General features: G+C 45.3%; 1 protein-coding gene, 1 non-coding gene and 2 pseudogenes across 3 annotated transcripts; all 4 read left to right on the top strand.

Moving 5' to 3' along the window:
- Nucleotides 1–1,338: 1,338 nt before the first annotated feature.
- B4GALNT2 (beta-1,4-N-acetyl-galactosaminyltransferase 2) lies at nt 1,339–46,266 on the top strand. 2 transcript variants are annotated; one of them, XM_053568995.1, is made up of 11 exons: nt 1,339–1,454; nt 26,385–26,582; nt 27,158–27,295; nt 31,695–31,801; nt 34,209–34,246; nt 36,594–36,774; nt 37,735–37,821; nt 40,646–40,833; nt 41,652–41,792; nt 43,945–44,164; nt 44,739–46,266. In XM_053568995.1, the coding sequence occupies exons 1-11, from the start codon at nt 1,441–1,443 to the stop codon at nt 44,942–44,944; spliced, it is 1,518 nt and encodes a 505-aa protein (XP_053424970.1). In that variant the 5' UTR covers nt 1,339–1,440; the 3' UTR covers nt 44,945–46,266. The 2 variants fall into 2 exon arrangements, with proteins under 2 accessions (XP_053424970.1, XP_053424971.1); XM_053568996.1 differs by lacking the exon at nt 1,339–1,454 and adding an exon at nt 1,573–1,905.
- Nucleotides 1,761–16,201, top strand: LOC128570175 (respirasome Complex Assembly Factor 1-like; annotated as a pseudogene).
- Nucleotides 46,267–53,212: 6,946 nt separating the features above from the next.
- TRNAQ-UUG (transfer RNA glutamine (anticodon UUG)) lies at nt 53,213–53,284 on the top strand. The gene has a single exon. It is a non-coding gene; the product is annotated as a tRNA-Gln (tRNA).
- A 696-nt stretch (nt 53,285–53,980) lies between these two features.
- On the top strand, nt 53,981–55,654 carry LOC128571107 (60S ribosomal protein L15-like; annotated as a pseudogene).
- The last annotated feature ends 5,294 nt before the right edge of the window (nt 55,655–60,948 follow it).

Genomic DNA, 60,948 nt, shown 5'->3' with positions numbered 1-60,948 from the left:
ATTTTTCCCTTTCATTTACACTACCTTGTATGTATCTTAAATCCTCTGGAGACCAACAGGGTATAATTAACTATGGTATACCTTTAAAAACATTGCTCATCCTATACGCATTTGGCACACCATCCTTATTTCTACTTAAAAAATGCTTGTGTTTTCTAGTTGGCTAGGTCATTACCATACAATCACAATTGAGATGAGCGCCGCACCTGGCTTTCGAAAAGGGCCACGCAAACACTAATTTCATCTGAAATTCACCAGACTCTTTCCTCCAGACACACAGGCAGTTTCTTGGCCTCCCGTCTGTTAGAAGGATTCAAACCACACTCCAGCTTTCCTCTCCCTGAATCTTTTCCCAGGATAGTTCAGATGAAGAGCAGGGTGAAGCAAGAGGATGGAGGCGGGGCATGAGCTCCTGGCCAGCCGGTTTGGTTGGTGGGGCGTGAACTCAGCTTAGCAGGAAAGGAAAGGTCGGGCCACCGCAATAGGGAACTAGCGGTGGCGCCGAGCTTGTGTTTCTCGGCAAGGTGAACAGGGAAGCCCGATGACCGGCCGAGGAGAAGAAAGCCATCCAAGACAGAGATCAGACGGTGTGTGTGTTGGGGGCGAGCGGTGTTGGGAGAGAAGTGCTCGCACAAGGTGCGCTGCGGGTTAACCGTGTAGTGCGAGGACTGATTCCTGGTTCGGTGGCCTGGGGAAGATGACCGGAAGCCCGGGGACCCGCTTGCTCCTGGTGGGAGAGGGGGACAGGACAGACCCCAGGTCCCGAGGTTCCCTGCCCAGCCTCGCCCGCCCCTTTCCATCCTGAGGTTTGGGTAAAACTCGGAATCTATACGATGCCCTTCAAAGAGACCTCCCTTCCCCCTGTACACGCGGTGCAGCCCACGGGCCTGGGGGCAAGTGGAGGCGTCTTTATTTTTAGCTCGGAGTCCCAGAGACATAAAATGCTCGACTCGCGACTCACCCAGACTCAGTTTGAATCCTAGTTCCTCCACCAATTTGCTGGTTACCCACCCCCCACCTCAGTTTCCTCGTCTGAAAGGTGGGGCTGATAAGTGCATTCACCTCTTAGGGCTGTTGTGACGAATAAATGACATACGCAGGTAAAGCATTTAGCGCGGAAGCCCCTACTTACCTAGTGAGTACCACCAGCAGGGTCAATAGTCAATACTGTCACCTTCTGGAGTTCTCCTGGGGGTGGGACAGCGGCGGGTCTGTGAGCTGCAGGGTCTACTGGTTCCTCGACCACGACAGAGATGTCCTAGCCTAGGCGCACAGAAACATCTAGGGCGTGGCGGGTGCTGGGGCGTGGGCGGGGACCGCTCCAGGCTCTGCTGGCTTCCTCCACCTGCCCTGCTACCGGGTGGGTGCCAGGGCTGAGCAACGGGCGACTTGGCTGCCGGCTGGGAGAGGTCCGGCGGTCCAAGGGCAGCGGGATCCGGGATGACTTCGAGCGGGTGAGTGTCCCTCAAGCAGAGGAAAGTGAGAAGACAAACTTGCCAGCCCAGCACGCAGCGCCCCGGGACCTTTCTGCCCTCTCCCGAGAGGGCAGGTGTCCGGATGCGGAGGGAGCAGGCATTTGGCGTCTAAATTAAGTTCAGCCCCTCCGCCACATAAGTGGCTGTCTCAGCTGGACCACTACTGGAGCGGACGCTGCCGGGAGCCAGCGTTTCGGTTCCGAAACGCTGCGCCCTTAGGAATCGGGAACGCTAGTTTTTCGTGGGAAAAAATCAAGGTGGGGGTTGCCTTTCGTGGCCCAGAAGATGTTTCGGGGATATTTGGCCTTGGAAGCGCAGAATTTGGGGCTCGCGGCTTGGAATCTGGAGGCGCTGATCAAGGCTGGAACCCACTTCCTGCACCCGGGAAAATCCTTCATCAGAAGGGGGGATATGGGTTCTCGGCTCCCGGGTACCGCGGGCTCTTGGCAGTGGGGGATCCAAGGGTTCATCCCTTTCCAGCTTCCGAAAACAGTCCCGGCAGACTCAGCGAAAGGTCGGATTTATGGTCCAGGCAGAGCCGAAAACCCTAACCAGTGTCTGTTGTGTGGCTTTGCGTGCTAAAGAGCTTCTAAGGAGGGATTATAATAATTGACAGGGAAGTGGGGCGCGATTGCTCACACCTGTATTCTCAGAACTTGGGGAGGCTAAGGTGGGAGTATTTCTTGAGACCAGGAGTTCAAGACTAGCCTGGGCAACAAAGCGAGACCCCATTGCTAAAAAAAAAAAATACAAAAGTTAGCTGGCATAGTGGCGTGCACCATAGTCGCAGCTACTCGAGAGCTTGAAGCAGAAGGATCATTTTAGTGCAAAAGTTTGAGGTTTCAGTGAGCAATCATGACGCCACTGCACTTGAGTCCCAGCAACAGAGTGAGACTTTATCTCAAAAACAAACGAACAAAAAAAAAAAAAAAAACAACGGATAAATAGGCTCAGCGCTCATAGCACAGTGCTTACAGCTCCCGCAGGCCACATGCTCCAAGGCTGGCGGGTTCCAACCGGCCTAGCCAGTTAAGCAACAATGACAACTGCAACAAAAAAATAGCTGGGCGCTGTGACAGGTACCTATGGTCCTAGCTACTTGGGATCCTGAGGCAAGAGAATCGCTTGAGCCCAAGAGTTGGAGTTTGCTGTGAGCTGTGACGCTACAGCACTCTACTGTGGGCGACATAGTGTTACTCTGTCTAAAAAAAAAAGAATAAATAAATAAAAATAAGAAAGATTTGGAAGGCTAAATTAATTTTTGTAAACCACGAAGGATTAGAAATACACTGTGTGCTCTTTTATCTCTGAAGTTTTTGTTTGTATTTTTGAAAACTCTGGAACAATCGTTAAACATTGACAAGGAAGTCATCTCACAGAAATACAAAAACATATTCATGAGATGAAATTTTACGAGCATTAAAAATAATTTCATATTGGGTGGCGCCTGTGACTCAGTGAGTAGGGCGTCGGCCCCATATACCGAGGGTAGTGGGTTCAAACCCAGCCCCGGCTGAACTGCAACCAAAAAATAGCCAGGCGTTGTGGCAGCGTCTGTAGTCCCAGCTCCTCCGGAGGCTGAGGCAGGAGAATCGCGGAAGCCCAAGAGCTAGAGGTTGCTGTGAGTCCTGTGACATCATGGCACTCTACCAAAGGCAGTAAAGTGAGACTCTGTCTCTACAAAAAAAAAAAAATAATAATAAGTTCATATTGAACAGAGGATGATGCTGTATGGGTTGGGGGAGGAAGGTGGCTGTTATGGTGTTTTTCTTGTTGTTTTTGAGACAGTGTCTCACTCTGTCACCTCCAATAGAGTGCAGTGACATCATAGCTCACAGCAACCTCAAACTCTTGGCCTCAAGAGATCAATCCTTTTGCTTCAGTTTCCTGAGTAGATGGGACTACAGGCTCCTGTCACAACACCTGGCTAGTTTTTCTATTTTTAGTAGAGAAAGGATCTTTTCCTTGCTCAGGCTGGTCTGGAACTCCTGAGCTCAAGCAGTCCTCCTGCCTCAGGCTCCCTAAGTGCTGGGACTACAGGTGTGAACCATGAACTGCTATGCCTGGCTGACATCATTTTTCTACACATCTTAAAGGTGTAGTAGAATATACAGGGGAAGTCATTTGAGCCTGGACTGTGTGTGTGTTGCGGGTGGGGTGGTGGTGGTTATTTTCAGATTCAAGTTATTTGGTAGTAATAGAATGATTTGAAATTTTCTATTCTGAATAGTAAGAATAAGGTAAGAGTTTACTTATTTCCTCTACATTTTTAAGTTTATTGGCATCTGATTATTCATTTATTTTCTTATTACTTCTTTAATGGCTTTGGGGTCCAAGTGATGCTCCCCAGTGCTCCTGACATTGGTGATTTGTCCTTACTCTCATTTTGTCTTTAACTTTCTAAAGAGTTCATTAATTTTATTAATTTTAATTTTAATTTTTGGTAGAGACAGAATCTCATTTTATCACCCTCGGTAGAGTGCCGTAACGCCACAACTCACAGCAACCTCCAACTCTTGGGCTTAGGCGATTCTCTTGCCTTAGCCTCCTGAGTAGCTGGGACTACAGGCGCCCGCCAGAACGCCCGGCTATTTTTTTGTTGTTATAGTTGGTCTGATCCAGGTTCGAACCCGCCACTTTTGGTATATGGGGATGGTGCCCTACCCACTGAGCCACAGGCGCCACCCAATTTTATTAATTTTTAAAAATAAAACAACTTTGGTTTTACTTTGGCTTTGATATTCTGCTCTTTATTATTTTTTTCTTTTTGTACAGTCTCACTTTATCACACTCTGTACAGTGCTGTGGCGTCACATAGCTCATAGCAACGTCCAAATCCTGGGCTTAGGCGATTCTCTTGCCTCAGCCTCCTGAGTAACTGGAACTACAGGTGACCGCCACAATGCCCGGCTATTTTTTTGTTGCAGTTTGGCCAGGGCCAGGTTTGAACCCACCACCCTGGGTATATGGGCCCAGGATCTTTTTTTTTTCTTTTTTTTTTTTTTTTTGTAGCGACAGAGTCCCACTTAATAGCCCTCGGTAGAGTGCCGTGGCATCACACAGCTCACAGCAACCTCCAACTCCTCGGCTTAAGCGATTCTCTTGCCTCAGCCTCCCGAACAGCTGGGACTACAGGCACCCGCCACAACACCCGGCTATTTTTTTTTTTTGATTGCAATTCAGCTGGGGCCGGGCTTGAACCCGCCACCCTCGGCATATGGGGCAGGAGCCTTACCGACTGAGCCACAGGCGCCGCCCTGGGCCCAGGATCTTACCCACTGAGCCACAGGCGACACCCTTTTTCTTTTTTTTATGTGGGCCTAATTTACTGATCTTTTAAAATTTTCAAAATAGATGTTTATGTAGCTTGATGATTTTCAGATTTTCATTTCTAAGTATTCAAAGCCATACCTTTCTAAGTAATGCTTTAGCTATATCCGAGCATATTTGGTAAGTGGTCTTGTTTATAATCATTTAGTTCAAACTATTCTGAATTGTATTTCTGAATTTCCAAACACATGGGGATTTTTCTTTTGTTGTGCCCATCTAGCCTGATTGCATTGGAATCAGAAAATATACTCTGTATTATTTAAATTCTTTGAAAATTTGGACATTCTTTTTATGACCCAGGACTAGTTTAATTTTTTTTTTTTTTTTTTTTTAATTTGGCCGGGGCTGGGTTTGAACCCGCCACCTCCGGCATATGGGACCGGCGCCCTGCCCGCTGAGCCACAGGCGCCGCCCTAGTTTAATTTTTGTAAATGTTCTGTGGGTATTTGAAAAGAATGTGTATTCTGCAGTGTTCTGTGTATCTCTGTTTATATCAAGTTTGCCAACTGTGTGGTTTAAATCATCTAAATACATATTAATTTTTTTTTTTTTAGACAGAGTCTTACTTTGTCACCCTTGGTAGAGTGCTGTAGTGTCACAGCTCACAGCAACCTCAAACTCTTGGGTTTAAGCGATTCTCTTGCCTCAGCCTCTCATGTAGCTGGGACTACGGGTGCCTGCCACAATGCCAGCTACTTTTCAGAGACGGAGTGTCACTCTTGCTCAGTCTGGTCTCGAACTCTTGAGTTCAGGCAGTCCACCTGCCTTGGCCTGCCTAAGTGCTGGGATTACAGGCATGAGCCACTGTGCCCAGCTCAATACATACTAATTTTTTGTTTGCTTGCTCTATTGGTTGCATTTTAAAATCTTTACCATGATTGTAGATTTGTCTATTTCTCCTTGTAATTCTTATAATATTTTGCTTTATGTATTTAAAGCTATGTTTTTGTTTTTGTTCTGAGACAGAGTCACTCTTTGTTACTCTTGATAGAGTGCTATGACATCGTAGCTCACAGCAACCTCAAACTCTTGACCTCAAGCGATCCTCTTGCCTCAGTTTTTCATTTTTAGTAGAGACAGGGTCTCACTCTTGCTTAGGCTGATCTTGAACTCCTCAGCTCAAGCAGTCCACCCACCTTAGCCTCCCAGAGTGCTAGGATTACTGGTGTGAGCCACCATGCCCAGCCTTGAAGCTATGTTATTGGGATAAGGAAGTATTATACCTTCCTGTGACATGAATATTTTATAACTTTGAAGTATTCCTCTTTATCTGTTGTTGGATCCTTTTTTTTTTGTAGAGACAGAGTTTCACTTTATGGCCCTCGGTAGAGTGCCGTGGCCTCACCCAGCTCACAGCAACCTCCAACTCCTGGGCCCAAGCGATTCTCTTGCCTCAGCCTCCTGATTAGCTGGGACTACAGGCGCCCGTCACAACGCCCGGCTATTTTTTTGTTGCAGTTTGGCCGGGGCTGGGTTTGAACCCGCCACCCTCGGTATATGGGGCCGGCGCCCTACTGACTGAGCCACAGGAGCCGCCCTGTTGGATCCTTTTTTTTTGATACGGAGTCTTACTGTCGCCCTGGGTGGAGTGCCATGGTATCCTAGCTCACACCAACCCCAAACTCTTGGGCTCAAGCAATCCTCTTGCCTCAGCCTCCCAAGTAGCTATTTTTTCTATTTTTAATAGAGACAGAGGTTGGTTTTGCTCAGGTTGGTGTTTGAGCCTTTTGTCTTAAAGGGTTAAAACATTTGATACTAATATAGAGATATCAATATTATCTTGGTTATACCTGCTATATTTATCTTGCTTTTTACTCTCAAACTTTCTATACTCTTACGTTTTAGATATTATCTCTTTTGAGCTGCATACAATTAGCTTTCTTTTTTCCATCCAGTCTAACTTTGTCATTTAACTAAATCAATGTATGTTTATGTAATTATTGATATAGTTGGTTTAAATCTAACATTTCAGCCTGGTGAGATGGCTCATGCCTGTAATCCTAACATTCTGGGAGGCTGAGGTGGATGAATTGCTTGAGCTCAGGAGTTAAGAGACCAGCCCCAGCAAAGGCGAGACCTCATCTCTAAAAAAAATAGCCGGGTGTTGCAGCAGACACCTGTAGTCCCAGCTACTCGGGAGGCTGAGGCAAGAGAATCACTTGAGCCCAAGAGTTTAGGTTGCTGTGAGCTGTGACACGAAGCACTCTACCAGGGCTAAATGAGTAAGACTCTGTCTCAAAAAGATAAAATAAAATAACTTGGCAATTGTCTTCCTGGGTAATGCAAAGCCCTTTGAATTATTTTAGTTTATTTACTGACTTTCCTGACTTAATGTTGTTATTTTTATTTTTAAAATTCTGTCTTACTGAGCGGCGCCTGGGCTCAGTCGGTAAAGGCGCCGGCCCCATATACCGAGGGTGGCGGGTTCAAACCTGGCCCCGGCTGAACTGCAACCAAAAATAGCCGGGCGTTGTGGCGGACGCCTGTAGTCCTAGCTACTAGGGAGGCTGAGGCAAGAGAATCGCTGAAGCCTAGGAATTGGAGGTTGCTGTGAGCTGTGTGATGCCATGGCACTCTACCTAGGGCTATAAAGTGAGACTCTGTCTCTACAAAAAAAAAAAAAATTCTGTCTTACTTTAAACTAAACAGTATTATTTTATTTAGTCAATATTTATTTTATATTACCCACTGAGTTTTTGACATTGTTACCTTATTTTTATTTATTTATTTATTTTTTGTGTGGTTTTTGGCTGGGGCTGGGTTTGAACCCGCCACCTACGGCATATGGGACTGGCGCCCTACTCCTTGAGCCACAGGTGCTGCCCTACCTTATTTTTTTTTTTTCTCTATTACTTAGGCTAGAGTACCGTGGCATCAACATACCTCACTACAACTTTAAACTCATAGGCTCAAGTGATCCTTTAACTTCAGTCCTCTAAGTAGTTGGGACTACAGGCAGTACGCTGGCCTAATTTTTCTATTATTTTTGCAGAGACAGGGTCTCACTATCTTCCTAAGGCTGGTGTTGAACTCCTGCCCTCAAGTGATCATCCCACCTCAGCCTCCCAAAGTGGTGGGATTATAGATATGAGCCACCAGGCATGGCTCACCATGCATGGGTCAAAGAGACTATTTTTGAACTTTCCAGCAATTACTGTAAGGATGGGTGATAGCCAATTTTAATTTCTTCCAAGAAAATAAAGAAAGGTGGTATGATTTATACTCTTAGTATTTTAAATAATTCATAATTATTATACAATCATATAACAATTCATAGTTACTATGTGTATAATTTGAATGAGTTTCTGTTACTTGCAACTAAAAATCCTGACCAAAATATCCAAAAGTAGTGTGTATATATCACTTTTGCCCCAAAATAACAGTTTTGGTTATTAACTTAATAAACGTGAAATGCTACTTCAAAGCCTTTTTATTTCTGTTTATTTTTATGTGTTTATTTTTGAAACAGGGTCTTGCTCTGTTGCCTGGGATAGAGGACAGTAGTGTCAGCATAGCTTACAGCAATCTCAAACTCCTAGGCAAGAGCAATCTCCTGCCTCAGCTTCCCGAGTAGCTGGGACTACAGATGCCCACCATGACCATTGGCTAATTTTTCATTTTTAGTAGGAATGGGTCTCCTTCTTCTTAGGCTGGTCTTAAACTCCTGTGCTCAAGTAATCCTTCTGTTTTGTCCTCCCAGAGTTCTAGGATTACTGGCATGATCCACCACGTCTGGCCCAAAGTTATTTTTAATTTCAGTATTTTAAATTTACAAGTAAAAACAAATCGTTTCCTATGTGTCAGTCATTACTTCATGTCCTGTGTCCATTTATAAACTGGTGTCTTGGCTGGGTGCAGTGGCTCATGCCTATAATCCTAGCACTCTGGGAGGCCCTGGCGGATGGAATGCTTGAGCTCAGGAGTTTGAGACCAGTCTGCACAAGAGCAAGACCCCGTCTCTAAAAATAGCTGGGCATTATGGCGGGTACCTGTAGTCCCAGCTACTTGGGAGGCTGAGGCAGGAGGATCACTTGAGCCCAAGAGTCCAAGGTTGCTATGAATTATGCTGCCATGGAACTCTACCAAGGATGAAAAAGTGAGACTCTATCTCAAAAATAAATACATAAATAAATGTCTTGATGTTTTGCTTTAAGTGAATTAAAATGATTAAGTGTTTGCTCTCTGATTTCTTAGGAATAATTTCAATAGTCTAGTATTACTATTTTTTTTTTTGTAGAGACAGTCTCACTGTACCACCCTTGGTAGAGTGCCGTGGCGTCACACGGCTCACAGCAACCTCTAACTCCTGGGCTTACGCGGTTCTCTTGCCTCAGCCTCCCGAGTAGCTGGGACTACAGGTGCCCGCCACAACGCCCGGCTATTTTTTGGTTGCAGTTTGGCCGGGGCCGGGTTTGAACCCTCCACCCTCGGTATATGGGGTCAGCGCCTTACTGACTGAGCCACAGGCGCCGCCCTTAAATACAGTTCTTTTTTTTTTTTTTTTTTTTTTTTTGTAGAGACAGAGTCTCACTTTATGGCCCTCGGTAGAGTGCCGTGGCCTCACACAGCTCACAGCAACCTCTAACTCCTGGGCTTAAGCGATTCTCTTGCCTCAGCCTCCCGAGTAGCTGGGACTACAGGCGTCCACCACAACGCCCGGCTATTTTTTGGTTGCAGTTTGGCCGGGGCCGGGTTTGAACCCGCCACCCTCGGTATATGGGGCCAGCGCCCTACCGACTGAGCCACAGGCGCCGCCCCTTAAATACAGTTCTTAAACATGGTCCAACCAGAATAGCTGACACATGTAGTTAACATTTAGACTAGTCCCCACTGGAGCTCATTAGCAGTATAGTTTTTTTGTTTGTTTTGTTTTGAGACAGAGTTTTACTTTGTCACCCTCGGTAGAGTACTGTGGCATCATAGCTCACAGCAACCTCAAATTCTTGGGCTCAATTGAACCTCTTGTCTCAGTTTCCCAAGTAGCTAGGACTACAGGTGCCTTCCACAATGCACGGCTAATTTTTTTTTTTTTTAAGATATGGGGTCTCACTCACTTTTGCTCAGGCTGGTCTTAAACTCCTGAGCTCAAGAAATCCACCTGCCTCAGCCCCTCAGAGTCCTAGGGTCACAGGTGTGAGCCACTGAGCCCAGCCAGTATAGTTTTTTTTTTTTTTTTTTGTAGAGACAGAGTCTCACTTTATTGCCCTCGGTAGAGTGCCGTGGCTTCACACAGCTCACAGCAACCTCCAACTCCTGGGCTTAAGTGATTCTCTTGCCTCAGCCTCCCAAGTAGCTGGGACTACAGGCGCCCGCCACAACGCCCAGCTATTTTTTTTTTTTTTTTTTGGTTGCAGTTTGGCCGGGCCGGGCCGGGGCCCGAACCCGCCACCCTCGGCATATGGGGCCGGCGCCCTACCGACTGAGCCACAGGCACCGCCCGCCAGTATAGTTTTAATAAGATAGAATATTTGTACTTATCTGATAAAAAAGTAAACATTTGTTAATAATCTACCACAACAATTTCTGTAATGACTGCATCACAAAATGCTGTCTGTCACTAGCTGGAACCAGGTTTAGTGAGTCATAACTTCGAGAACTTGACTAAAGGTAAGTAAAGGTTCATTTTCTGCCAGTGTTTCTGCTATGTGTCCTCCAAAGTTCATGTGTTGGAAACTTAACCCCCAGTGCAGCAGTGCTAAGCTGTGGGACCATTAAAAGGCAATTAGGGTCATGCCTGTAATCCTAGCAGTCTGGGAGGCCGAGTCAGGTGGATTGCTTGAGCTCCTGGATTCAAGACCAGCTTGAGCAAGAGTGGGACCCCCCCACCCCCATCTCTATTAAAAATAGAAAAACTGAGGCAAGGGGATCACTTGAGCCCAAGAGTTGGAGGTTGCTGTGAGCTATGATGATGCCATGGCACTCTACCCAGGGCGACAGCTTAAGACTCTGCCTCCAAAAAAAAGGCAATTAGGCCATGAGGATGTTGCCCTCATGAATGGATGAGTGCTGCTATTGTGGGAGCAGGTGCCCTATGAAAGGATGAGTTTGGTTCTCTTTGGGTGGCGCTTTCTAGCACTCACCTGCCCTGACACCCTCCACTATGAAATGATGCAGCAATAAGGTCCTCACCAAATGCTGAGCAGATGCTAGCACTATGCCCTTGGACTTTCTGGCCTCCGGAACCATGAGCCAAATAAATTTCTTTTCTTTATGAATTACCTCATCTATGGTATTCTGTTATAGCAATGTAAAACGGGATTAAAACAATTTCTCTAACTTGATTTCTTTAACTATTTCTATTTTTCCTGAATATCATTTTATTTATTTATTTATTTATTGAGACAGAGTCTCAACTATGTCGCCCTTGGTAGAGTGCCATGACATCACAGCTCACAGCAACCTCAAACTCGGGCTTAAGCAATTCTCTTGCCTCAGCATCCTGAGTAGCTGGGACTACAGGCGCCCGCCACAACACCCAGGTATTTTTTGGTTGCAGTTGTCATTGTTGTTTAGCAGGCCCCAGCTGGGCTCGAACCTGCCAGCCTCAGTGTATGTGGCCAGCACCCTACTCACTGAGCTATGGGTGCCAAGTCCTGAATATCATTTTAGAAAATTTAGATGTGACAGAAATATATTATAAAGATAGTGAAAACTCCACATACACTTTTTTTCCCTCCCACCCGCCCTCCACATACACTTTTAAGTATATACTTAAGTATTTCTGGACTTTGTTTCATTCATTTATTTGCTTATTCTTGATCAGTATCATGTTTTTAATAACTGTAGCTTTATAATGACTTCCCTCTTTAGTAGTAGTAGCCAGCTTTCTTATTTCTAGTATTTCCTTGCTACTATCATGTGTTACTTCCAATAAACTTTAAAGTCATTTTTATGAATAAAAAATTCTGTTTACTTTCTTTCGTATGTTATTATATTGAATTTATAGGCTAACATATGGTAAAGTTACATCTCTATAAAATGGAGTTATTCTAGTCAAAAATAAGGAATTTAGGTTGGGAGTGGTGGCTCATGCCTATAATCTTAGCACTCTGGGAGACCGAGGTGGATAGATTGCTTGAGTTCAGGAGTTCAAGACCAGCCTGAGAGCAAGAGTGAGACCTCGTATCTACTAAAAATAGTAAAACTAGCTGGACATGGTAGCTGGTGTTCTTAGTCTCAGCTACTTGGGAGGCTGAGGCAAAAGAATCACTTGAGCCCAAGAGTTTGAGGTTGCTGTGAGCTATGATGATGCCATAGCCGTCTAGGTATGGTGACAGAGTGAGACTCTGTCTCAAAAAAAAAAAAAAGAATTTATCTTCATTAACTCATATGTCCCTAATACAGTTATAATTTGCTTAATTCTTTATTTTTGTTCTGTGGAAAAATTAATACTTGATCACTACAAAAAAGAAAAGAGAGAGTATAGGAATGTTGATTGAAAATTTTTTCCATAATCCTATTACCTAGCACAGACCTAGGCCCTTGAAGCCTTGGCTTTCCAAAGTTCTGGGATTACAGAAGCAAACCACTGTTATGCTGGTCCCAGCTGCATTTTTTTTTTTTTTTTTTTTTGAGACAGAGTCTCACTGTGTTATCCTCAGTAGAGTGCTGTTGCATCGTAGCTCACAGCAACCTCAAGCTCTTGGGCTTAAGCGATTCTCTTGCCTCAGTCTCCCAGGTAGCTGGGACTACCAGTGCCTGCCACAATGGCGGGCTATTTTTTTTGTTGCAGTTGTAATTGTCGTTTAGCTGGCCTGGACCAGGTTCGAACCCGGCTCCCGTGGTGTATGTGGCTGGTGCCATTACCACTGTGCTATGGGCACTGAGTCATTTGTTTTTTCTATCACCCAGGGTAGAGTGTAGTGACATCATCATATTGCAACCTCAAACTCCCAGGCTCAAACAATCCTCTTGCCTCAGCCTCCAGAGTAGCTGAGACTACAGGTGCCTGCCACAACACCTGGCTAGTTTTTCTATTTTAATATAGATGGGATTTCACTCTTGGTTTAGACTGGTTTTGAACTTCTGGCCTTAAGCAATCCTGCCTCAGCCTCCCAAAAGTGCTAGGATTATAGGCGTGGGTCACCTTGCCTGGCCTAACTGCTTTTATTAATGGAAACCGTTTTACTAGAAAGAATGACTATTAGAGCCAGGTGTGGTGGCTCACGCTTGTAATTCTAGCACTCTGGGAGGCCGAGGTGGACAGAGCTCAGGTGTTTGAGACCAGCCTGAGGAAGAGGGAGACCTCATCCCTAAAAAATAGCCAGGCATTGTGGTAGGAACTGTAGCCCAGCTACTTGGGAGGCTGAGGCTAGAGAATCACTTAAGTCCAAGAGTCTGAGGTTGCTGTGAGCTATGACACCATAGCACTCTACCGAGGCTGACAAAGGGAGACTCTCTCTATATATAAATATAGTGGCTCCGCACCCATAGCACAGTGGTTACAGTACCAGCCACACACACCAAGGCTTGGTGGGTTTTAACCCAGACTGGGCCAGCCAAACAATGATGACCGCTGCAACAAAAAATAGCCAGGAATTGTGGCAGGCATCTGTAGTCCCAGCTACTTGGGAGGATGAGGCAAGAGAATCACCTAAGCCCAACGGTTTGAGGTTGCTGTGAGCTGTGACACCACAGTAGTTTACTGAGGGTGACATAGTGAGACTCTGTCTCAAAAAAAAAATATATATATACATATATAAAATAAAAAAAAGAATAACTATATTCAGACTTGTGTATTTGATAGGTGTTTTCTCAACAAATGGACCATGTGATTCCGTCACTAAGAAAATAATTGATGAGGCTGGGCTCAGTGGCTCAGGCCTGTAATCCTAGCACTCTGGGAGACCGAAGCAGGTGCATTGCTTGACCTTACAGGTTCGAGACCCACCTGAGCAAGACAGAGACCATCTCTAAAAATAGCCCAGCATTGTGGCTGGTGCCTGTAGTCCCAGCTACATGGGAGGCTGAGGCAAGAGAATCACTTGGCCACAAGAGTTTGAGGCTAGGCGCCCATAGCTCAGTGGTTAGGGCGCCAGCCACATACACTGGGGCTGGCAGGTTTGAACCCAGCGGGGCCTGCTAAACAACTACAACTGCAGCAAAAGAAAAAAAAAATAGCCAGGCATTGTGGCAGGTGCCTGTAGTCCCAGCTACTTGGGAGGCTGAGGCAAGAGAATCGCTTAAGCCCAAGAGTTGGAAGTTGCTGTGAGCTGTGACACCATTGCACTCTATTGAGGGCGACATAGTGAGATTCTGTCTCAATTAAAAAAAAAAAAAAAGAAAATCATGGAAGAAGCCCAAGTGCCTATCGACCCATGAATGGATTAATAAATTGTGGTATATGTACACCACGGAATATTATGCAGCCTTAAAGAAAGATGGAGACTTTACCTCTTTCATGTTTACCTGGACGGAGCTGGAACATAGTCTTCTTAGCAAAGTATCTCAAGAATGGAAGAAAAAGTATCCAATGTACTCAGCCCTACCATGAAACCAATTTATAGCTTTCATATGAAAGCTGCAACCCAATTATAGCCCAAGAATATGGGGAAAGGGGAAAGGCAGGGGAGGGGAGGGAGGGTAATTGGTGGGACCACATCTACAGTTCATCTTAAAAGGGTACATGTGAAACTTACTAAATGTAGAATATAAATGTCTTAACACAGTAACTAAGAAAATGCCATGAAGGCTATGTTAACCAGTGTGATGAAAATATTTCAAATTGTATATAAAACCAGCACATTGTACCCCATGATTGCATTAATGTACACAGCTATGATTTAATAATAAAAAAAAAGAAAAACAACTGATGGTATTTGTTGTGAATAATAAAACTCAAACTTTCAAAAACCTTAGAACTTTGCAAAACTTCTGTCTATACCACGAGCTTGACAGCTTCTTAGTATTTAAAGACTTTTCTGATGGGATTGGTATTAATTTATTTGAATTCTTAATACTGTATTAATACTTAAGTACTGTATTAATACTTAATACTTAATTCTTAAAATTAAGAAATGCATCTACATTTGGAAGATCTGTTTATTTGAATTTTCTTAATACTGTATTAATACTTAAGTACTGTATTAATACTTAATACTTAATTCTTATTTTTTTTCTTTTTTTGTACAGACAGAGTCTCACTGTACCGCCCTCTGGTAGAGTGCTGTGGCGTCACACGGCTCACAGCAACCTCTAACTCTTGGGCTTACGTGATTCTCCTGCCTCAGCCTCCCAAGCAGCTGGGACCACAGGCGCCCGCCACAACGCCCGGCTATTTTTTTGTTGCAGTTTGGCTGGGGCTGGGTTTGAACCCGCCACCCACGGCATATGGGGCCGGCGTCCTACTCACTGAGCCACAGGCGCCGCCCAATACTTAATTCTTAAAATTAAGAAATACATCTACATTTGGAAGATCTGTATAATTTGAACAATAAATCAGTATTTTCCACATGACTAATGCATAATGTTATACAATCATGCATGAAGCCCAGCGTTGTGGCGGGTGCCTGTAGTTCCAGCTAATCCGAGGCAAGAGAATCTCTTGAGTCCAAGAGTTTGAGGTTGCTGTGAGCTGTGATGCAACAGCACTCAACCGAGGGCGACAAAGTGAAACTCTGTCTTCAAAAAAAAAAAAAAAGCTGTGGCTCAGTCGGTAAGGCGCCGGCCCCATATACCGAGGGTGGCGGGTTCAAACCCGGCCCCGGCCAAACTGCAACCAAAAAATAGCCGGGCGTTGTGGCGGGCGCCTGTAGTCCCAGCTACTCGGGAGGGTGAGGCAGGAGAATCGCTTGAGCCCAGGAGTTGGAGGTTGCTGTGAGCTGTGATGCTACAGCACTCTACTCAGGGTGACAGCTTGAGGCTCTGTCTCAAAAAAAAAAGAAAAGAAAAAAGAAAAAGAGAGCCAGCAGGGCAGGTTGACCGAGTCAAAGGAACGGCAGCGCAGTGTAGTAGTGTCAGACCGCTGAGCTCGCCGCGGCTCTCTGTGCCGTGACCCGCGACCGCAGACTCCAGCTTCCCTTGGCTGGGCCCGCGCGCCCCAGCCAGGACAGGAGGAGGGGCTGCCTCCGCCGCAGCTGGCCAAGGGGGCCCTGACAGTCTCTGTCTGGAGCAAGCCTGGGAGGACAAGGATGAATTTTTAGATGTGACCTACTGGTTCAGACAGATCATTGTTGTGGTCCTGGGTGTCATCTGGGAGTGTTGCCATTACGAGGTTTCTTGGGACTAGCAGGATTCTGCCTAACTAACGCAGGAGTGCTGCGCCTCTACTTCCCAACTACCTACAGATGGATGCGGAAGAATATGGCGGCACGAGGGAGCTCACGAAAGAGGCGTTTATGACATCTTTTGCCTTGTTCACGGTCATTTGGATCATCTTTTACCCTGCCATTCACTGAGCACAGAAACATGATTGCTGGGGAACCCCAGCCCCTTGGAACCTGAAAGACACCTGTTTCCTGGGCCGCTAATCAGTGTGTTGGGCGTCAGTATTTTCTGCAAGGATTGTGACCTGACATCACCTTTGGGGGAAACAGTTCTGAATTTGTCCATCACCAAGCATTTCTCCTTGGATGCCATCATGTAATAGCTGTTTGCCAAGTGCAGCTGTCGTTTAATTTGATGCACCTCTGGATTTGGATGAAACATTGAAATGTCTTCCTTGATTCTCCATCAAGAGTACGGTTTTTAAACTATCAGTGGCATGTCAAGTCTTCTGAAACAATATGGCTGTATCTCGGTGGTCCATAGCACAGTACCTAATAACAGTTTCCATTGTAGAATGTTTTCAGATACTTGAATAAATCAGATCTTTACTTGAAAAAATAAATAAAATCATGCATGTATCAAAGGTCCACTCTAAGTTTAAAACATACCATTGATTTTTTCTGTAACAGTACAAAATTTGATATGACTAAAGATTTTATATCATAACTGACCTTTAAAAAAACACTACTTGGGCTTGGCACCTGTAGTTCAGCGGCTAGGACGCCAGCCACATACATTGGAGCTGGTGGGTTCAAATCCAGCTGGGGACTGCCAAACAACAATGACAACTACAACCAAAAAATGCCAGGTGTTGTGGCAGGAGCCTGTAGTTCCAGCTACTAGGAAGGCTGAGGGAAGAGAATCACTTAAGCCCAAGAGTTTGAGGTTGCTGTGAGCTGTGACGCCATTGCACTCTACCTAGGGCGACATAGTGAGACTCTGTCTCAAAAAATAAAAAAATAAAAACAAAACTACTACTTGATTTTTAGTGTAGTATCAAAGAATGACTAAACATAATTATCTGAAAAAGCAATGAAAATATTTCTCCCTTTTCCAACTACTATCTGTGTGAGGTCATATTTTCTTTATACTTCAACCAAACAACACATTGCAACAACTGAATGCAGAAACAAATATGAGAATTCAGTTGCCTATTAAGGTAGATATTAAAGAGAAAAGCAGACATGTAAAACAATGCCACTCTTCTCACTATTTTTTATTTTGAAAAATGTAGCTATTTTTCTTTCTTTTTTTTTTTTTTTTGGTTTTTGGCCGGGGCTGGGTTTGAACCCGCCACCTCTGGCATATGGGACCGGCGCCCTACTCCTTGAGCCACAGGCGCCACCCAAATGTAGCTATTTTTCATAAAAATGTTATTTGTGTTAACATATAATGGGTTTATTAATTTTTACTTTTTTTGTTGTTTTGAGACAGAGTCTCATTATGTTGCTCTCGGTAGAGAGCTGTGGCATCACAGCTCATAGTAACCTCAAACTCTTGAGCTTAAGTGATTCTCTTGCCTCAGCCTCCCTAGTAGCTAGGACTACAGGCAGGCTGGCTAGTTTTTGGTTGTAGTTGTCATTGTTGTTTGGCAGATCCGGGCTGGGTTCGAACCCGCCAGCTCAGTGTATGTGGTTGGTGCCCTAGCCGCTGAGCTATAGGCATCGAACCTATTATTTTTACTTTTAAGTGAATAAACACATACTTTTAAAATTCTTCAGGTTTTAATTTCCAAAATGGATAGATTTAACCTACAAAACAAAAGCTCTTTGAGGGTCCTCATGTCCTCAATTTTTTTTTTTTTTTTTTTTTGTGGTTTTTGGCCGGGGCTGGGTTTGAACCCGCCACCTCTGGCATATGGGACCGGTGCCCCACTCCTTGAGCCACAGGCACCACCCATCCTCAATAATTTTTAAGATTATAAATGGGTCTCTGCTGGGCGTGGTGGCTTAAGCCTGTAATCCTAGCACTCTGGGAGGCTGGGGAAGGTGGATTGCTTGAGCTCAGGAGTTCTAGACCAGCCTGAGTAAGAGCGAGACTCCATCTCTACTAAAGTAGAAAAAACTATCTGGACATGTGGCAGAGGCCCAGCTACTCGGGAGGCTGAGGCAAGAGGATTGCTTGAGCCCAAGAATTTGAGGTGTGAGTTATGACACCAGGACAATCCATCTCCAGGGTGACTGACTGAGACTCTGTCTTAAAAAAAAAAAAAGAAGGAATGATTGTGGGTTGTTTTTTTTTTTGCCATGATAATAGTATAAAGGGTACCTGTGTGTATGAGAGCCTTATCTGTATCAGGTAAGCGGCAACCAAGGACACAGAACTATTATGAGTGTTAAAAAATAAGAAATGTATTATAGGAATTAATGCAATTGTGGGATGAGCTCAAGGCGTGAAGTTCTAAAAAGCATCAACGTAACTAGCTAAGGTGGAGGTGAATGAGTTGAAACTTGCAAGAGTCCAGAAGTATCCATTTACTGGGGTGGAACTGCAAAGGGAGGTGGTGGAGGAATATACCAGAGGTTGTGGTTCAGTGTGGCATCTATCAACCCTGTGAGTTTACAGAGAAAGTTCTGGCAGTAAGTCTAGGGTTATTGTTGGCCACAGGGCCAGCAATTGAGAAGGAGGGCTGGATGCGGATTGGGGGGTCAGAGGACCAATTGTCTGGAACATGCTAGCTGCCGGCCCTCACTATCCCTAGTGAGAAGGATGCCTTTGGAGTATGTGACCACGGCTATACTTCTGTCTTCCAAGTCACATGCAAATTTCTCTTGTGACCATCACCAAGAGAGGAAAGGGAATTTCAGGAAATGTGGTTCTAGCTCAGTTAAACTGAATACAAAACCACCACATTATCCTTCAGATACACACATTAGAATATTACTAATGATATGATGTCAAGATTTGCTTCAAAATGTTTAGGAAATAAAGCAAATAGATGAAGATATTGATATATCGATTTTGTCCATGAGTAGAAAATGGATGATGGTTATACGGAGGCTTATTATTTTTTTTTTTTCTTGGTTTTTGGCCGGGGCTGGGTTTGAACCCGCCACCTCTGGCACATGGGACTGGCGCCCTACTCCTTGAGCCACAGGCACCGCCCACGGAGGCTTATTTTTAATTCTTTTTTGTATGTGCTTGGAATTTTCAGTAATGAAATTTTTTTTTAAAAAGCTTTTGTCCTCTACCCTTGAATTTTGTTCCCTTGGACTATGGTTAAACTCATGGATTTTACTTTGTTCAATGTGTTGTAATTTATTTATTTATTTATTTTTTGCAGTTTTTTGACCAGGGTTGGGTTTGAACCTGCCACCCTTGGTATATGGGACCAGCGCCCTACTCCCTGAGCCACAGGTGCCACCCAATGTGTTGTAATTAATAATAACCATTATTCTTGTTGTTGTTCTGTTTGTCCCAAATATGGCTGATACTCTTTCTTTTGACATGATTGTGGTCATCTTTGTTAGTTACCTTGCTCACTTTGAACTTTCCTCATTTTAAACCCAGAGGCAGCCATTTCTCCAAGGAGCTCTGGTTTTCTTCAGTGGGGAACAATGTTTAGAAGCCAAGATTCAAATGTTAGGTTTCTTAATATTAGTGTGGTGTCTTTACTTCTAGGTCCTTTCTTTAATAAGGGATGTTTCACTAATTAAGAATTGATACTGGATTTTATGAAATGCTTTTAAAATCCTCTATCAATATAATCATATTTGTTTTTTCCCCTGACCTGGATTTTCTCCTGATGAAATTTATTAATAGATTGCACAGTATTGAATCATCCTTGCACTCCTAAAAAATATTCCACTTGTTAGCTGGGTGAACTGGCTCATGCCTGTAATTCTAGCACTTTGGGAGGCTGAGATGGGTGGATTGCTTGAGCTCAGGAGTTTGAGACCAGCCTGAGCAAGAGCCAGACCCCATCTCTAACGCATAGCCAGCTGTTGTGGTAGGTACCTGTAGGCCCAGCTACTTAGGAGGCTAAGATCAGAGAATCACTTGAGCCCAGTAATCTGAGGTTGCTGTGAGCTATGCCACTATAGTACTCAACCTCAAGGTGACTGAGACTCTGTCTCAAAAAAAAAAACCCAAAGTATTCCATTTGTTGATGGTTAATTGATTATTTAATGTGGCAAAGCACAGGGGCCTGTAATCTCAACACTCTGGGAGGCCGATGTGTGTGGATAGCTTTGAGGGCAGGAGTGTGAGAACAGCCTGAGCAAGAGGGAGACTCTGTCTCTACTAAAAATAGAAAAATTATCTGGGCCTGATGGCACCTGGCTATAGTCTTGGCTACTCAGGAAGCTGAGGCAAGAGTATCACTTGAGCCCAAGAGCTCGAGGTTGCTATGAGGTATGATACCTTGGTACTCTATCCACGGTGACAAAGTGAGACCCTGTCTCCAAAAAAAAACAACAAAAAACCCCCTGATTATTTAATGTATCTTTGTAGTCTATATTTTGCTAATATTTATTTATCATATTTACATCATCATTTATAAGCACCTATATTTGCATCACTGTGAAACTGTTTTCTTGTTGGTTTGTTTAGTTTGGGGGATTTTTCTTTTTTTTTTTTTGAGGCAAAGTCTCACTCAGTCATCCTGAGGTTGAGTGCTGTGGCATTATAGCTCAAGTGATCCTCTTGCCTCAGTCTCCTGAGTAGCTGAGACTACAGGCCTGACCACAATTGCCTGGCTAGTTTTCTTTTTTTTATAAGAGACAGGAATTTGCTCTTGCTCAGGCTGGTCTGAAACTCCTGAGCTCAAGCAATCCTCCCATCTCAGCCTTCCAGAGTGCTAGGATTATAGGTGTGAGCCACCACGGAGGCTGGAAATACAGCCTACATAAATTGAGTTTTACTAAGTTCAAAGTTTTAATGAACCAACGTTCAACAAGTTTGAGATTTCATTGATTATGACAGACAGGAAATAGAGATCAGAGATGTAGATATTCTTTTTTTTTTTGAGAAAGAGTCTCACTTGGTCACCCTTGGTAGAGTGCCGTGGCATCTTAGCTCACAGCAACCTCAAACTCTTGGGTTCATGCCAGGAACGCTATGTTAACCAGTGTGATGAAAATGTGTCAAACTGGTGGCACCTGTGGCTCAAGGAGTAGGGCGCCGGTCCCATATGCCAGAGGTGGCGGGTTCAAACCCAGCCCCGGCCAAAAATCACAAAAAAAAAAAAAAGTGTCAAACTGTTTATAAAACCAGTGTATGGTGCCCCATGATCGCATTAATGTACACAGCTATGATTTAATTAAAAAAAAACAAAACTCTTGGGTTCAAGTGATCCTCTTGCCTCAGCCTTCCAAGTGGCTGGGACTACAGGCACCCGCCACAACACCGGCTATTTTTTTAGAAATAGGGTCTTGCTCTGGCTCAGGCTGGTCTCGAATCTGTGAGCTCAGGCAATCCACCTGCCTCAGCCTCCCAAGTGCTGGGATTACAGGTGTGAGCCACTGGGCCTGGCCCCAGACATATGTACATTAAAGAGAGTATGCAAGCAATACCCAGAACTTCACAAGGCTGAACATACAGCAACAGAGGCCTCGCTATCACCAGACAAAAATACTCTGGCTGAGGCTCTGGGACTTTCCCTAACTAAAATTCTGGGTAAAAGTCGCTGACAGAGAGGGTTAATAAAGGCTTGACCTCTTCTCTCAGTAAGAGTCTATACAGGGGTCTGTAAAAATAACAAACAAGGTACATGACATGCCAGAAACAATACAGATACCAAGATCTCCATAAGATCCATAAATTCTTTCAGACAGTAAGAGAAATATGTCTCAGCTCGGCGCCTGTAGCTCAAGCGGCTAAGGTGCCAGCCACAAACACCAGAGCTGGTGGGTTTGAATCCAGCCTGGGCCTGCCAAACAACAATGACAACTACAACCAAGAAATAGCCAGGCATGTGGTAGGCGACTGTTGTCCCAGCTACTTGGGAGGCTGAAGCAAGAGACTCATTTAAGCCCAGGAGTTGGAGGTTGCTGTGAGCTGTGACGCCACAGTGCTCTACCCAGGGCGACAGCTTGAGGCTCTGTCTCAAAAAAAAAAAAAAACAGAGAAACATGCCGCTTTCTATCCAGTTCTGGATATGGCAGAATGTCAGCCCGTCTGCCCACAAAGTTTCCAAGAGACCTAAATGTCTCTTTTGAGAACTATGTGCATGGTCAGATTGGGATCTACCCTTACTTCCTACTTCCAGACTTTATTCATTGCTTCATGAACTACATCTGCCTCTTAAGTTTATAAATAACATACAGTGAAAAGAAAACTAATTACAGGAGTTTAAAAAGTAGCTTAACTGGCAATGTAGACCACAAAAACAAACAATCGATGACACACGCTATAAAGGCTGATTTTACTAATGAATTGATTTACTAATTAAACAGTAAATATATACAGTAAAAATAGAGTCAACCCAGAATAAAAGGCCTTTGGCCATGTCCTCACCTTAAGAGACAAAGGCTCCCTGGGCCCACTCGATTTAAATCTACCTTCTGTCTCTGCCTTTTTTTTGAGACTGAGTTTCACTATGTCGCCCTCAGTAGAGTGCTGTCGCGTCATAGCTCACAGCAACTTCAAACTCTTGGGCTTAAGTGATTCTCTTGCCTCAGCCTCCCAAGTAGTTGGGACTACAGGCACCCGCCACAATGCCGGATTGTTTTCTTGTTGCAGTTGTCATTGTTGCTTAGCTGGCCTGGGCTGGGCTCTAACCCACCAGCCTTGGTGCATGTAGCTGGCACCATAACGACTGTGCTATGGGCGCTGAGCTTGTCTCTGCCTTTTTATTTCTTTCATTCTCTCACACTGCCAGGCACTAGAAAAGAACCACAGTATAGTTTGGGGCTGGTTCCCAACACAACACTTTGGACCCCTTTTTTTTTTTTTTTTTGAGACAGAGTCTCACTTTGTCACCCTCTGTAGAGTGCTATGGCATCATAGCTCACAGCAACCTCAAACCCTTGGGCTCAAGTGATCCCCTTGCCTCAGCCTCTCTAGTAGCTGGGACTACAGGTGCCCACCTCAATGCCCAGCTATTTTTTTTTAGAGACGAGGTCTCACTCTGGCTCAGGCTGGTCTCAAATCTGTGAGCTCAGGCAACCCACCCACCTTGGCCTCCCAGAGTGCTAGGATTACAGGTGTGAGCCACTGCACCCGGCCCGGACCCTTTGTTTGTTTTAATTTCAGGTTAATGTGAGGGTATAAATAATTAGGTTACTGGGCGGCGCCTGTGGCTCAGTGAGTAAACTGTTGAAGGCCTATACACTCCCCATTTCAAAAATCTGTGTTTGCTTCGGCAGCATATACACTAAAATTGGAACGATAGAGAGAAGATTAGTATGGCCAATTTTTTAAAAAGTAAAAATAAAAAAATATTAAAATCCCAAATCTGTATGTTTCTCAACCAAACAATTTCAGCCTGGTTTATATAAACAGCTTCACAGCAGATGCTGGCACGGATGTGGAGAGAAGGGAACACTTTTATACTGTTGGTGGGAATGCTAACTAATACAGCCTCTTTCGAAAGAAGTATGGAGAATGCTCAAAGAATTCAAATTAGACCTCCCGGCACAGCGCCTGTAGCACAGTGGTTACGGCGCTAGCCACATACAATGAGGGTGGGAGGTTCAAACCTGGCCCCAGCCAACTAAACAACTGCAACAAAAAAATAGCCAGGCGATGAGGCGGGAGCCTGTAGGGTGCCAGCTACTTGGGAGGCTGAGGCAAGAGAATCACTTAAGCCTAAGAGTCTGAGGCTGCTGTGAGCTGTGACATCACAGCACTCTACCAAGGGCGACATAGTGAGACTCTCACAAAAAAAAAAAAAAAAGATGTAGAAGCAACCTAAATACCTATCAACCCAGGAAGGGATGAACAAACTGTGGTGTATGTATACCATGGAATATTATTCAGCCACAAGAAGATGGAGACTTTATATCTTTTGTATTAACCGGGATGGGTCTCGAACTCCTAAGCTCAAGCAATCTGTCTTCCTCGGCCTCCCAGAGTGCTAGGATTACTGGCGTGGGCCGCTGTTCCCAGCCTTGAATTCATCACTTTCTGTTTGTATTAAGTTCTTCTTTCAGTTTTTCTTAGATTTGCTTCATTGTCCCTTCTTATTTGAATACTAATTTTATGTTTTGTGATTAGAAATATGTATCTAAAGCTTCAAATTTTCCTCTTAGTATAGTTTTAGTGTGTTTCATAGTATGGCCTGTAATTTTTTTTATTGTGTATTTATTCTTCTCCCTTGTTTTTTTAAGACAGAATCTCCAGTCTGTTACTCCTGCTAGAGTGCAGTAGTGTCATCAAAGCTCACTGCAGCCTCTAACTCCTGGGCTCAGTGAGCCTCCTGCCTCAGTAGTCCAGGGCTCACAGAGGCCTGGCTAATTTTTCTATTTTTTTATAGAGATGGAGTCGAACTATATTGTGCAGGCTCATGGTGTCAAACCCCTGGCCTCAAGCAATTATTCCAAGTTGGCCTTTCAAAGTGCTAGGATTATAAGCATGAGCCCTCATGCCCAGCCTTATCGTCTTTGTATTCTGATGTTCTAGATTCAAGAGTTGGTTTGGGGAGTTTTTTTTTTTTTTTTTTAATTCTCATATCATTGGGAAGAGGGCTTGTTATTAGGTTACATTTCCATCACATTGTCAGAATATATGATCAGAATTGTTTCTGTGTATTACAGTTTTCTCTGTGGCCAACTTTTGTAAATGTTCTAAGAGCTCTTTACCACAATATGAATTACAGCATTTTGTTGCTCTAATTGCTTCATATATTTTTGAAACTTGATTAGTTAAGGACTGAGAGAGGTATGTTAGAATCTTTGTATTTCTTTTTCTGTTTTTTTTCTTTGAGACAGAATCTCACTATGTTGCCTTCGGTAGAGTGCTGTGGCGTCACAGCAACCTCCAACTCTTAGGCTTAAGCAATTCTCTTGCCTCAGCCTCCCAAGTAGACTGGACTACGGGTGCCTGCCACAGTGCCCGGCTATTTTGTTGTTGTAGTTGTCATTGTTGTTTGGCAGGCCCGGCGGGTTGGAACCAGTTAGCCCCAGTATAAGTGGCTGGTGCCCTAACAGCTGAGCTATAGGCACCAAGTCAGAATCATTGTATTTCTAACCTTTCTCCTTTCAGAGCCAGCCATTAGAGCTAGCCATTCTTTGCTTTGTGTGTGTGTATATATACATATATATATATATATTTTTTTTTTTTTTTGAGACAGAGTCTCAAGCTGTCGCCCTGGGTAGAGTCCCGTGGCACAGCTCACAGCCCCAACCTCCAACTCTTGGGCTTAGGAGATTCTCTTGCCTCAGCCTCCCAAGTAGCTGGAACTACAGGCACCCGCCACAATGCCTGGCTATTTTTGTTGTTGTTGCCATTGTTGTTTTATTTTATTATTATTATCTTTTTTAGAGACAGAGTTTCAGTTTATCGCCCTTGGTAGAGTGCTGTGGGGTAACAGCTCACAGCAACCTCCAACTCCTGGGTTTAGGTGATTTTCTTGCCTCAGCCTCCCAAGTAGCTGGAACTACAGGCCCCCACCAGCCGTTGTTGTTTCAGCTGGCCTGTGCCTGGTTCGAACCCGACAGCCTAGGTGTATGTGGCTGGCGCCCTAGCCACTGAGCTATGGGCACCGCTCTGCTTTGTATATTTTAATGCTGTTATTTTGTGGATAAAGTTCATGACCATTACATCTGTTTTCGGATCATACATTTGATCATTATAAGCAGTCCCTTTTGGCCTATTTAATATCTTTTTTTTTGCCTTGAATTCAACTATGCTGACATTAATATTGAAACCTATTCTTCTGATGTTTTTGCCTGTCTTTTTATTTGTGATTTTTCTGAATCCCTTTATTGCAACTTGACTCTTTATGCCTCTCTCAGAAATCAATTTTAGTGACCATTATAAGATATAGGCTTAGCTTTCACTTTCCCTCAAGTTAATATTCCCATATACATGCTAATGTTAAGCCATCTGTTATCTAATAAAGAAAAGAGATTTTGGGCGGTGCCTGAGGCTCAGTCGGTAAGGCGCCGGCCCCATATACCGACGGTGGCGGGTTCAAACGCGGCCCTGGCTGAACTGCAACCAAAAAATAGCTGGGCGTTGTGGCGGGCACCTGTAGTCCCAGCTACTCGGGAGGCTGAGGCAAGAGAATCGCTTAAGCCCAGGAGTTGGAGGTTGCTGTGAGCTGTGTGATACCATGGCACTCTACCAAGGGCCATAAAGTGAGACTCGGTCTCTACAAAAAAAAAAAAGAAAAGAGATTTTAACATAATTTGCTCTTTTGTGTCCCAATAGCTCTAGAGCTCTGTGGCTCTTCAAGATGACAGTCTTACTCTCGGGACTTGGCACTGTTTTGTTTATGTTCAGAAGCGTGTCCCTTCAAGCAGTGTTCGGTAGCCTTAAGCCAGAGCCCCCACATCCTTTGGGTGTCCAGGGGTTGAAGCTTCTACCTGAAGAACGTCTTAGGGACCTCTTTAACTACGATGGAATCTGGTGAGATACTGGGTGTCCTCTCTCCCACTTTAGTTGGGACCTCCTCTTTGCTCTTGCTATGGGGTACTATGCCCCATTATGCCCATTTTATAGGTGGTTTCCCTGCCTTCTTGAGCCTGATTGCACAAGGGATTCCAAATTGTGGGGACCAGGAAAGGTTATGGTCCGTGGGACACAATCCCCATTCTCTACAGCACCCAGCAAAATCCCTGAAAATGTTGGAGGGCCTGTTTGACCAAAATTACACGAAGATGCTGCCTTTCTATCCCCCGCCTTCCTCTTCTGTGGGGGCTGAGATGCCAGTGATATTCGCTTGGCCCTCAGGTTTAAAGAAGTTAGGTGCAGGGGAGAATTCAAGAGAGGGGCCATTTTCAGCCTTCATGCTTTCCCTTTCCCTCCTTCCTTGTATCTCCATCAGGGTCTCTGCTGGGGATTCTAGAGTCTCAACCCAATGAGCACAGCTGGGTGTGGGAAAGGAGATTTTCAGGGTGGACTCCACGCTGGGTTAGGCCTCAGGTTCCTTCCCACCAGCCCAGGCACTCGGCGCATATTTACAGTCCTCTTACTTGTTTTAGGCTGTTCCCGAAAAACCAGTGCAAATGTGAAGTCATCAAAGGTCAGGAAGGTTATAACTTTGAGGATGCCTATGGCCAGAGCGACCTCCCCGCCGTGAAAGCCAGGAGACGGGCTGAATTTGAACACTTTCAGAGGAGGTAATGGAGCAAGAGTGTTCTGTCTGTTCTGAGGGTGTGGGTCCTAAGAGAAAAGGAGGGAACTCCCTCTCTTGCAGATCCTGGGAGGAACTATTAGGTAGATAGTAAAGAAAGGAAATTTAGAAAATAGTCCTTAAATGAATATGTATAAAACTATAAAACTTTGAATGTATAAAATATTTCAAAACAACAACAAAAACCACTTTTTCTTTCTCTCCCCCAACCTCGCCCCCAAGAGTCTCACTCTGTTACCCAGGCTAGAATGTTGTGGCATCAGCCTAGCTCACAGCAACCTCAGACTCCTGGGTTCAAGCGATCCTCCTGCCTCAGCCTCCCAAGTAGCTGGGACTATAGGTGCTTGTCACCGTGCCTGGCTAATTTTTGTATTTTAGTAGAGATGGAGTCTCGCTCTTGCTCAGGCTCATCTTGAACTCAAGAGCTCGATTGATCCTCTCCCACTTTGATCTCCCAAAGTGCTAGGATTATAGGTGTGAGCCACTGTGCTCAGCAAAAAAAAAGAGATTCTTAAAACTGGTGTTTCCGTGGTGGGGTCTCCCTCTCTTTCGTTAGAAGAAGGGTTCTTTGAAGGCTGGCACTGCTTTTAGCAGGGTGTCTTCAATTAGAGGTGCTTAGTCTATAACCCAGAATCTTTGGCTTCCTGGTGAATGTCTCATAGGCTATATAAATCTCTGGGGCATAAAAAGGAGCTGTTTCATAACTGACGTGCTTCCTTACATGGTGTGTAAGGTAGTCTGGCAAAACTGCATTTGGAGACCACCTCTATGACCTCTGCCAGAGACCATATGTCTGATGTGGGAGGAATGAGCTGAGCATTCACACAGGAGGACCAATTATGAGGATATTTGTGCCTCTTAATTGTCTGTTCCCTTGGAAAGATGAGAGGAGCTCGATACTGGGTAAGATCTCTGACTCATCTGAGTCTTACTCTAATCCAATCCTGTGTGCTAGCTCCAGACTGTTAAAGTACTTGGGAGATACATGCACTGCACTGCACTGCACTCCAGCCTGGGTGACAGAAAGAAACCCTGTCTCCACACACACACACACAAAAAAAAGTAGCACAGGAGTAATGTTCCTTTAAACAACTTTCACCACCATCACCATTCTCATCCCTTTCTTAAATGGAAGGTTCCCTTGTCAACCAACTGAGGAATCTGCCACTGTGAGTTAGGTGTGTGTTACCCCACACTATTTTTTATATCATTATACACACACACATACACACGTGTGTGTATATATATCCATATAAACATCAACTATCTTTTTCTTCTTTTTTATTGAGACACAGTCTCATTATGTTGCCCTCAGTAGAGTGCCATGGCGCCACAGCTCACGCAACCTCAAACTCTTGGGCGTTAAGTGATTCTCTTGCCTCAGCCTCCCAAGTAGTTGGGACTACAATTGCCCACCACAATACCTAGCTATTTTTTTTTTTTTTTTGTAGCTTGTGATTGTTGTTTAGCAGGCCTGGGCAGGGTTTGAACCTGCCAGCCCCGGTGTATGTGGCTGCTGCTCTAGCCACTAAGCTACAGGCGCCAAGCCAAGAAACCAATCAACTATCATTTTTGTGTTTTTTTTTTTTTTTTTGAGACAGAGTCTCACTATGTTGTCCTCGGTAGAGTACTGTGGTGTCACAGCTCACAGCAACCTCCAACTCTTGGGCTTCAGTGATTCTCTTGCCTCAGACTCTCAAGTAGCTGGGACTACAGGCACCCGCCACAATGCCTGGCTATTTTTTGTTGCAGTTTGGCTGGGTCCGGGTTCAAACCCGCCACCTTCGGTATATGGGGCTGGTGCCCTACTCACTGAGCGACAGGAGCCACCCACCTGGCTATTTTCTTGTTGGAGTTGTCGTTGTTTAGCTGGCCTGGGCTGGGTTCGAACCCGCCAGCCTTGATGCATGTGGCTGGCGCCATAACCATTGTACTACGGGTGCCAAGCCATTTTTGTGTGTTTTTAATATAATTGATACTCTAAAACAAATCTATCTGAAATTTGTTTTTTCAGAGTGGTGCCTGTGGCTCAAGGAGTAGGGCACCAGCTCCATATGCCGGAGGTGGTGGGTTCAAACCCAGACCCGGCCAAAAAAAAAAAAAGAAATTTATTTTTTCTTTATTCAGTCACATGCTATTAAGAGTCCACATGTAGTTCATTCCTCTTAATTCCTCTGTAGCTATGAATACGAATATACTGCATTTTATTGAGTCATTTCTCTATTGAAGGAAATTTAGATTGTTTGAAAATCTCCAGTACTACATATTACATTTACTTTATTTATAGTGGTAATAATACATTATTTTTACATTCTTTCCTTTTATTCTTATATAGGATCCTTATATAGGATGTTCATTTCTTTTCTTTTTTTTTGCAGTTTTTGGCCGGGTCTGGGTTTGAACCCACCACATCCAGCATTTGGGGCCGGCGCCCTACTCCTTTGAGCCACAGGCGCTGCCCAGGATGTTCATTTCAATCAACGCTGGAATGAACACCTTCATGTTTGTCTTACTGTTTCCACATGGAAGCATTTCTCCTTTTACTACGTACCTAGTGTCTGACTTGCTAGATCACAGAATATGCTTCCCCCCCACACACTTTAATAGATACTGCCAAATTGCTCTCAAAGAGGACCTATGTTAATTCACACATTCATGAAGGGTGCGTAAATATGGTATCTTCCAGACCCTCTATATGACCACACTTGCTATCATCAAATTTTAAAACTTTGCTGAAGGCTGGGTGTGGTGACTCACACCTGTAATCCTAGCATTCTGGGAGGCTGAGGAGGATGGATCCCTTGAGCTTAGCAGTTTGAGATCAGCCTGAGCAAAAGTGAGACCTCCTCTCTATTAAAAACAGAAAAATAAGCTGGGTGTTATGGTGGGCACCTGTAGTCCCAGCTGCTTGGGAGGCTGAGGCAAGGGGATCGCCTGAGCCCAGGCATTTGAGGTTGCTGTGAGCTACAATGATGCCACTGCACTCTATCCAGGGCCATAGAGTGAGACTCTGTCTCAAAAAAAAAAAAGTAAATAGGGCAGCGCCTGTGGCTCAGTGAGTAGGGTGCCGGCCCCATATGCCGAGGGTGGCGGGTTCAAACCCAGCCCCGGCCAAACTGCAACAAAAAAATAGCTGGGCGTTGTGGCGGGCACCTGTTCCCAGCTGCTCGGGAGGCTGAGGCAAGAGAATCACGTAAGCCCAAGAGTTAGAGGTTGCTGTGAGCCGTGTGATGTCATGGCACTCTACCTGAGGGCAATACAGTGAGACTCTGTCTCTACAAAAAAAAAGTAAATAAAATTTTTGGGTTTTTCATATTACCATAAATACTCGCTACAGTAGTCTCACCTTTTGTCAAGGTAATTTAAGTGATATTCTTGGTTGAAGTGGATCCCTGAAGGCTCCGTTTCAACCATATTATCTTAGTTCCTCAAAGAATCAGATTCACTGGGTTGTTATATAGTTGCGTTTGACAAAATATTGTTAATAATAATAACCAGAACAACACGTGAAGGAGATATTGTGTTTCCTCTAAGAATATTGTGATTTGGGGAGGCTAAGACAGGAGGATTGGTTGAGCACAGGAGTTAGAGGTTGCAGTGAGCTATAAGGACACCACTGCACTCTCTCAGGTGACAGGGTGAGACCCTGTCTAAAAGAAGCATCACAAGAATGGAGAAGCAAGAATCCAATGTACTCAGTTTTGATATGAGGACAATTGATGTTAGTTACATGGTGGGGGGAGGGGAAGAGGGAAGAGGTAGGGAGATGTGGGGCCCCAGTGTGTGACACACCTCTTGGGGGTGGGACACTATTAATAGAGGGACTTCACCCAGCAAACGCAAGCAGTGTAACCCGGCTCATTGTACCCTTAATGATTCTCCAACAATAAAAAAATTAATAAAAATAATAAAAATTAAATAAAAATATTGTGACAAGCACCACTTCCATGTAAAGGTACTTGTGATACTTTATTTTTTTACCTCAGTGCTAGGAAATGGTCTGCTTCTTTCTTTTGGTAGTAAGGACAGCATGCTGATTGACAATCACTTTTTACCCTGGCTACTAGGAAGTTTAGATGTGACTTTGGTGTTCAGCTACTTCAGCTGGATTGGCCCCTAATGTCTGATAATTTTGTTTCTTCCTTTTTGCTGGTCATGATTTTTATTTTTTATGTGTTTTCTTGTAAATGGCTTCAGTACCTTTGTGGAGACTAGAGGGGAGGGGCAGAAATAAAGGTGGTGGGGAAAAAATGGTTGGAAGATAGGAACAATCTACTTTTGATTGTTCCACATTGGCAGGACAAGGCTCGGTGCACAGGCACCACTTTGAGCGCTAACCAAGCGCCAGCATCAGGGCAGCTGCTGATGTTTCTGTTTTCCTGCAGAGAAGGGCTGCCCCATCCACCACCCCTCCTGGCTCAGCCCAACCTCCCCTTTGGGTATCCAGTTTATGGAGTGGAGGTGATGCCCTTGCACACAATTCCCATCCCAGGTAGGTACGTCATCCACATCCTGAGAGCACCCAGGCAACAGTCTTAACTCTTAGACAAAATACCTGTACTCAGCACAAGACAGGAAACTTGATGTGACTTTATTTAATGTTAGCCTCACTGTTTTCTGCAACTGAGACTCTCTTGGTTGCTGTGACCTCCTTGGGGCTCTGAGATAACATAGAAGAGGTCAGAAATCTGTGTGCCTCAAAGAATCTTAGGACATATTTGGCTTTAGATGTCCTCCAGCATCATGGGAGCAGGCATTGTGAGCCCATCTCTAGGGAGTGCATTTTGAACAGAATGTTTATGTCAGTTAAAATTGCCCCCCACCATGGATTTTTACACACCCTTCTCATTCAGCATCACATCCCTTAATGGAACAAAGTAGAGTATTATCAGGAGAGACAGAGGTGTGAGCCTGCAGGTGTAAATGTTTCTCCCCAGTGCAGGCCCTCGTGATTGGGCAGTTGGGCAGTATCTGGGCCCATCCAGTGAAGTCTCCTTCTGCTTGTGGGCTTTTGGCATCTTGAAGCAAACAGACCCCAAGAAAAACCTCCCAGTAGGGTCTGGGTGGTGGTGACAGCTGGGGATCTGCCATGTCTCATGGATCTAGCTGAGCTTTCTCCAAGTCAGCATGAATGAGCAAGACAGATAACCAAATTTCACAAACCTGCACATCAAAAGCTGAGATGAGCATGATTGCCCGAGACAGAGGGGAATGCAGTGTGTCAATGGATGGTGTTCTGCGCACAGAAGGAAATGCAGAGGCCAGATAAGGGACAGAGGAGAGGGGGAAGCCGGCTGAGGCTCAGCCCCTTGGATGGGTTGACCTGGCTCACCTCACTTCCACTCTCACATCCTTCCTTTTAAGGTGACTTCAGGCAGGCATAGTGGCTTAAGACCAAGTAGCCTGAGCAACATAGCAAGACCCCATCTCTAGAAAAAATAGAAAAATTAGCCAGATGTGATGGTATGTGCCTGTAGTCCCAGCTAGGGACTGCCTGAGGGAGGAGGATTGCTTGAGCCCAGGAGCTTGAGGCTGCCATGAACTATGATGGGGCCATTGAACTCCAGCCTGGGCAGCAGAGTAAGATTCTTAAAAAAAATAAAGATAAGCTGACATCACAGTTACAAACACCCAGTGAGGGAAACAATATTTTGTAAAAAAAAAATTTTTTTTTTTGCTCTTTTTGGCCAGGGCCGGTTTTTGAACCCACCACCTCCAGTATATGGGGCTGGTGCCCTACTTCTTTGAGCCACAGGCATCCCCTATTTTGTCAATTTTATAGATAGTGAGAGTTTAGTTAACTGTTTAAGGCCACATAGAGAGGATGTGTTTGAATAAGAACTTGAATTAGGCATATTTTAAGAACAGAGATAGATTCTAAACTAAATACATTTGGAAGGAATTGCTAGTGTTTTTGAATAGCCATTGATTGATTTGATTGATTTTAGACAGAGTCTCACTCTGTGCCCTGGATAGAGTGCCATGGCGTCATAGCTCACAGCAGCTTCAAACTCCTGGGCTCAAGTAATCCTTCTGCCTCAGCCTTCCAAGTAGCTGAGACTATAGGAGCCCAGCACAACACTGGCTAGTTTTTCTATTTTTAGTAGAGACAGGGGTCTCACTCTTGCTCAGGTTGGTCTTGAACTCCTGAGCTCAAGCCATCCACTCCATCCACCTCAGCCTCCTAGAGTGCTAGGATTACAGGCATGAGCCACCTCACCTGGCCTTGAAAAGTCATTTTAAAAGGATTTTTCCTTTTTTCTCTTTTTGTAACTATTTGTAGCTAGAGATCAGGATTTTTCATTTTGGATGATTCATTTTTTAATTGTGATAAAATATACGTAACATTAAATTTATCATTTTCACCATTTAAGTGTCCAATTCAGTGGCATTAAGTACATTCACATTGTTATGCAACCACTAGTCACCACCTTCTGACTCCACAGAGTTTTTCATCATCCCCCACAGAAACTCTGTACCCATTTAACATTAACTCCCTGCTCCCCCTTCCTGCAGCCCATGGCAAGCACCATGCTACTTTCTATCTCTATCAAATTAACCACCCCAGATACCTCATATGAAGATGGTTCATTAGTATCCATTGCTCCCTTTCCTTCAGTAAGAGATACCCAGAAGGACTGAATTAACTAACAGCACCCAAAGCTCTGAGGGTGGCATCAGAGATTTTAGAATTGTTGGGATTTGAGAAAGACCTTGGAACACCATCCACCAGAGCCCTGGGGAGAGGGACATGTGTCAGCAGACACTCTGGACAGGAGGTGACACTTGAAGGGACTGTCCCAGGTTGTGTAGGCATTACGGAGGTAGGTGAGAGCAGCAGGGAATCATGGCATTCTCTTAGATGGCATTTTTTGTCTTTTTCCCCTTGTGTCCCCCAGGTCTACAGTTTGAAGGGCCAGAAGCCCCAGTCTATAAGGTAAGAGGCCCCTTCCTAGTCCCTGTCTGCACTTGGTATCGTGTCCTCATTCCCCTAGTTGTGGCTGGTCTCAGCCTGTGACAGAGCCCCTATTCCGATTAAATACTGCACGTCAGGCATGAACCCAGGGCTGGGAGGGGGGCAGGGTGTATGTAGCTGGTGTGATTTTCCCAGCCACGTGGGAATGGCTGGAGTTCTGGGAGGACTTGTAAGCCCATATGGAATGCTGCTGCTGTGTGGCCTCTGCCAGGGTTTGCGCCAGCAAGACAGAGAGTGCTCGGCCCCCTACCTTCCTTTCCCCCTTTCTAAAAGCTCTTATGATGGTAGCTGATTGGTGGGAAACAAATCACACCCAGAGCTCCAAGAGGAATCTGGGGAGCGTGACTTTTACTTTCCCTGCTCTGAGTGCTAGTCAGAGGTTGGAACGGGGGACTAGTGAGTAGATCACCTGAGCTACTGTCCTCCAGAGGCTGTCTCGGCCCAGAGGGAGGCCTCCCCTGCCAGCCACTGTCACATTCATGTTTCCCTATTTTTTCTTTCTTTCTCTTTCCTTTTTTCTTTTTCTTTTTCTCTCTCTCTTTCCTCCCTTCTTCCCTCCCTCCCTTCCTTCCTTCTTTTCTTTCTTTGACAAAGTCTCACTCTGTTGTCCAGGCTACAATGCCAAGGTGTCAGCCTACTTTACAGCAACCTCAAACTCTTTGGCTCAAGCGATCCTCTTGCCTCAGCCTCTCAAGTAGCTGGGAGAGCGCCATGCTTGGCTACTTTCTATTTTTAATAGAGGGGTCTTGCTCTTGCTCAGGCTGCTTTCGCATTTCCTTAGCTCAAGTGATCCACCTCCCTCCGTCTCCCAGAGTGCTAGGATTGCAGGTATGAGCCACCACGCCCGGACTCCCTATGTTGTCTTATTCACAGAGCTTCTCTGGGCCTGAATCCCTCATGTGTGTGATTACACACTTACTGTCTCTCTTCCCCACAAGACTATAGCTCTTTGAAGACATTCTCTGCAGCTTTCCCAGCAGCTATAACTAGGTTCTCAGAAACTGTCATCCGTTGATTGACGAGTGTTTTCAGCGGGAGTGACATTGTCCAGTTTCTTTTTCATAAAGATAACTGGCTGCTGCAAGAGGGAAGAGATGAGGGTAGCTTTTGGGGTGGCAGTGGGCACAGAGAGAAGTGGGGCCAGTTCCAGCAGCATTTTGAAGGCGGAGTTGACTGGACTTGCTGCAGACTCACTGTGTGCAGACTAGAGCGGAGTCAGGACTTCCCCTTGGGGGCATGAACAGCTGAGTGGGTGGAGCCACCATCCACAAGGCAGGGAGGACTAGGGTGAGGGCAGGAAATGAGTTTAAAGAGAAAAATCAGTAGTTCGTTGTAAAGATAGAAAGTTTGAGTTGCTTGTGAAGCATTACAGCGGAGATGGAGACAGACATGTGGATACCACCTGCAAGCAGATAAATTTTAATGTCTTAGGAACAGATGACACCTTGTATTTATTTATTTATTTATTTTTAGAGACAGAGTCTCACTTTGTCGCCCTCGGTAGAGTGCTGTAGCATCACAGCTCACAGCAACCTCCAGCTCTTGGACTCAGGAGATTCTCTTGCCTCCTGAGTAGCTGGGACTCCAGGTGCCCTCCACAAGCCTGGCTACTTTTTTTGTTGCAGTTTGGCCGGGGGCTGGGTTCAAACCCACCACCCTCGGTCTATGAGGCCATCACCCTACTCACTGAGCCCCAGGCGCTGCTCAGATGACACCTTTTAGTGGGAAAGCACCCACAGCGGTCCATGGGCTGCATGTGTATTTGTGAGGACTTTTTTGCTTATCTGTAGTGTCAGATATCACGAAAATTATGCATGGACCTTGTTTTTGCTCATCAGCTTTTGTTAGTTTGTGTATTTAATGTGTGGCCCAAGACAACTCTTCTTTTTCCAATGTGTGGCAGAGAAGAAAAAAGGTTGGACACCCCTGAGAGTAAGAAGGGAAAAGCATCCAGAAAGCAAAGCCTGACATACTCCATCTGGAGCTCAGAGACAGGAGGAGGGTTAGCAAGAGAAAGCAGAAAAGCAGTGGCTGGAGTGAGAAGTGGAGAAGAATGGTGCCCTGCAATCCGAGAGATGTTTCCAGAAACAGGCCCTGGAACCCACAGGACCGTAGGGCTGGGGGGGCCTAACACAGGAGAGGCAGGTAACACAGGGACTCCTGTAGAGCCAGCCCTACACGGTCAAGGGTATCCCCAATGCTTTCCTCCCACACTGTGTGCTCTGTGGCCAGCTGGGCAGGTGCCTTTTCCGAGGACAGATACTTTCCAGCTCCTACATTTAGTGTGTTTCTACCTTACCCACCCTAGGTCACCCTAACAGCTTCTCTGGGGACACTGAACACACTAGCTGACATCCCAGACAGTGTGGTGCAGGGCAGAGGCCAGAAGCAGCTGACCATTTCCACCAGTGACCGGAAGCTTCTCAAGTTCATCCTCCAGCACATGACATACACCAGCATGGGGTACCAGCACCACATGGTGGACACGGGTAAGAGCCTGTCCTTGTGTTGTAAAATGCTTAGGGAGCTGGAAAATACCACCTGGCCTCTTCAAAGTCTTCCTCTTCCAGGAGGTAAGACTTCCTCTTACCATTCTTCTTTTATCTCTTTTTAACTCCTGATGCTTAACTTCCCAATTACTGTACTTTCCCTGTGGTCCCATAGAGGACAGATCATTCATTCTGGGCACTTAGCACATGATAAGAACCATCCAGTTCTGTTACCCATTCTCTGCAACTCTCAAAGCTGAAGATGTCTGGCAGCCACAGAAGAGGGCGCCCGTCTATGTGTCAGTACCTCATCCCTGGCACTAATAGCAAAGAGTGGATATGGGGGAACTCCCAGTTCCCAGGGCAGTGGCTTTGTCTCTCCCCTCCTGCCCCCCACCATAGAAATTTTTGAGAGAACTATCCCTGCCACCCTCAGGGAAGCCTCAGTTCTTTTCTGAGTGAATTAAAGGCACCCTTTTCTCATTTGACTAGCCACACAGGATGCATTCCCAGGACACTAACAGAAAAAAATGAAACATGGGACAGATGATCCTCAGGACCACTAACTGATGAGATAGTTCTCCCCACCTTCATATTTTCAAATATTTCCCTTCACAAATGATGCTATGAGATAAAATAGGGTGGGTATTATTATCCTGGGTTTGTAGAAGGAGAAAAAAGATTCAGGTAGTAAATGGCAAAGTCACTGAATCCAGACCCTCTGATTCCCACTCCACCCCACCACATTCTCATGGGTGGCCAATGTGAGCTTAGGTGGCATTTAACAGTTTGCCCCAAGGACACACAGCAAGTCAGGAACCTGAATGTCATATGGGGTCCTCAGTCTCAACACAGGACTCTCCCTACCAAACCTTCACTCCCTTTTCACGTCAGCTTCCCGGGGGTGGCATGGATTCAGACATGGAACTGCCCGGGCTATGATCTTACTTCTCCCTCCAGTGAGTCTAGAGTCCAAGTCCTCAGTGGCCAAGTTTCCAGTGACCATCCGCCATCCTGTTATTCCCAAGTTATATGACCCTGGACCAGGTAAGGCCCTTGTCTTTGGAGTTCCATTGTGGCATCCTGTGGAGCTATTGATGAAATTCAGAGGGGATCACTTCCAAGATGGAGAAGGAGATTTGGTCAAAATAACAGCTCACATAGGATCCTGGTAACAGTGTGGTTTGGAAGAACATTCTAGGACACACTCCCCTACATGGTTTCTGCTTACTGTGAAAAAAACAAACTAATGAATTATAACACTTTGATAAGCAATAGCAATAAAAACAGAATAAGGCTCGGCGCCTGTACTCAGTGGTTAGGGTGCCAGCCACATGCACTGGGGCTGGTGGGCTCGAACCCTGCCCAGGCCTTCTAAACAACAATAACAACAACAACAACAAAAATAGCTGGGCATTGTGGTGGGTGCCTGTAGTCCCAGCTACTTGGGAGGCTGAGGCAAGAGAATCACTTAAGCCCAAGAGTTGGAGGTTTCTGTGAGCTGTGACGCCACGGCACTCTACCAAGGGCAACACAGTGAGACTTATCTCAAAACAACAAAACAAAACAAAAAAAAACCAGAATGATACCAGAGCATGAGTTGATACATATCAGTAGAGTCAAATTCAAAAATAGATCCAATACATATTGCAATTTTACTGTATGTTTTTAAAAAACACAATTTCACTCTGTCACCCTGGACAGAGTGCCATGGCATCATAGCTCACAGCAACCTCAAACTCCTAGGTCTAAGTGATGCTTTTGCCTGAGCCTCCCAAGTAGCTGGGATTACAGGCGTCTGCCACAATGCCCAGCTATTGTTTTAGAGACAGGGTCTCACTCTTGCTTAGGTTTGTCTCCAACTCCTGAGCTCAGGTGATCCACCTGCCTCAGCCTCCCAAAGTGCTAGGTTTACAGGCGTGAGCCACCACACCCGGCTAAAGGTGGCTTTTCAAATTAAAGGGAGACAAATTAGCACTTATTTATTTCTTTTTGCAGTTTTTGGCCGGGGCTGGGTTTGAACCCACCACCTCCAGCATGTGGGGCTGGTGCCCTACTCTGTTGAGCCACAGGCGCTGCCCAGCACTTTATTTTTTTTGCTAATTCCACCATGGCTAAACTTTGACAAATTAACAAATTAATGGTAGATTACTTGATAAATCATGTGGATTTGAATCTGGCCTGGTGTGGTGGCTCATGCCTGTAATCCTAGCACTTTGGGAGGCTGAGGGGAAAGGATTGCTTGAGATCAGGAGTTCAAGAGCAGCCTGAGCAAGAGCAAGACCCTGTCTCTACAAAAAAATAGAAAAATTAGCTAGGAGTGGTGTGGTGGCACGTGCCTATAGTCTCAGGAGTTGATCGCTTAAGCCCAGGAGTTTGAGGCTGCAGTGAGCTATGATCATGCCACTGCACTCTAGCCTCGGTCACAAAATGAGACTGTGCCTTAAAAAAGTATGTGTGGGGGGCGCAATTTCTGGCATGTCTTCTACTTTCTGTCATTCTGAGAAAGGCGCTGTACAGTGAGGTTATGGAGCGCTCACTCACAAACAACAGGAGGGTTGTGGCTTCCAGCTGACCCCACCCCACACAGACATTATACTTGTGCAGTCAGGTGGCTCCTTATTTGGTGACTGAATCCAAAATTTACCCTGGCAGCTCCAGTTTTTTCCATCACAGGGTCTTTTCCATAAAAAAAATCTGTCCATTCTCCAATTTCATAGAAGCCACATGTCTTAAGATGGACAATTTGGGCTTGGTGCCTGTGGCTCAAGCAGCTAAGGCGCCAGCCACATACACCTGAGCTGGCGGGTTCAAATCCAGCCCAGGCCCGCCAAACAACGATCATGGCTGCAACCAAAAAATAGCCGAGTGTTGTGGCGGGTGCCTGTAGTCCCAGCACTTGGGAGGCAGAGGCAGGAGAATTGCTTGAGCCCAGGAGTTGGAGGTTGCTGTGAGCTGTGATGCCATGGCACTCTACCCAGGGTAACAGCTTGGGGCTCTGTCTCAAAAAAAAAGATGGACAATTTGGTCCATCCTCATACTTCCAACCATGTCTTCCTGAGGATGGAAGTTGCTGCTGATAGTAGAACATATCTCAAGAATTTAATATCTTTTCTCCTTTTCTTGGGCTTGGTGACCCTCCACATTGATCCCCTTAGTGGGCAAAGCTCTATGCATTTCAACTCCTAGAAAAAGAAGAAACAGTGGGCTCAACTACAACTTGAACTTTACTTTAGAAATAAAAACAATGTAACCTAAACTTTGTACCCGCATATTAATCTGAAATTTTAAAAAAAAGGAAGGGTGGCGCCTGTGGCTCAGTGAGTAGGGCACCGACCCCATATGCCGAGGGTGGTGGGTTCAAACCCAGCCCTGGCCAAACTATAACAAAAAATAGCCGGGCGTTGTGGCGGGCGCCTGTAGTCCCAGCTACTGGGGAGGCTGAGGCAAGAGAATCACCTAAACCCAGGAGCTGGAGGTTGCTGTGAGCTGTGATGCCACGACACTCTACCAAGGGCGATAAAGTGAGACTCTGTCTCTACAAAAAAAAAAGGAAAAAAATAAAAGATGAAAGCAGGCCATGAGCAAGGTGCTAACAGGCAACCATAAAATGAAGCATTCCATCAGGCAGTTAGGAAAATGGCATAATGGGCCAATAGAACTGGGAAATTCAACAAAACTGGATATGTTGCAAATATCTTTATTTTCCAATCCCACTAACAAACTCCTATTAAGCACCTCCCTCATACAAGAGGCATGAAGCCCACAAACACTGACAGGTTGTGGCTTAAAGAGGCCTTGGGAACAAAACAAGCAAGACTATGAGATTTCCTGCAGGATAGAGCTCTGACAGCCACCCTTTTCTGTCCAGAGAGGAAGCTCAGAAACCTGGTGACCATTGCCACTAAGACTTTCCTTCGCCCCCACAAGTTCATGACCATGCTCCGGAGTATTCGAGAGTATTACCCAGACTTGACGGTGATAGTGGCTGACGATAGCAAGAAGCCCATGAACATTAAAGACAGCCACGTGGAGTATTACACCATGCCCTTTGGGAAGGTATGTCCTTGCTAGATTAGTGGGGGGGGGGGAACTGTGTTTAGGATAAGAGACTCCCAGAGTCAGGTTCTGCCCTGGAAGGGGCCACTTCAGTCATCTTCCCAAGGATGCAGAGTCCTGGAGTGGGATGGGGTGAGGACTGTCCTCTGAGTCCCCTGGCTGATTCCTGATTCAGAGAAAAATGGGCTCTGCCTTGCTTTTCTGCACTTCTCATTTTTGGTAGGGAGATTAATTAGTGTCTTTATAAGTAACTTGAGGTATTTTATATCTCAAGGATTCTTGGCACATAGATCCAACAGCAAAACAACCTCCTATCCCCATAATTCCACCCAAGCTAGGGCCTCTCTCTGCCTCCTTCCCCCTGCCTCAGTTTCTCTCTCCCTCCTTCCCTTTCCCTCTCTCTTCCTCCTTTTTCTCTTCCTTCCTTCCTCCCTCTCCCTCTCTTTCCTCCACACATGTTCCCACAAGGGCAAAGGAAATGGATCTTATATACACCAGATGCCCCCAAACCCAACATCTTCCAGGACTTCAGTCAATTCGTAAAGTCCACAGGGCCAAGGAAGGAATTTTCTAGTCTTTCTTTGTCTCCATCTCTGACTCAAGTACTTGCTGTCCCTTCCAGTGTTTCTCTGAGACATGGACTCCCTGGTCCCAGTGGTTTCTCAACCTTGGCCGTACCTTGGATTCACCCCCACAGATTCTGACCGAATTTATTTGTTTGCACGCAGCCTGGCCACTCGGCATTTAGAAAGCTCCCCATGTGCCTCTAATATGTAGCCAGCACAGGCACCCACTGATCTAACTTCTTCCACCTACAGGGTTGGTTTGCCGGTAGGAACCTGGCCATATCTCAGGTCACCACCAAATATGTTCTCTGGGTAGATGATGACTTTATCTTTAACAACAAGACCAAGATCGAGGTGCTAGTGGATGTCCTGGAGAAAACGGAACTGGATGTGGTAAGGGATAGCTGCCACCTTCACCAAGCTGTGATCTCTAGAAACAGGGCCGAGAAGGGAGAGCGGAGAGAGGAAAGTGGATGAGGGAAGAGGGGAGGGAGAGGGGCTGATGGAGGAGATGACTAAGCCAGCACAACTCTGGGGTGGAGGGTGAGGGCATTGCAGCAGGAATCAGCAGAGTTCTGCTGCTGCCTCCACGCTTACTTAATTTCATTGAGTATATTATGCCCCCACCAATTCACAATTTTCTGCTTTTAAAATGGTGTGTGTATGCATCATTTCCAACTCCCTCCTGGACTGATGAGCAATGAAAGAGAGCAGCGTTCTGCTTCTGTCACCCAACATTTGAAAAAATGGTACAAAGCTTTAGAAGTACACATGGCCCTAAGGACATTAAAAAAGAAGAGGAAGGCTGTGCACAAGGTGGCTCACGCCCATAATCCTAGCACTCTGGGAGCCCAAGGCAGGTGGATCATCTGAGTTCAGGAGTTTGAGACCAGCCTGAGTAAGAGCAAGACCTCATCTCTACTAAAAGTAGAAAAACACCTAGCCAGCCATTGTGGAAGCTACTGGGGAGGCTGAGGCAGAAGGATCGCTTGAGCCCAAGGGTTTGAGGTTGCTGTGAGCTATGATGATGCCATGGCACTCTACCCAGGATGACAGAGTGAGACTGTTTCAAAAAAGGGAGGCAAATATTAATAAAAATAGGCTTGATGTCTGTAGCACAGTGGTTATGGCACCAGCTACATACAATGAGGGTGGTGGGTTCGAATCCAGCCTGGGCCAGCTAAACAACAATGACAACTGCAACAAAAAATAGCCGGGCATTGTGGTGGGTGCTTGTAGTCCCAGCTACTTGGGAGGCCAAGACAAGAGAATCGCTTAAGCCCTAGAGTTTGAGGTTGCTGTGAGCTGTGACGTCATAGCACTCTACTGAGGGTGACATAGTTAGCCTCTATCTCAAAAATAATAATAATAAAAATATTAAAAGCCAATTAAGTATAGAAAAGAGAATAAAAAAGGAAAATGGATTAGGAGGTAAGTGGCATCGTGGCCACACCTAACTCTTCCTGCAAGCAGACAATCCCCAAAGCATCTGGATCAACTAAGACATCCCTTGGTGACTCATAGAGACTCCTTAATAGCTGAAGCAAGAGAGATGGCGCTGTTCCTGCTTGTGTAAGGAGCCTTCAAAGGAATTTGAGTCAGTTTCCAGGATCCTGGACCAACTTCCTTCTGTTGTAGCTCCATCATCCTCATGGCCTCAGCACCACACCCAGAAGGGGGAAAGAGGCAGTGGAGGGCAAGTGGTTTCTTTTAAGGATGTTATGTAGGAGTTGCACGCATGAGTTCTAAATCATATCCTGTTAGCCAGAATGTAATCACATGGTCAAACTTTGCTGCCAGGTAGGTGGGCAAATGCACTCTTTGGTTGATTGGTTGACTATCTTAATTTAGTCCACTTAAAACTCAGAGAATCCATTTACTAAAAGGAAGAAAGAGAAAAGTGGTGTGGGAGACAATGGGCAGACTTTACCATGTCATCCTGAGAGGATTAAAGTTGTTTCAGGAATAGATGTCTTTGCTCATCCTGTTTTGCTCAGGCTCAAGTGCAAATCCAAGTTATGTCCCATGAGTGCATGGAGAGGCAGCTCAGAGAGGTTAAGAGCTGGGAGAATGGGAGAAAGCTATCTCGGGACAAGCAGCTTCCTGCAAGAAAACTAGTAAGTGGAGGCCTCGCAGATAGACCAGTGCACATAGGCTGCCTGGCGTGTGCACTCAAATATTGCTCTCATAATGGAGGGGAGAGAGTAACTTTCTTCTGGAAAGGATGAGCTTGCTGTTGTGTGAGCACAGTGCAGGTACTATTGTCTGCTGTTTGGACTTGGGGTAAGTGCTGTTCATACCAACTAGATTTTCAGGGGTAGGGAAGAATTAAAATTTTCAAAGGACCCAACAAGAGTATGGTAAAAGTTGTGGCCACAATAGCAAAAAGAGAAGAACTGAGGGATAAATCTGAAGGATAGACACAGGAAGGGTGCAATTCTTGGTATAGAAGAATTGAGGTACAACCCAGCAAGGCTTCCTGGAAGTGGCAGGGCGAATGTTGAGTGTATGCTCTCTAACATGGGTTTCTTTGCCCACTGACTAGGTAGGGGGCAGTGTTCTGGGCAATGTGTACCAGTTTAAGCTGCTCCTGGAACAGAGTGAGAATGGAGACTGCCTTCACAAGAGGAAAGGATCTTTCCAGCCCCTGGAAGGCTTCCCCAGCTGTGTGCTGACTAGTGGCGTTGCCAACTTCTTCCTGGCCCACACAGAGCGACTCCAAAGAGTTGGCTTCGATTCCCGCCTGCAACGAGTGGCTCACACAGGTGGGAAGTTTGGAAGAGTGAGTAAGGGAGCTGGGTTGTGAATTAGCCTCAGAAGTTTGATCTCTCCAAGGCCATTTACCACTGATTGTGCTGGCCTGCCCGGAAGCAGTGGGTCTCCTTTGCCTTCACCCAAACTAGAGAGCTCAGGGTCTCTCTTGCCCACCTCTCCACCTCTACTTGACTTCTGTGTCTCCCATAGGCTGTCTCTGCTTCTCTGAGACACTCCTGTCCTTCCCCTACAGCTCTGTCATCTTCTTTTTTCTAGAAATCCTTTCCTATTTAACCACCCTCTCTCTTTTTCCCTTCTTATTCCTTCAGCCTGGGAGTCCACAGTTCTGTCCAGTTGGAAAGCTGATCTGTGCCTCTGTGCCCGTATCATTGCCTGAGAAATGAGCTTTTCAATTTTCTTTCAATTCATCGACATGGACAGGTTGCTAGAGTTAAGGATGTAGGCTTCGGATGGAGCTGAACCTCCCCAGCGTGTCCTCTCCCCAAGATTCTCTTCTCAGACCTGGAATAGGACCTGGTCTCTGGCTACAGCTCCCACTTCCTTCTGCTCTCCCTCTCTTGGCAGAGTTCTTTATTGATGGGCTAGGGAGCCTGCTTGTGGGGTCATGCCCAGACGTGATGATAGGTCACCAGTCGCGATCTCCAACAGTGGACTTGGATCTGGCTGCCCTGGAGAAGATCTACAACACATACCGGACCAACACGAATGCCCAGATCCAGTACAAGTTGGCTCTCCACTACTTCAAGAACCATCTCCAGTGTGCCACGTAAATGTGCAGGGACACGGAAATAGCACTAGGTTGACTGCTTGTGGGTATCTGGAATACTGGTTAGGGCCACTAAACACTGGACTTTGTTTTTTTAGAGACAGAGTCTCACTTTATCGCCCTCAGTAGAGTGCCGTAGTGTCACAGCTCACAGCAATCTCCAACTCCTGGGATTAGGCGATTCTCTTGCCTTAGCCTCCCGAGGAGCTGGGACTACAGGTGCCCACCAGAATGCTCAGCTATTTTTTGTTGCAGTTTGGCCGGGACTGGGTTCGAACCTGCCACCCTTGGTGTATGGGGCCAGCACCCTACCCATTTAGCCACAGGTGCCACCCAGAAAACTGGACTCTTGATAAGATGAACATTATAACAGACCAGCTGGTGAGAGGGGCAAATGGGTAAGACACAGGTTACCAGAAATACCAATCAAAGGTGAAGGGTCATTAGAAATGGGTCAATCACTGATTAGGGCAATGAGCGCTATATTAATAACCATTATTATTTGAGTGATGCCTTACATTTTATGAAGCATTTGTACATAGAGTATCTCACAATATCTCATCTGACCGCTCAAAAATAAAAAAAAGAAAAAAGAAAAAAAAAGAGTATGTTGGTTGGTATCCTAAGTCAAAAGAATGGCTGCTGGGTCCTTGAGGGGATATTTGGGGGAAATTCTATCACAGTCAGAGGCATCATCTCCAGCATCAGGGTCATCCACACATTTTTATTGGTTTCTATGTTATGTGAATAATCCAGGGTCCTTGTCTCAATGAGATCTGAAGTCTGGTTCAGTTCAGTCTAGTAACAGAATTGGGCAGCCAAGGGAGAGAAGGGAGGAGACACAAGGGCCCAGGCAGCTGAGGAAGGCTCTATGGAGAGAGCTAGCAGCTTGCCTTAAAGATGGCATCCAGGTGTCAGAGGAAGAGAGGGAGATACTGGGGACATTCCACTGCCTACCAGAACTAAGGCTGCCTGGGCATCAGACACAATGACAGTCCAGAGTGCCAGGAATTGAACGTGCCAAGGTATCACGGCAAACAGAGTACTGTGACTGAACTCTGGGGACTTGACACTGGTTGCTGATCCCTGAAAACTCATGACATTTATAGAATGGACTCATTACTTTGTGGTTGAGGAAACCTTTCCCTGTTATCTTGGGAGTCAGCAGATTCTGCGGTGACACCTCTAGCCCTGCCTGTCTGGTTTCTACTTACCTGGATACTCTTTCCCTACTGAACATGGCCTAGGGTGGTGCAAGATCCTTAAAAGTGTGTTCTGTGAGATACTAAAAAAATTCCTGAAAAATATTTTGGTGGTCAAGTAATTTTGAAAAATAAAGCATGATGTCTCTTCTTCTTGGAAAGTTACAGTCCATGTGAATGTATTAAAGGCTCTGAGAAGTCCTGAAGTAAAGAAATCTGTTTAACTTTTCCTTTTCGGAGATAGCCTCTCCCTCTGTTGCCCCAGGTAGAACGCAGTGGCATTATCATTGCTCATTGCAGCTTCAAACTCCTGGGCTCCAGCAATCCTCCTGCCCCAGCCTCCCAAGTATCTGGGACTTCAGGCACAAGTCACCACACCTGGCTAATGTTTCTATTTTTAATAGAGATGGGGTCTCACTCTTGCTTAGACTGGTCTTAAACTCTTGGCCTTAAGTAATGTTCCTGCTTTGGCCTCCCAGAGTGCTAGGATTACAGGTGTGAGCCATTGTACCAGACCTTGTACTTTATTTTGTAATTCCTTAGATTACCATTGACAATAAAATTACCAAGTGACAGTACACAGGAGCATGTGTCAAAATGTAAATCAGTTTGTGGCTTCCCTCATCAAGAAAGTCATGCTGTAAAATTACCAAGTGACAGTACACAGGAGCATGTGTCAAAATGTGAATCAGTTTGTGGCTTCCCTCATCAAGAAAGTCATGCTATGAAAAAATGGCAGCTCTGCCACGCGAGGTGGCTCATGCCTGTAATCCTAGCACTCTGGGAGTCTGAGGCAGGTGGATAGCTTGAGCTCAGGAGTTTAAGACCACTCTGAACAAGAGTGAGGACCTCATCTCTACAAAAAATAGAAAAATTAGGCGATTTTCACTCGGGCATAGTCTCTCAGGAGGCTGAGGGAAGAGGATCACTGAAGCCCAGGAGTTTGAGGTTGCTGTGAGCTATGATTCCACAGTACTCTACCCAGAGGGACGGAATAAGACTCTCTCTCAAAAAAAAAAAAAAAAAAAAGAAAAGAAAAAGAAAAAAGGCTCAGCACTCGTGGCACAGTGGTTACAGCGTCAGCCACATACACCGAAGCTGGCGGGTTCGAACCCAGCCCAGGCCTGCTGAACAACAATGACGGCTGCAACAAAAAAATACTGGGGTGTTGTGGCAGGCACCTATAGTCCCAACTACTTGGGAGGTGGAGGCAAGAGAATAGCTGAAGCCTAAGAGTTTGAGGTTGCCGTGAGCTGTGATGCCACAGCACTGCATCAAGGGCCACATAGTGAGACTGTCTGAAGAAAAGAAAAAAAAAAAAAGGAAAAATGGCAGCTCAACTGAAACAGCGTGCTTAAGGATGTAGCCAATTTTGATTGTGCCACAAGCTCCTTCTCATTGTAGACTGGTAACAACGAGCTCCCCCGCAGGCCTCGGAGCACACTTAAGCAGCATTACTTTCGATTAGGAGTCAGCAAACTTTTTTATAAAGGACTAGGTAGTAAATATTTTAGGCTTTGTGAGCCACATAAAATCGCTGTTACATATTCTTTTTAAAACGTAAAAAACAAAATTAATTAATTAACAAAACCAAAAAAAGTCACAAAAACCATTCTCAAAAGAAGCCATTCAGAAGTAAGCCACTGGCTGCATCTGGCCCTTGGGCTGTAGTTTGCTGCTTTAATTAGAACAGTTTTAAGAGTACAAATTATGTGGAAAATTTTTATTATAAAAACATAATGAGTGATTTTGCTGAAATGACATCAAGAAAATGATATTATGTGACATAAATATATAATTTACAAATATACATACACACACACATTTGTCATTGTTCTTACTCATCAAAACATCAACAATTGCCAGGTGCAGTGTGGCTCACATCTGTAATCTTAGCACCCTGGGAGGCCGAGGTGGGTGGATAACCTGAGCTCATGAGTTAGAGACCAGCCTGAGCCAGATCGAGACCTCATCTTTAAAAATAGCCGGGCATTGTGGCCGGTGCCGGTAGTCCCAGCTATTCTGGAGGCTGAGGCAAGAGAATCTCTCGTGCCCAAGAGTTTGAGATTGCTGTGAGCTGTGACACCATGGCATTCTACCGAGGGCGAGAAAATGAAACTCTGTCTCAAAAAATAAACAAACTGGGTGGCTGGGCGGCACCTGTGGCTCAGTCGGTAAGGCACCGGCCCCATATACCGAGGGTGGTGGGTTCAAACCCGGCCCCATATACCGAGGGTGGTGGGTTCAAACCTGGACCCGGCTGAACTGCAACCAAAAAATAGCCGGGCGTTGTGGCGGGTGCCTGTAGTTCCAGCTACTCGGGAGGCTGAGGCAAGAGAATCGCTTAAGCCCAGGAGTTGGAGGTTGCTGTGAGCTGTGTGATGCCACGGCACTCTACCAAGGGCCATAAAGTGAGACTCTGTCTCTACAAAAAAAAAAAAACAACTGGGTGGTGCCTGTGGCTCAAAGGGGTAGGGCGCCGGCCCCATATGCCAGAGGTGGCAGATTCAAACCCAGCCCCGGCCAGAAACTGTCAAAACAAACAAATAAACAAACAAAACATCAACAATCCATCAAGCAAACCCCCAGGTATATATAGCAATATTAAATTCCACTGTTTTGATATGTTGCCTACTTTTAATTATATAAAAGTACCACTACCACGTTTTTTATTTTGCCATTAGAATGATATATTTGTCAAGGTAAAAGGATAGAACATTAATTTTAATAGTTTGTAAGCTTCATTGTTTATAGCTTTAAATATTTAGACATAAGGATGTGAGTATCCATTGTTGCTCTTGTTCTAGCCTGGTTCCACAAAAATGTCTGCCTTCCTGATTACTCACATTCTTGAGTTATGGGGAACAGATTTGAACACTTCTATGGCAAATTCAGCATTCTCCAACATCTCCCAAGAGGGACCATTTAGTATGCTGCAGTTAACATCATTAGCATGTTCTAGGTACATTCACTTCTTTGGCCCAAGATCTACAACCATCTACTCCAGCACGGAGAAATTGTCAAAATGGAGCTATGGTGAAGTGTTTGCCTGCTCTACAAGCCAGTAACTTCCTTTCTCCAGGAACTGATCAACTACTGCAGAGTGTGTGTGCCCCCACTCTCCAGTTAAAACATATTGGACACTCGAGCAACATAGTGAAACCCCATCGCTGCAAAATATATTTTTAAAAATTATCTGGGTGTGGTGGTACATGCCTATAGTCCCAGCTACTTGTGAGGCTGAGACAGGAGGATCACTTGAGCCCAGGAGTTTGAGGTTGCTGTGAGCTATGATAACACTACTGCATTCTAGCCCAAGAAACTGAAAGAAATCCTGTCTCAAAAAACAATAAACAACAACAACAAAATCCCACAAGGTATTGGACCAAGAGAGGCCAAATCCTGAGCCAATGGCTGTCAGACTGGCTCTCTTGGAATTCAAGCCTGAAAGCCATCAAATCAGGCCCTGTGGGAGGCTGACCTTGAGACACCACACTGCACAGCTGCTCCTTTACACTGTGTGGCTTGAGGAGCCTAAAAGGCCATTCTGCAGCTAGGAAAGAATTCACCATATGCACAAAGAGGGGCAGAAATGAGACTCAACAACTTTCTACTAGTTCCCAAGGTCTGTTTACAGGCCTGCCCTAGGGTTTTATGAAACACCATACCCTTTTCATTCTTCCTTCTGGCTTAACCTAATTTGAGTTTGTTTTTATTACTTATAACCAAAGTGGCCTGAATAATAGAACCATTCTGTACATCTGCCTATTTTCAAACAGGCATAAATAAAAGATTTTGGATTGTTTGAAAGCAAAAATCAATTAACAGGCAGTAACGGCGACATAAGCTTTCCTCCAGCCTTGAATTTCTGACATAACCAAACAGCCCGGACCAAACCAATGACAAACATGCCCTTCTTGGACAGTGACTGTCCCTGGTACTTTATGATGAACTCCAAATACCAGGTTAAGTTGGGTGCAAATATCCAAAGAATTGTGTGGGCCTCCAGGGGGCGCTCAAGCCTGCCTTCTCTATTACCTCTCTGCTTATTCCCTACTCACCTGCCCAAGAAAGGAAACTGTTAGGACTTTGAAAAAGGAGGAGTCTTATTGGCTACCGGGTAAAGGTATTTTTCTGGTACGCGTGCGCGTGTGCTTTTCCTGTGGCTGAAGGGGAAATCCGGACTGGTCAGCTTGCTTCTGGATACTTTCTCCTCTACCTTAGGAAGGTCTGTCCGCGAATGTTTTTATTATTGATAGACCAAAAATATATAATGCCACTACAAAAAGTGTATCTTTGCAAATGCTTTTACCTGCAAGTAACAGAAACTTGACCCAATTGTCTTAAACTGTCTCACATAGCTTGAAGCCCAAGAGGCAGGGCGACCACAGGTGTCCTATGATCCTATGACCCTGCAGCAGGGATGCAAGGTCTTGACAGTGGAAGAAATGGCTCAGTTAGTTCATCTGGTACTTCCAGGTTCCTCTCTATGGGAAGAGCTCCCCTGTCCTTTACCTTCTAGATCCATATCTGGTGGGCAATGGGCAAGTTGACCTTTTGGAAACCTACACAACTTTAACTGCCCACTGCCTGTTAGTGGTGTTCACCACCTGGGGATGTCGTAGGAGTAAACACTCATTAGCTGTTATTAGTTAGTTTTTTTTTTTTTTTTTTGCAGTTTTTGGTCGGGGCTGGGTTTGAACCCGCCACCTACGGTATATGGGGCCGGCACCCTACTCCTTTGAGGCACAGGCACTGCCCTATTAGTTAGGTTTTTGAGCTCTCATTGGCAATTTCTTAACTCTTACATGTTTCCTATCATTTCCAGTCAATGCCAGACATCTTGTCTAGACATAGTCCTTGAGACTGGGAAATCTATTCTTGTAACCAGCCTGTGGTGTTTAGTTAAATGGCCTTTGCCTTCAGGCTATTCAAAATAGTCATCTAAGGTACAGAGGGACCATCTATAATTTGCTCTTGCCCCATTTTTTCCTGTTCGTGGGTGGTGCAATGCAGCAGGCTGGTTGCCTGCTCACACATTAGTTTCCTGCTAAGTCTCCTGTGTCTGCTGATTCTGACTTTCTCTTAGGAGCTAGAATTCAACTTTTCCACTCCCACCCCCAACTCATAGATTGTAAGCTGCTTTTAGCAAACAAAAAACAAAAAACAGTATGGTGCCCCATGATCGCATTAACGTACACAGCTATGATTTAATAATAATAATAAAAAAAGGCACTTTTCAGTCTAAAAGTTGTAATAGGACCATCATGAAGACTGCATGAAATCACTAACATCTACCAACATTCTGACTTCCCCCTACAATTTCCCATGATTCTACATTGTTGAATCATAGTCTGTGTTCCAGACACTAGCAACAGTTTCAGGATCACTAACTTTCCAAGAGGTCCCTACCCTCCATCCTACCTCTCCACTCAACCCTCCATCTTGGGAGGCTGAGACAGGAGGACTACTTGAGCCCAGGAGTGTAAGGTTTCTGTGAGCTAGGTTGAGGCCATGGTACTCTAGCCTGAGTGACAAGCAAGATTCTGCTATCCCTCAGAATTAAAAAACTGTGTATTTTGCTGGACACAGTGGTATTTGCCTGTATTTCCAGCTACTCGGGAAGCCAAGGCTTTAACTGGACACCCTTAACCCACCAGATGAGCTCCAGGGGAAATTGGTTTGTTCCTCAAAATGGAAAAGCTTTACTATTTCTTCTGACAATATGCCAGAGTTATTAGAAAAAAAAATTGTTTTTGAGACGGAGTTGCCCCAGGCTCGAGTGCTGTAGCATCATAGCTCACAGCAACCTCAAACTCTTGGGCTCAAAGCCATCCTCTTGTCTCAACCACCTGTAGTGGCCGAGACTACAGGTGTGTGCCACCATGTCTGGCTAGTTTTGAGGCTAGCTCTTGCTGAGGCGGTCTTGCTCTTGCTCAGGCTGGTCTCAAACTGCTGAGCTCAGGGGATCCACCACCTGGGCCTCCCAGAATGATAGAATCACAGGTGTGAAACACTGCATCAGCCAAGAGAATGTTTTTAAGCAATGCAGAAAAACAGCCCTTATAAATTTACTTTCCAGAGGTTAACCAATCAACAGACCTTTTCAGATTTAGGTTAACCAGGTTCTTAACTGTGTGCAACACGAAAGGACATTAAGCAGAAAGGGGACTTAATGAAAAGATGTCAGCTCAAAGCACGAGATGAAGGTTGAAAAAGCAAAATCACGAAAATAAACAAAAAGCAAGGGGCATCTAGACAGCGAGGAACTCTGGCAACGTTGGGATCCTGGGCGGGCTGGTTAAGATGCCAGCTCTGGTGCCACACTAAAGTGTGAAAGAAAGCCCAAAGGGGGGAAGAAGCTTCTTTTGAACTGATCTGATTGAAACCAATGATTAACGAAAGGGTAATGGCCCATCAAGTTGGAGTTAGTATCTTGGCGTTAATCTTAGGAGTCCCACCAGGTGGCTCCATAAGGCACACAAAAGTGCAGGCGCGCGCCTTAGGTGCAATTCTCTAGCTTCAGCCACGCGGAACACCAGGACTTGCATAGACACAGCTAAGCGGCACAGTTCCTAGTTTCCGTTCGTGCGTCCCAGGGAGTGTCTGGGTTTTGAACCACCGTCCCCCCACGTGCCAGTCCGCTTCCCTCCCCGCTTGGCCAAAGTGTCCTTTTCACAGCGCTCCCCTTGTAAATAAATAAATAAATAAATAAGGAAATGCTAAGCCCAAACTGCGTGCGCCGCGCCTTCTGCCCGGGGACTGGGACTGGACCCAGCTTTCTCCGGACCCCAGTCCATCCTGGCATCGCGGGTCTAGCCAGCCCACCGCCCCTCGGACGTGGGTCCGTACACCCGGATGAGCGCGGGAAGAGAAGACACTTTCGGAACCGGGAACGCCTGGAACGGAGGGACGCGGAAGCCCTCGTAATCCCGCTTCTGCCACCCACGCGGGCCGAGCCAGGGCTCTGGGTCTAGCCTGGCGCACCTAGGCTCCACCATAGCTTCCGAAAACCTGCCCGTTGCGTTCTGTGGCTTGAGAAGACTGCCGGCCGCCTAATGCAGCCAGCGGGTCCCATGGTGTAATGGTTAGCACTCTGGACTTTGAATCCAGCGATCCGAGTTCAAATCTCGGTGGGACCTCACCATATCTTTTGGTCCTACAATTCCTGTTTTGGGGACCGCTACCGCGGTACCATCTAGGCCTGTGCGGTAGCTCAGCCCACCCGCCGGACTGAGGCTAAGGGTCCCTCCCCCTTTCCCCAGATGCTTTCATTTCAGGTCGCGAGGGATTGTCAGTGCGCACGCGCGAGAGTAGGGCAGAAAAATAAATTCGTTGATGGGAGATGGAACGTGACTTTACCCTGGATGAAAGAACCTGAAAGAACCCGAAAGATCCCGAGGTTGCTGCTTCGTTCCGGCGGTACACAGCACAGTAAGCGGGTCCAGGAGGCCCACCCTTGCACAAAAGCTGCCGGGCGCCCTTCTCTTATTGGCTATTGTGCGGAGCGCTGTACGTGACTGCACTATGAGCCGCGAATGAAGTGGCCCAAGGGGCGGGGAAACGGCGCCCGTGGAACTCCCATTGGTCACGAGCAGTAAACAAGGCTGCAGGCTCCGAGGCTGTGTTCAGAGAATCCTGCTAGTGCGTTTGTCTCGGTTGTCCAGTGCTCAGGCACCGAGGTTGTCTGTGTGATTTAGTCAGAAAACAATCCCTAAGTTAAGGTTTCGGTTCTTCGGTTCCTTTTAGCCCCCCAGGGTATCTCAGCTGGCGGCTTCTCACCGTGGATGGTGCACTTCTTCCCAGCGAAGGATAGTAGTCTCTAAGGGGTTTCCCAAATGGTGAATGACATCTTTCTGGGCGAATCTATCCAGCAGGTGCGTTAAGGGTGCTAACCAGGCGCAAGCGACTTGCGAGCAAGGGCTCAACTTTAGGATAGTGTGGAAGAGATGTGCGTGGAGTATTGTGTTCTTTGAATTAGTATCTGGTTTTGAGAGATGTCTTTCCCTTTGGGATAAGTGACGAGGGAGCCCGCTGACGCACTTATGATCTCCCTACAGGGTGATTGGCACTGTGGTTATATGTTCCTGCCCCTTGGGACGGTGCCATGGAAACAGAGGATTCTTGCTCTTCTCTCGCCATCTGCCCCCTGAGCATCTCTCCTCCCCACTTCACCCCACCTCACCCCGCACACTGCCTGACGGTTGAATGGACCTGTGTGTATGAGTGATCCTGGCCTCAAAGATACCAACAGATGAGAGATGGAAGGACTTGCTCTACAAGAGAGTAAAGTTTATTACCAAGTATAAACTTACAGGAATGAAGATAGTGTGGTGCTGGTACAAAGATAAACACACCACTGGAAAAGAGTAGGGAACCCAGATTCAGGCCTACACATATTTGGATAATTGATTTATGACAAAGGGGGCACAAGAGAGGAGTGGGGAAAAGGACCTACTTTTCAACAAATTTTGGGACAACTGAGTGTTCACATGGAAAATGTGAAATCGGATTCCTCCCTAACTTACACTAAAGACAGCAATAAATTCCACGTGAATTATACACCTCATTGTGAAGAAAAAGTAATAAAGCCGTTAGAAGACAGCATAAGAGAATATGTTCATGAGCTCAGGTAAAGAGTCTTCATAAGGAAGACACAAAAGGTTCTAAAAGTGTAATATACTTCACCATATTAGTGTGATAGCCTATGTTCTTCTTATCAAAAGACCCCAATAAGAAAGTGAAAAGGTCAGCCACAGAATAGGAAAAGATATTTGTAATGTATAACTGACAAATAACTCAAATCTAGATTATAATAAAGAAATCCTAAAGAAACAATAAGGAAACAGACAATGTAATAGAAAAAAATGACAACACTTCCCGTTCTGTCTGGCGGCAGCCATCAGGTGAACCAAGATAGGTGCCTACAAGTACATCAGGAGCAGTGGAGGAAGAAGCAGTCTAGTGTAGTGGGCTTTCTTCTGAGGATCTGCTGCTGGCAATCCCACCCTGTCTCTGCGTTCCAAAGGGATCCCTGCCCCACCCGGTGGGATACAAAGCTAAACAAGGTTATGTCATACATAGGATTCGTGTGTGCTGCGGTGTCCGTAAACACCCAGTTCCTAAAGGTGCAACCTATGGTAAGCCTGTGCATCATGTTGTTAACCAGCCAAAGTTTGCTGGAAGCCTTCAGTCTGTTGCTTAGGAGCAAGCTGGAAGCTGCTATGGGGCTGTAGAAGCCCTGAATTCTTTCTGGGTTGATGAAGATTTGATGTACAAATATTTTGAGGTTACCTTATTGATCTATCATAAAGTTATCAGAAGAAATCCTGACACCCAGTGGATCACCAAACTAGTCCACAAGCACAGGGAGTTGCATGTGCTGACATCTGCAGGCTGGAAGAGCCGTGACTTTGGAAAGGGCCATAAGTTCCACTACACTATTGGTGGTTTCCACCTGGCAGCTTGGAGAAGGCGCAATATTTCCAGCTCCACCTTTACTGCTAATATAAGTAATGTTTGTAAAACTCATACTTAATAATCAGTTTAGGATGGTAAAAAAGAAATGATAAAACTTGAAAGGGCACATCACTAAAAAAAGGAAACTCAAAATAACTGATATACATATGAAGAGGGAGATGCAAAAAATCATTAGTCATCATGAAAATGCAAATTGAACGTTCAGATACCACTACACACTCACCAGAATGCCAATGCTGAATGTTATGGAGAATATAGAATCATGTGAACCTTCACAGAAGTGTAAGTTGGTAGAAAACAGTTTGATATTAACTACTACAGTTGGAGCTGCTCCTACCCTGTGATATAGCAATTTCACTCTTGTTCATATACTCACAGAAATATGTGCATATGTGCACCCAGAGACATATATAAGAATGTTGTTGGAAATGTAATAGCCAAAAATTGGAAGGAACTCAAGTATTATTTATTTAATTTTTTTGAGACACAGTCTCACTTTTTTACCCTCAGTAGGTGCTGTGGCATCGTAGCTCACAGCAACCTCAAACTCTTGGGCTCAAGTGATCCTCTTGCCTCAGTTTTTCAATTTTAGTAGAGACGGGGTCTCAGTCTTGCTCAGGCTGGTCTTGAACTCCTGAGCTCAAGTGATCTGCCCACCTCAGCCTCCCAGAGTGCTAGGATTACAGGCATGAGCCACCTTGCCCAGTGGAACTCAAATGTTTTTGACAGTAGACTACATAAATAACTTGTAAGAAGCCCACAAAATGGAATATTATACAGCAACAAAATGAACCATATGTAACAAAATGGATGAATCTTTTAAAAAAAAGGATTGAGGGTGGCGCCTGTGGCTCAAGGAGTAGGGCGCCAGTCCCATATGCCGGAGGTGGTGGGTTCAAACCCAGCCCCGGCCAAAAAAATAAAAAATAAAAAAATAAATAAATAATAAAAAAAAAGGATTGAGTAAGGGCCAGGCCTGGTGGCTCACACCTGTAATCCTAGCACTCTGGGAGACTGAGATGAGTAGATTGCTTGAGCTCATGAGTTTGAGACCAGCCTTAGCAAGAGCAAGACCCTGTTTCTAGAAATAGCTGGGCATTATGGTGGGCGCTGGTAGTCCCAGATACCTGGGAGGCTGAGGCAAGAGGATTACTTGAGCTTGAGAGTTTGCAGTTGCTGTGAGCTATGATGCCAAGGTACTCTGCTGGGGACAGCAAAGTGAGACTCTGTCTAAAAATAATAAAAATAAATAAATAAATAATAAAAATAGCTGAGCACTGTGATGGGCACCTGTAGTCCCCACTACTTGGGAGGCTGAGACAAGAGTTTGAGGTTGCTGTGAGTTATGATGCCATGGCGCTCTACCAAGGATGACAAAGTGAGACTCTGTCTTAATAAATAAATAAATAAATAAATAAAATACTGAGTACTTTCTTCTTTCTTTCCTTCCTTCTTTTCTCCCTCCCTTCTTTCTTTCAATACAAAAAGCATCAGAGGACAGATCTTGTACTCTGAAAAATAAAATAAAATAAAAATTAAAAAAAATTTTAAAAGTATTGAGTAGCTTCCTTCCTTCCTTTTTACCTCCCTTCTTTCTTTTTTTTTTTTTTTTTTGTGGTTTTTGGCCGGGGCTGGGTTTGAACCCGCCACCTCCGGCATATGGGTCCGGTGCCCTACTTCTTGAACCACAGGCACCGCCCACCTCCCTTCTTTCAATACGAAAAAGCATCATAGGCTAGATCCTGTACTCTGAAAAAAATAAAAAATTTAAAAAAGTATTGAGTAAAGGGCAGACACAAAAATAATATATAATTTCATTTATATAAAGTTTTTAAAGGTTTAAACTAACTACTGTATATTATTTAGAGCTGCAAACTGAGATGGTAAAACTATGAAGCAAGGTTCACAGTTTGTTTTTTTTTTTTTGTTTTTTGAGACAGAGTCTAACTATGTCGCCCTGGGTAGAGTACTGTGGCATCACAGTTCATAGCAACCTCCAACTCTTAGGCTTAAGCAATTCTCTTGCCTCGGCCTCCCAAGTAGCTGAGACTACAGGTGCCCACCACAACGCCTGGCTATTTTTTTGTCATTGTTGTCTAGCTGGCCCAGGTTGGGTTTGAATCCACCAGCCTTGGTGCATGTGTCTGGTGCCATAACCACTGTCCTAGGGGCACGGAGCCAAGGTTCACAGTTTTGTTAAAACAAATATCTTTGGGGAGGGAAGGGGGTCATGATTTGAAAGAAGCTAGCAATAGTCATTAGAACCATTAGTCTGGTCTTGGGTGAAGGTTAAATGGATGTTCACATTCTAGAAAGTTATTAAAATGCACAATTATGGTGTATTCACTAGGCTGTTATTTTTTTTTAATGTGTGTTATATTTTCTTAATTAAGAAGGTCAAGAAGTAACTATCTAGAAAATTCTTCTGTCTTGGTCACAGATGAAGAGTCTGAGCAAAGTTTGTCCCCAGAGGGAGAATCAGGATAAATACTCAGAGTCAGCCTAACCACAGTCTGAGGATCAGGTTCAATTCTAGGCATCACCCAAAGATGTTGATAATTTTGTCTTTGAGACAGAGTCTCACCAAGTCATCACTGGTAGAGTGCGTGGTATCATAGCTCACAGCAACCTCCAACTCTTGGGCTTAAGCGATTCTCTTGCCTCAGCCTCTCAAGTACTAGGACTACAGGTGCCCACCACAACACCCAGCTATATTTGTTGCAGTTGTCATTGTTGTTTAGCTGGCCTGGGCTGGGTTTGAACCCACAAGCCTTGGTGGATGTGGCCAGCACCCTAATCTCTGAGCTACATGGGCACTGAGACAATTTTATCCTGCCACTAACTGGCTGAGTACATTTGGGTATATGGTTTAAATGTTCTGAGCCTCTAGAAAAGGATAACAGTGGTCACTTATGCATAGCAGTGTTGTGAGAATTGAAACAATAGAAACAAAAAGTCCTAATACATATCTATGCCTGATCCATGATATACTCAATAACAGTAAATGCTAGAAAGACAACTAGAAATAGTGAAATCTAAGGAAACTCAGATACTTGAGAAAAGAACAAATACTTATGTTGGGAGGGAAAGAAAGCTTAGAGCGCACAAGATAGCTGACTCAATTTATTTGCCTACTTGTCTGGGTTGCAGAGACTGGTGGAAGTTAGAAGGACAATAGGAAGAACTTCTAACTTGAACTGTCCACCCACAGAACAGGCTTGAGAAATACTGAGCTTCTGGTGCCCCGAAGTCATCCAGGGAGGTTCAAAGATCTGTATCATTGGGGGGGTGGGTGTAGGATGAATGTATTCAGATGGACAGTGGGCACCATAAAGGGTACCTTGCCTTCTTCTCTGAGATTTGATTCTGCTGTGAATCTTTGCTTCCCATTCAGGACTTTACTCACCATGAGCTTTTTCATTATTTCTCCTGTGGCTTTCCCCATTTTTTGTTTGTACCAAGACCCTTAGTAAGATCACATCATGAACTAGTACACATATACACAAAATGGAAAAAAAGGTTAGAGAAACATTATTTACCCTTATACATGTAACAGTACACTCTGATACACACACACACACACATATATATATTTTAGAGACAGTCTCATTTTGTGGCCCTCGGTAGAGTGCTGTAGCATCACAGCTCACAGCAACCTCCAGCTCTCGGGCTTAGGCGATTCTCTTGCCTCAGCCTCCCGAGTAGCTGGGACTACAGGCGCCTGCCATGTCGTTTTTTGTTGCAGTTTGGCCTGGGTATATGGGGCCAGTGCCACAGGCGCCGCCCATATTTTTTTTATTTTTTGAGACAGTCTCAGTTGCCCGCGGTAGCGTACAGTAGCGTCATAGTTCACAACAACCAGAAACTCTTGGGCTCGAGTGATCCTCTTGCCTCAGCCTCCTAAGTAGCTGGGACTATAGGTACCCGCCACAAAATCCGCTTGTTTTTCTATTTTTAGTAGAGATGGGGTCTCACTCTTGCTCGGGCTGGTCTCCAACTGGTGAGCTCAGGCAATCCACCCGCCTCGGCCTCCCAGAGTGCTAGGATTACAGGCGTGAGCCACCGCGCCCCGCTCCACTCTATATTTTCTGCATATTTTGTTTTTTTGAAGCTGGTCACAACTTCCTAATTTGATTTTATAACCCACAGTTTGTAAAATACTTAGGAGCTCACCATCCCCGGTGTTCTCCTGGCTCCAGCCTCTCTGAGACTCCCTCTACATTTCCTTCTCTTTCCATCTACGATAGCTCAGGGACCACCTTTCCCTCCTCGAGGCAGTCTGAGAAGCCTCTTGCAATGGTTTTATTCTGGCGGGGGCTGGGTGTTATTTTCGGGAAGGGAGCATCAGCCGCCTGTTGTCCCTGACCAGAATCACCGGCAGAGGGCAGAGCGCTGGCACTCGGGACCGCCAGGGAAGCTGGGTCTGTGCCTAGAGCGGCCTGTCCGACTGATAGCTCCCAGGGTTGTCCGTCCCCTCTTGTCTCTGTTTATTAATCTGAACGTTGAGATAATATAATAACAACACTTATCACACTACCTAGCACACAATAAGCCCATAAATTATAAAACACACACAGTCATTTAACATCTATGTGTTCTAAGTGCTGGAAATACAGAATAAAAAAAGACTTGATCTTTGCCCTAAAGATGAAATCTTGGCTCGGTGCCCGTTGCTCAGTAGTTAGGGCGCCAGCCACATTCACAGGGACTGACAGGTTCAAACCTGGCCCAGGCCCGCTAAACAACAATGACAACTACAACCAAAAAATAGCCAGGCGTTGTGGCGGGCGCCTGCAGTCCCAGCTGCTTGGGAGGCTGAGGCAAGAGAATCGCTTAAGCCCAGGTTTGAGGTTGCTGTGAGCTGTAATGTCACAGCGCTCTACTGAGGGTGACATAGTGAGATTCTGTCTCAAAAAAAAAAAAAAAAAGAACTTGAAATCTTGACTGCTAAATCAAAAACTAAAGTACAAATTCTCTTCAAGTAAAATAAAACACAACAGGTTCAGGAGTATTTGGGGGCACAAATGTGAGTGAACTAAGTAAGGTAAAAAGAATCCAGATAAAAGATCATAATAACATGTGAATGTTACCATTTGTGTAAAAAGGGAGAACTTTCTATGTATTAGCCTGGGTATGTATAAAATATAGGTCACACGAGAAACTGGAAACATTTGTTTCTCCAGGGAAGAAACCTGGGCAAGAAAAGGAGGAAGGGACTGTTCACTGCAGACCCTTTTACACCTCTGGGATTTTGATCCATCTAATTTTTAATTACCCATTCATTGGGTCACCAAGTCTCAGGGACTCCGGGAGCCAGAGGAAGCTT

This window comes from Nycticebus coucang, chromosome 18, assembly GCF_027406575.1.
Source record: "Nycticebus coucang isolate mNycCou1 chromosome 18, mNycCou1.pri, whole genome shotgun sequence".
NCBI lineage: Eukaryota > Metazoa > Chordata > Mammalia > Primates > Lorisidae > Nycticebus > Nycticebus coucang.
Note: the sequence above shows the minus strand (reverse complement) of the source record. Positions and strands in the feature narration are given on the sequence as shown.

What these genes read in the sequence shown, in the direction of transcription:
- B4GALNT2 (XM_053568995.1), top strand. An exon ending in TTTAACTACGATGGAATCTG is followed by an intron (nt 26,583 to 27,157) that starts GTGAGATACTGG and finishes TACTTGTTTTAG; the next exon opens with GCTGTTCCCGAAAAACCAGT. An exon ending in TTTGAACACTTTCAGAGGAG is followed by an intron (nt 27,296 to 31,694) that starts GTAATGGAGCAA and finishes GTTTTCCTGCAG; the next exon opens with AGAAGGGCTGCCCCATCCAC.